The sequence below is a fragment of the Lates calcarifer genome, linkage group LG10 (genome assembly GCF_001640805.2).
Source record: "Lates calcarifer isolate ASB-BC8 linkage group LG10, TLL_Latcal_v3, whole genome shotgun sequence".
NCBI classification, from domain to species: domain Eukaryota; kingdom Metazoa; phylum Chordata; class Actinopteri; family Centropomidae; genus Lates; species Lates calcarifer.
In genome coordinates, this window is record NC_066842.1 from 21,334,412 (window position 1) to 21,395,147 (window position 60,736).

At 38.3% G+C, this 60,736-nt stretch overlaps 4 protein-coding genes, 1 long non-coding RNA gene and 1 pseudogene across 5 annotated transcripts; 5 read left to right on the forward strand and 1 right to left on the reverse strand.

Annotated features, from left to right (window-relative positions):
* The first annotated feature begins 243 nt into the window (after positions 1 to 243).
* On the forward strand, positions 244 to 1,667 carry LOC127142876 (homeodomain-interacting protein kinase 1-like). Its single transcript, XM_051073344.1, has one exon. The coding sequence runs from the start codon at positions 244 to 246 to the stop codon at positions 1,456 to 1,458; it is 1,215 nt and encodes a 404-aa protein (XP_050929301.1). The 3' UTR covers positions 1,459 to 1,667.
* A 644-nt stretch (positions 1,668 to 2,311) lies between these two features.
* On the forward strand, positions 2,312 to 10,746 carry LOC108901874 (cytochrome P450 2B5). Its single transcript, XM_018703531.2, has 11 exons — positions 2,312 to 2,573; positions 3,610 to 3,772; positions 4,726 to 4,878; positions 5,117 to 5,277; positions 6,122 to 6,190; positions 6,465 to 6,569; positions 6,817 to 6,955; positions 7,676 to 7,761; positions 7,889 to 7,990; positions 8,127 to 8,268; positions 8,396 to 10,746. Exons 1-11 carry the CDS (start codon positions 2,412 to 2,414, stop codon positions 8,581 to 8,583), a joined length of 1,470 nt encoding a protein of 489 aa, XP_018559047.2. The 5' UTR covers positions 2,312 to 2,411; the 3' UTR covers positions 8,584 to 10,746.
* Positions 10,747 to 10,783: 37 nt separating this feature from the next.
* On the forward strand, positions 10,784 to 17,484 carry LOC108901875 (cytochrome P450 2B5-like; annotated as a pseudogene).
* A 661-nt stretch (positions 17,485 to 18,145) lies between these two features.
* LOC108901876 (cytochrome P450 2D15-like) lies at positions 18,146 to 25,161 on the forward strand. Its single transcript, XM_018703533.2, is given in 12 exon segments — positions 18,146 to 18,470; positions 18,472 to 18,498; positions 18,943 to 19,105; positions 20,090 to 20,254; positions 20,382 to 20,542; positions 21,036 to 21,104; positions 22,261 to 22,365; positions 22,532 to 22,670; positions 23,680 to 23,765; positions 23,913 to 24,014; positions 24,608 to 24,749; positions 24,864 to 25,161. Coding segments are annotated over 12 exon segments (1,473 nt in total). The 5' UTR covers positions 18,146 to 18,335; the 3' UTR covers positions 25,043 to 25,161.
* Positions 25,162 to 27,249: 2,088 nt separating this feature from the next.
* hsf4 (heat shock transcription factor 4) lies at positions 27,250 to 45,230 on the forward strand. The gene is made up of 13 exons (XM_018703503.2): positions 27,250 to 27,375; positions 30,238 to 30,346; positions 30,454 to 30,581; positions 31,167 to 31,291; positions 34,821 to 34,896; positions 35,509 to 35,576; positions 36,822 to 36,921; positions 38,160 to 38,278; positions 38,524 to 38,754; positions 38,910 to 39,027; positions 39,244 to 39,309; positions 44,178 to 44,275; positions 44,772 to 45,230. The coding sequence occupies exons 1-12, from the start codon at positions 27,250 to 27,252 to the stop codon at positions 44,235 to 44,237; spliced, it is 1,326 nt and encodes a 441-aa protein (XP_018559019.1). The 3' UTR covers positions 44,238 to 44,275; positions 44,772 to 45,230.
* Positions 38,624 to 54,442, reverse strand: LOC127142897 (uncharacterized). The gene is made up of 3 exons (XR_007814008.1): positions 54,124 to 54,442; positions 38,860 to 39,042; positions 38,624 to 38,746 (listed from the first exon to the last, which is right to left on the reverse strand). It is a non-coding gene; the product is annotated as an uncharacterized LOC127142897 (long non-coding RNA).
* Positions 54,443 to 60,736: the final 6,294 nt, after the last annotated feature.

A 60,736-nucleotide genomic window follows, 5' to 3' on the forward strand; every position in this document is an offset into this window, starting at 1 on the left:
TACACTCACCGACCTCACCGACCCTCCACGTTCACAGTACATACACATAAGGCCAATGACCCTGACAATTGTTGCTTTATCACTTCTCTGTTGCAGTTTTGAAATATGCTGAAATATCAGTCATTATGACATCACTGTTTCTGTGATGTCATAATAATTCACTTTCCGTTTTTCATAGTTTTCTATAGACACTGAGAAGAGACTGAGAAGAAAAATCACTAAACACTTAATTCACATTGAAACATGGGAAATATAATTTCAAGATTCAGGAGAGACAGACCTGTAATTCTGTCTGGCAACTTGTTTGCGTACAAAGTCCAAACGTTTATTGGAGAGGGGAAATTTGGAAGAGTTGCTCACTGTACTACATTGGGCACAAAAGAAAATGTTGCAGTGAAGATCTTTAAGAAGAACCCCAATAAACTCCAGATTGCTGTGCGAGAACTGCAAATGATGAAAAAGATCAACAATCTAGATCCAGACAAGTACAATTTGGTTCGCCATATTGAATTTTTCAGTCATGAAAATTTTGTTTGTCTGGTATTTGAGAAGCTTGATAAGAACCTAAACGACTTCATAAAACAGAATGGAAAACTAAATGTAAAGGAAATTCGGCCAATAGCGCAACAGATGCTTGTTGCACTTGATGCACTTAAACATATTGATGTGATTCACACAGATATAAAGCCTGACAATGTCATGCTTGTGGATCACAGGAGGCAACCTTTTAAAATTAAACTGATAGATTTTGGTGTGGCTGTTCTGGCCTCTCAAAACAATCAAGGAAAAATCATGCAACCTCTTATATATAGGTCTCCAGAAGTCATGTTGGGCCTCCCAGTCACTGCTGCAATAGATATGTGGTCTCTGGGGTGTCTCTTAGCTTATCTGTACACCGGAAAGCACCTGTATGAAGGGGCAGCCTGTGAATATGATGTTATGAGATTAATTGTTCATTTGCAGGGTCAGCCAAGCAACCGATTGCTGAGTGCTGGGAACAAAGCCCAGAATTTTTTCAAATATACCAAAGGAAAATGGAACCTGAAAACACCAAAGGAAAAATATTCTGAAACAACACATGATGTACTAAAGGGTGTGCACATTCAGTCTCTAAATGACCTGACTATGTGCCACCCAAAACCAAAATCTGAAAAGGAGAGTAATGACATGCAGGCATTTCTGAGCCTGATAACATGGATGCTACATCCAGATTTTGATAGGAGACCCAATCCCAGCGACGCTCTGCAACATTCATTTATTGAAGAGAAACACCTGACAGAGTTACCTAAAAATGACACTGTTGCTAAGCTGGGGGAACCAACATCAATCTCTCACCCAAATGAGGAAGTACCAGGTGCCACTGCACGTACAGCCACCAGTGCCCTTATTGTAAATATAGTTCCAGCAGACGATCCTGGAGAAGGACCCTCGAGCCTAGCAAGACACCAATTTTACTGATACACACCGAGGAATGATTTACTGTGAAAATGTCTCTCCTATCTTGAAATTACACATGAATTCACAGATGTCCAGTTTTAAAGGCATCTTGCATTTGTTGAAAACAGTCCCAAAACTCCTCATGCAAATGTAACCTGATTTGCGTGTATCAGGTGATCTGTGCACAAACATTTAGCAATCTCTAAATAAATACAAAAGAATGTCACAAACATTTTGTAATACATTTGTACACACAGGATCTGAAATCAAAAATGATCAAATCTGTGAAATGAACTCAAAAATCTGTATGTAAAATATTAACATTTATTCACATTGGGATGTGTGCATTTGTGCGATTGTTTTACATGTGTTGAAATTACTTGATATTTTGTGTGTGAATTGTAAGACACATTTGTGAATAAGGGGGCATGGTTTATTATTCAATTCATGTATTTCACACATGAATGAGCACCTCACCATAAAGACTTACAAACAGATCGACAAACATTGAATGTATTCTCTTCAGTAGTCAGCTCAGCTGTGATGCTTTGAGGTAACTCACAGGGATTAATGTTTTGTTAACAGTGAAGTTGCAGCACTCCCCAGTCAGCAATTTATGTAATAGCCATGCTCCTAATAAAAAAGCTCAAGCACTTATCTTTGGCTTTCCATTACTTTGATATCTTGTTAAATATTGTCCAGCACTTAAGGAAAATACAGATTTATCTGCAACAAGCTAAAACTGGCCCTTTGTTGGCTGAGCTACCATCTGTACCATCGTACAGCAGTTCCTGTCAAATCCTGTTTGTACTTGTGCCTCTCAGAGGGTGTGACCTGTTTGTTTGATGTTTTCGTTCAACTTTCCTACAGTGTATCAAAGTGCACAACCAGAGGAGGCAGGGCTAAGAGCTGAGCTACTCTTTTATGGCAAGTCAAACAGCTTGCTTCTTCAGGTCAGTCCTATCCATTCCACCATGTTTGTTTCAATCATCCTACTATGGCTCTGCATTTGGTTCATCATCCTTCAACTCAAATCCTGGAGGCCCAAGAACTTTCCACCAGGGCCCCCTCCCCTGCCCATACTGGGAAACATTTTGCACCTGAGTCTAGAGAACCCCCTGAAGGACTTTGAGAGGGTAAGAAAAACATGAACGAATGATGCTGCTTTTTAAATGCCTTAAACTGCTATGGAACTGATTACTACCATTGACTTAAAATGTGTCTAAATGGTAAAATACTTAAACTTTAAACTTCAATCTTTTCCTGGCAGTTAGTTGTGTCTATATATACTATATTTTTAGACTATAAACGAACCTGGCTGTGAAATCAGAACACTTGTGAGAGTCACTAAAATCTTTGCACTCTGGAACAGAGTTACATGGAACAGCAACAGGTCAATTATTGTGATTACGCAACATAGTTGTCTGAACAGAGTTGACTGCCTGCACACTTGGACTGCACCCAGCCAGTTGTATAGGTTATACATATCAGGTTTTTTCAAACTTACACCCAGTACACTGGATAACTCCAAGGTCTTGATAAGTAAATATCTGATGAGATTTTAGAATACTGTAAGTGACTGAAAAACAGCAACCTCCCTCTACTAGAAACAATATCCTGGAGGATAAACTACAGAACATGACTAGAAAGAGACACTGCTGTTGATTTTTGCAAATGTAATGTTTGATCTTTTATGCAATACAAGCTTCCACTGCAGAGAAACTATCTGCATAGCAGAAGTCATGCTACCCCTAGACAAGAGATGCTTTCTTGAGGATATAATTTTAGACTCCTGAAGACCAGATGCAATACTTAAAAACAGTTTTTCTTTGTACCGGCAATAAAATCCATTTTTATTAAACAATTTTTGTTGTACTGTTTGTCACTTGTAACTCTTATTTGCTTGCTTTACCTTTTGTAATTAGTTTTTACTTACTACTTACTGTTTCTTAGCATTTTTACTGTGTGGTATTCTATTTTACTGATGGATGAGCATACTCTGGTATGTCTGTTTCTGCCATGTTCCCCTGCAGGATATTAAACACTGAAATGCACTGGGCAAATATGTTTTTGTGATTTCAGTGACTTGCCCCTTTTAAGAATAATATCCATCTTAAGTTATGTGATGTACATGCATTTCAAACAATGACATGTTTTCTTGTTCTCTCTTAGCTGAGGAAGACTTATGGAAATGTCTACAGTCTGTTCCTTGGTCAAAGACCAGCTGTGGTCCTCTGTGGGACAAAGGCCATGAAGGAGGCATTAGTGAACAAGGCTACTGATTTTGCTGGACGACCCCAAGACATGTTTGTCAATGAAACCACCCAGAGGAAAGGTAGAAACTTACAATAGTCAAACCTGGAAGTAACAAATGCATGGACTAATTTTTCTGCATCCTTTTGTGACAGAAACTGTCTGATTTTGGTAATATGCACGTGAAAGAAGGCTGTCCTAGATGTTTGTTTTATGTGTGAGCTAAAGGACATATCTTGATCAAATATTACTCCAAGATTCTTTATGGTTGGGCTGTATGCCAGGACAATGCCATCTAACAAAACTAGGGCCAAGTACAATAACTTTGCTTTTGTATGAGTTCAATAGTAGGAAAGTTCTCATCATGCAAGTCTTAATGTACCTTAGGCATGCCTGAAGTTTAGCCAAGCTTCATTGACTAATATAGTTGTTTATCATCTGCATAACAATGGAAGTTGATGGAGTGATGAGGAGTTGTCATTAACATGTACAAACTTAAGCCTACAACTTATCAGATAAACAAGACTTAAACCAGTTTAGTGAGTTTCCTTTAATGCCAATAAAATGCTAGGATGTGATGGTCAACTGTATCAAAAGCAACACTAAGATCTAACAGAGACAAGTCAGTTGTCTGATGTGATTAGGAATTCATTTGTAACTTTCATTAGTGCTGTCTCTGTGCTAGGATGCATTTTAAATCCTAGAAAGTCATGTAACTGTTTTGCAACTGCTTTCTTCTGGATCTTAGAAAGAAAGGGGGTTAGGTATAGGTCTATAGTTAGTAGCTAATGTGCCTGGATCAAGAGTAGGCTTTTTCAGAAGAGGTTTATTCACAGCTACTTTATAAGACTGTGGCACATAGCCTGTCAGTAATGATAGATTGATTGTATCGAGTAGAGTGTTGCTCATTAAGGGTAAAACTTTTTTAAGCAGCCTAGTTGGGACGGGGTCTAAGAGACAAACTGATGGTTTAGATTAAGAAATTGTTGAAGACAGATGACCTCTAAGCTGTTTGTGTCACTTCATCTGTTGTAGGAGTGATTCTGGCAGACTACGGCCCTAGTTGGAGGGAGCACCGTCGCTTTGCTTTGATGACCTTGAGGAATTTTGGTCTGGGGAAAAATTCCATGGAGGACAGGATTTATGGAGAGCTACAATACATCATTAATACACTGGAGAAGAGCATTGGTATGTCATCTGTAGGTCCACTCAGTCTCCTGTCATAGCCAGGGTTTCAGTGGCACTAACATCTGACCACTACAAATATTCAACTATGACAAGTGTTTGAAAGAGACCTGCTGTGCTCTATTGCCTTTTACCTTCTCACTACTTTCTGCTCAGTGTGAAAGTCTGTGTTTCTGTAATGTTTATTTGTATTCATGTACCATGCTGTGTCATACTTGAATTTACATTATGTATTTTGCAGGTAAAACCATGAGTCCTCAAAATATGTTTCATAATGCGGCCTCCAACATCATATGCCAGGTTCTGTTTGGTAGACGCTATGAGTATGACGATAAGTTCATCAAAGTGATTGTTCAGTGCTTCACAGAGAATGCCAAGCTAGCCAATGGGCCATGGGCTATGGTGAGTCTAAGTGCTCTGTAAACCACAACAGTTAGTTACATAGTTTAGGCTGAAGGCCTTTACACTGGTGAACCTCTTTAAAGTTATGTGATATATATCTCAACACAACCCTGGTGTCTTGGGTTTTGAAAATAATAATTTCTACGATGCACTGCGATACACAAACATGACATTCTACATTCAGAAGACAGTTGCTAGAAGCTGAAGCTAGACTGCAGAAGTCTTAGTTTTGTTTTTGAGGATGGATCAATTTCACACACAAATATAGGTAGGCTAGACAATTTATTTATTTTGGTTTATAATGTAAGACATTTATGCCATTGATGTCTAAAGTCCTTTTCTAAATGATAAAATGGGAGTTTATGTTTATCTGACTGTTCAGATGTTTATTCACTGATGAAAAAGTAGCCATATGCAATAATATTGAAAATTGGGGATACAACACATTGTCATGCATCGCCATGCATCGCATCGTAATATCAAACAGAATCAAATTGTTGGCAGGGTAATGGTAATCCAGTCGAATCGTGAGAAAGATGCACAGCCGTAGTCTCCATCCGAAACACTGGGTAACTGGGGAAACAGCGGGTCCATCTTCCTTCTTTTTTATTATGGCCAAAGCATGTGGAACAGGCATTCTAGATAGAGGCCAATATTAAAAAAATATTTTAAACACATACAACATTTTTAACACTGCTTTCATTGTATATGTAGCACTACAGTGGTATTTCTCAGCAGATGGTTATGGAGCATCATCTGACAAAGAAGAAAACTGTATGTCTTATCTCCTCCCATTCAAGTGAAATACCTGCAGATAAATATACTAATGACTTATCTTTTACAGCTGTATGACTCTTTTCCCTTGATTCGTAACTTGCCGCTGCCCTTCACCAAGGCCTTTAAGAATGCTGAGGTATGTTAATTGGGCCTTGGGGTTTACTGTAAATATGTATAATGAATTGAGAAAAAAAAAGATATTGAGATTCAAATATGAATTTTAAATGAGTTAATGTTAAGAACTTTAAAAAAAAAGGATATGAACATCAATGGTACAATAGATTTTTTGTAACACTGTCCAACCACACAACATCCACACACCACACACTCACGTGTCAGTGAACAGAAAAAAGTAAATAATTACAAATTAAACAACTCATGACATGTTTATTTACATTATGTTTTTTTAGACTTGTCAGAATCTTGCCATTCATTTGGTGAATGAGCACAAGAAGACCAAAGTTCCTGGAGAGCCACGAGACTTTGTTGACTGCTATCTGGATGAACTGGATAAGGTGCAAGCATGTGTGTGAGTGTGTGATGAAAAGAGTCAGCACACTCAGACTCACACATGATGCTATACATGTTTGATTTAATTTGAACTAATGACCTGTTACTCTGAATTTGTTCAAACCTGGCTTTTTGAAAAAGTGAATCAGTGTGAGCTGACTCTTATCCCCTACTGTTAGTGTGTGTATATCACTCATGTGTACATATATTTGCAGTTTGTTTGTATTAAAACAATCATTCTCCTCTTTTTAGAGAGTCGATGATGGCTCTTCATTTTCAGAGAAACAACTCATTATGTACGCTCTAGATCTTCATTTTGCTGGCACTGACACTACCTCCAACACCCTGCTTACTGGTTTCCTCTACCTGACAGCCTATCCACACATACAAGGTATGTCTGCATTTGTAAATGAGGTTTTACTTTTCTGTCGTTGGCTCATTGGTCTACCATTGTCTTTCCATCAGTTTATCTTTCACTCACTGTCAGTTATGTTCCTCATCATGTCATTGTCTCCACATTTCAGTTGTACTGTGAATTGTGGAACAGAACTTGGGATGTTAACGGTATCTTATTAAAAGATGTTTAACCAGACACATTCAAATAATATGAGGATCATTATATCATTATCCACACTGGGTCCATTGCTATTCTGCAAAGGAAAACTAGCACTGACATCCTGAAAATAGACATTTCCCTGCTACTGGAGAAACTAAGTGACTGTCAGCAACACTGGTAGATGCTTGTCAAAACTATAACTTATATCCATCTGTTAGACAAACAGGACAAACAGCTGAACAATTAGTACTTATTATTACATTATATCGACAACAATAACATTCATCACTCTTTCTATAGGGTTTTTCAGAACTAGTCTCACGTGGTATCACTGGATATGATGGATTAATCCTGAAAAGGACCAAACATTCTTATGAATAAAAAGAGTATATAATTTATTTAATGTAATTTAGTTGAATTTATGTAATTAATATTATTATGAGGCACTTTTGAGCAGCATTTCTTGTATGAATGGTGATGTACTAATGAAGTTTCTTCTTCTTCTTATTATTATTATTATTACTCTTATCATTTTTAACATTCTGCATCTCTTAGAGCGTTGTCAGCAGGAGATAGACAAGGTCCTGGAAGGGAAGCATCGGGCTAGTTTTGATGACAGACATAACATGCCTTACATGCAGGTATATCATCAAACACAATTCTCATAATAACTTCAGCATCTTTTTTGCCAAGTGTATTGCTGACAGGTATCCATAGTACAAGTGCATTGGTCAGATAAAAAACATGTTTAAAACTCTCTTCATCCAGGCTGTGATCCATGAAGTACAGAGGGTAGCCAACACAGTTCCTCTCAGTGTCTTCCACTTAACAACTAAAGACACAGAACTCATGGGATATTCCATTCCCAAGGTAAGTGGCAACTAGTTAATAGATTTTGGAAATAGAGACAGAAGTTCTGTGAAGTTCAGAAGTAAATCTTAACATCTTAAAAATGTTTTCTGGCATCCTCTATACCTGTTTTACTTTTCCTGTATTTTCTCCTCAGGGTATGTTGATCATCCCCAACCTGACATCAGTGCTGAATGAGGAGGGACAGTGGAAATTCCCTCATGAATTCAACCCTGAAAACTTCCTCAATGACCAGGGAGAGTTTGTGAAACCAGAGGCCTTCATGCCTTTCTCTGCAGGTATGAGAGCACAGAAAATAAACAGCAGCATGGATCTCATTATATCACACCTGCAGTAACATGCACAGATAGTGTGGGTTGAATCAAACCGTTGCAGATGACTCTGACTCTTTTTTTAACGTCTCAGGTACTCGTGTATGTCTTGGTGAAGGTTTGGCTCGTATGGAGCTCTTCCTCATCATGGTGACTCTGCTGAGGAAGTTTAAGTTTATCTGGCCTGAGGACGCAGGAGAGCCAGACTTCACTCCAGTCTACGGGGTCACTCTAACTCCCAAACCTTATAGCATGAAGGTCCAACTCAGGGAAATGCGGTGAGGTGGAGGTGCAAAGGGCTACCTTTAATCACAGAGAACAATACACACAATGACAATGAGGTGAAAGCTGAGTGAGCAAACCTGGAAAACGCAGAATTAATGATAGCTGTTTTTAATGTAAGTTGTGTGTGAATGTGAATGTGGGTGTTCATCCAATCAGTGACTGGTGTTTTGTAGAATGGAGCTCACGACATCATGATGGAAGAACCAGTCCACAGTATTTTGATATTTAATTGGAGGGTGGGGTGGAGGTGTGTAACATGCTTTTCAGTGATGTTTACATAATCATTTATGATTTAAGAAAACAAACAAAAAACTACAGTATTACCAAAATATTTTCCTTTCCTTTAAAAAAAAAATGATAATGCACATGATAAAATTGTTCTGGTTTAACCACAGATGGTATATAAAGTAAGTGGTATATATTGTAAGACAAATATTCAGTGTGTTAAAGTTAGTCACTAAATGCTTTAGTGTTACTAGAAAGCTGCAGTAACAACCATGTGTCAAGGTCAGTCACTTTAAATTGATATGGTCACATGTATCAACCTCCATTGACATGGCTCTCTTCACTGAAGTGGGAAGATATTTACACATGAACTGAAACAATTTTAGGTGTAGCTGTCCATTTTGCTGACAAGATTTACCGAATCTCCTACAACAGCTGCTTCGTGAACCATCTTTAAAGGAGCAATATTAAACATTATCTGCAAACAGCACGCAGATGAAAAAAAAAAAAAAATACAGTCACCTTTTATAGTGTATTATATTAAGATTAAAATCATTGTGGTATGTACATGTTATCTGTTGAAAATTGCGTTATGATTATGTCTACCTTTGACCACTTTTCATCCTCATGGTATGGACAACACTCAAAATGTTTTTGCATGCCTGGCCACTGTAACATCTTACAGAGAAGTAAAAAGAACAATATTATCTTAACATGTGCCACCCAAAACCAAAATCTGAAGACATGCAGACTTTTCTGAGCCTGATAAAATGGATGCTACATCCAGATTTTGATAGGAGACCACAACATTCATTTATTGAAGAGAAACACCTGACAGAGTTACCTAAAAATGACACTGTTGCTAAGCTGGGGGAACCAACATCAATTTCTCACCCAAATGAGGAAGTACCAGGTGCCACTGCACGTACAGCCACCAGTGCCCTTATTGTAAATATAGTTCCAGCAGACGATCCTGGAGAAGGACCCTCGAGCCTAGCAAGACATCAATTTTACTGATACACACCGAGGAATGATTTACTGTGAAAATGTCTCTCCTATCTTGAAATTACACATGAATTCACAGATGTCCAGTTTTAAAGGTATCTTGCATTTGTTGATCTGTGTGAAGCTGGGACATGAAAACAGTCCCAAAACTCCTCATGCAAATGTAACCTGATTTGCGTGTATCAGGTGATCTGTGCACAAACATTTAGCAATCTCTAAATAAATACAAAAGAATGTCACAAACATTTTGTAATACATTCGTACACACAGGATCTGAAATCAAAAATGATACTACACCGACACTATACTACACCTACTACCATTACCATTATGTCAGTTAGGAAGCCTGAGTATAACAACTCATTCACTCTCCTTCTCTCTACTAACAGGCCATGACATGACTTGAGATCTAGTTTAGCAACAGCAGACAAATATGCATCTTCATGACTTTTGTAGTGGCTACAAGTGTCATATTGACAAGGGAGATAATCATAGGGCCATACTTAATTTACATGCTTGATTTGTGTGACTGTTTTGCAAATAAATGTAAAATCAAGTTTGTCAGTGGTCTACTATGGGTTGAGAGGAGATGGCTGACTGAACTGGTGATAAGAACTATGGCAAAACACATGACACAGGCTCAGCTTACATGACTGATGTCAGGTTAATTTAGGTTAAACATATCAGAGAAGTAAGGGGGCATGGTTTATTATTCAATTCATGTATTTCACACATGAATGAGCACCTCACCATAAAGACTTACAAACAGATCGACAAACATTGAATGTATTCTCTTCAGTAGTCAGCTCAGCTGTGATGCTTTGAGGTAACTCACAGGGATTAATGTTTTGTTAACAGTGAAGTTGCAGCACTCCCCAGTCAACAACTTATGTAATAGCCATGCTCCTAATAAAAAAGCTCAAGCACTTATCTTTGGCTTTCCATTACTTTGATATCTTGTTACATATTGTCCAGCACTTAAGGAAAACACAGATTTATCTGCAACAAGCTAAAACTGGCCCTTTGTTGGCTGAGCTCTACCTGTGACCATCGTACAGCAGTTCCTGTCAAATCCTGTTTGTACTTGTGCCTCTCAGAGGGTGTGACCTGTTTGTTTGATGTTTTCGTTCAACTTTCCTACAGTGTATCAAAGTGCACAACCAGAGGAGGCAGGGCTAAGAGCTGAGCTACTCTTTTATGGTAAGTCAAACAGCTTGCTTCTTCAGGTCAGTCCTATCCATTCCACCATGTTTGTTTCAATCATCCTACTATGGCTCTGCATTTGGTTCATCATCCTTCAACTCAAATCCTGGAGGCCCAAGAACTTTCCACCAGGGCCCCCTCCCCTGCCCATACTGGGAAACATTTTGCACCTGAGTCTAGAGAACCCCCTGAAGGACTTTGAGAGGGTAAGAAAAACATGAACGAATGATGCTGCTTTTTAAATGCCTTAAACTGCTATGGAACTGATTACTACCATTGACTTAAAATGTGTCTAAATGGTAAAATACTTAAACTTTAAACTTCAATCTTTTCCTGGCAGTTAGTTGTGTCTATATATACTATATTTTTAGACTATAAATGAACCTGGCTGTGAAATCAGAACACTTGTGAAAGTCACTAAAATCTTTGCACTCTGTATGTTAGATGCAACAGCATCAGATCAACTATTGTGATTATATGACATAGTTGTCTGAACAGAGTTGACTGCCTACACACTTGGACTGCACCCAACCAATGGTATAGGTTATACATATCAGGTTTTTTCAAACACCCAGTACACTGGATAACTCCAAGGTCTTGATAAGTAAATATCTGATGAGATTTTAGAATACTGTAAGTGAAAAAGATTGGTATTGTGTTGTGCAGTGCACTGAAAAACAGCATCCTCCCTCTACTAGAAACAATATCCTGGAGGATAAACTACAGACCATGACTAGAAAGAGACACTGCTGTTGATTTTTGCAAATGTAATGTTTGATCTTTTATGCAATACAAGCTTCCACTGCAGAGAAACTATCTGCATAGCAGAAGTCATACTACCCCTAAACAAGAGATGCTTTCTTGAGGATATAATTTTAGACTCCTGAAGACCAGATGCAATACTTAAAAACAGTTTTTCTTTGTACCAGCAATAAAATCCATTTTTATTAAACAATTTTTGTTGTACTGTTTGTCACTTGTAACTTGTTCTTATTTGCTTGCTTTACCTTTTGTAATTAGTTTTTACTTACTACTTACTGTTTCTTAGCATTTTTACTGTGTGGTATTCTATTTTACTGATGGATGAGCATACTCTGGTATGTCTGTTTCTGCCATGTTCCCCTGCAGGATATTAAACACTGAAATGCACTGGGCAAATATGTTTTTGTGATTTCAGTGACTTGCCCCTTTTAAGAATAATATCCATCTTAAGTTATGTGATGTACATGTATTTCAAACAATGACATGTTTTCTTGTTCTCTCTTAGCTGAGGAAGACTTATGGAAATGTCTACAGTCTGTTCCTTGGTCAAAGACCAGCTGTGGTCCTCTGTGGGACAAAGGCCATGAAGGAGGCATTAGTGAACAAGGCTACTGATTTTGCTGGACGACCCCAAGACATGTTTGTCAATGATGCCACCCAAAGGAGAGGTAGGAAATTCATGATAAGTCATAGGACAGGGACCTAAGCTGTTTGTGTGATGCAATTCAACTAATTTAAAAAACAATGGTGATATTACACAGGTGAAAGAAGGCAGTCCTAGAGGTTTGTTATATGTGTGAACTAAAGGACATATCCTAATCAATGATAACACCAAGGTTCTTTACAGGGGAACTGGAGGCCAGGCCAATGCCATCTAGCATAACTACGTCATTAGAAAGTGTATTTCTGAGGTGTTTGGGACCAAGTACAATAACTTTGGTTTTGTCTGAGTTCAGTAGGCATGCCTGAAGTTAAGCTAACTGATTCGTTTCATTAGGCTTCATTGACTAATATAGTTGTGTGTCATCTGCGTATCAATGGTAGTTGATGGAGTGATTCCTGTCAATCTTGCCTGAAGGATGTATGTACAGGGTGAATAGAATTAGTCCAAGCACTGACCCTTGTGGAACTTCGTGTCTAACTTCTGTGTACATGGAGGAGTTGTTAACATGTACAAATTTAAGCCTATCAGATAGATAGGACTTAAACCAGTTTAGTGCAGGTGTGTATATATTATTCAAAACACCACACATTATTAGATGATCCCTAAGCTGTTTGTGTCACTTCATCTGTTGTAGGAGTGATTCTGGCAGACTACGGCTCCAGTTGGAGGGAGCACCGTCGCTTTGCTTTGATGACCTTGAGGAATTTTGGTCTGGGGAAAAATTCCATGGAGGACAGGATTTATGGAGAGCTACAATACATCATTAATACACTGGAGAAGAGCATTGGTATGTCATCTGTAGGTCCACTCAGTCTCCTGTCATAGCCAGGGTTTCAGTGGCACTAACATCTGACCACTACAAATATTCAACTATGACAAGTGTTTGAAAAAGACCTGCTGTGCTCTATTGCCTTTTACCTTCTCACTACTTTCTGCTCAGTGTGAAAGTCTGTGTTTCTGTAATGTTTATTTGTATTCATGTACCATGCTGTGTCATACTTGAATTTACATTATGTATTTTGCAGGCAAAACCATGAGTCCTCAAAATATGTTTCATAATGCGGCCTCCAACATCATATGCCAGGTTCTGTTTGGTAGACGCTATGAGTATGACGATAAGTTCATCAAAGTGATTGTTCAGTGCTTCACAGGAGAATGCCAAGCTAGCCAATGGGCCAATGGGCTATGGTGAGTCTAAGTGCTCTGTAAACCACAACAGTTAGTTACGTAGTTTAGGCTGAAGGCCTTTACACTGGTGAACCTCTTTAAAGTTATGTGATATATATCTCAACACAACCCTGGTGTCTTGGGTGTTGAAAATAATAATTTCTACGATGCATTGCGATACACAAACATGACATTCTACATTCAGAAGACAGTTGCTAGAAGCTGAAGCTAGACTGCAGAAGTCTTAGTTTTGTTTTTGAGGATGGATCAATTTCACACACAAATATAGGTAGGCTAGACTTATACAATTTATTTATTTTGGTTTACAATGTAAGACATTTATGCCATTGATGTCTAAAGTCCTTTTCTAAATGATAAAATGGGAGTTTATGTTTATTCACTGATGAAAAAGTAGCCATATGCAGTAATATTAAAAATTGGGGATACAACGCATTGTCATGCATCACCATGCATCGTAATATCAAATAGAATCGAATCGTTGGCAGGGTAATGGTAATCCAATCGAATTGTGAGAAAGATGCACAGCCCTAGTCTCCATCCGAAACACTGAGTAACTGGGGAAATTCCTTCTTTTTAGTATGGCCAAAGCATGTGAAACAGGCAATCTAGATAGAGGCCAACATTAAAAAAATATTTTAAACACATACAACATTTTTAACACTGCTTTCATTGTATATGTAGCACTACAGTGGTATTTCTCAGCAGATGGTTATGGAACATCATCTGACAAAGAAGAAAACTGTATGTCTTATCTCCTCCCATTCAAGTGAAATACCTGCAGATAAATATACTAATGTCTTATCTTTTACAGCTGTATGACTCTTTTCCCATGATTCGTAACTTGCCGCTGCCCTTCACCAAGGCCTTTAAGAATATTGAGGTATGTTAATTGGGCCTTGGGGTTTATGGAAAATATTTACTAGGAATTGTGAAAAAGCCAAATTTAAAAAAGATATTGAATTGAGATTTAAGTATGACTTTTAAATATGAGTTAATGTTAAGAACTTTTTAAAAAAAAAAGGATATGAACATCAATGGTACAATAGATTTTTTGTAACACTGTCCAACCACACAACATCCACACACCCAACACTCACATGTCAGTGAACAGAAAAAAGTAAATAAATACAAATTAAACAACTCATGACATGTTTATTTACATTATGTTTTTTTAGACTTGTCAGAATCTTGCCATTCGTTTGGTGAATGAGCACAAGAAGACCAAAGTTCCTGGAGAGCCACGAGACTTTGTTGACTGCTATCTGGATGAACTGGATAAGGTGCAAGCATGTGTGTGAGTGTGTGATGAAAAGAGTCAGCACACTCAGACTCACACATGATGCTATACATGTTTGATTTAATTTGAACTAATGACCTGTTACTCTGAATTTGTTCAAACCTGGCTTTTTGAAAAAGTGAATCAGTGTGAGCTGACTCTTATCCCCTACTGTTAGCGTGTGTATATCACTCATGTGTACATATATTTGCAGTTTGTTTGTATTAAAACAGTCGTTCTCCTCTTTTTAGAGAGTCGATGATGGCTCTTCATTTTCAGAGAAACAACTCATTATGTACGCTCTAGATCTTCATTTTGCTGGCACTGACACTACCTCCAACACCCTGCTTACTGGTTTCCTCTACCTGACAGCCTATCCACACATACAAGGTATGTCTGCATTTGTAAATGAGGTTTTACTTTTCTGTCGTTGGCTCATTGGTCTACCATTGTCTTTCCATCAGTTTATCTTTCACTCACTGTCAGTTATGTTCCTCATCATGTCATTGTCTCCACATTTCAGTTGTACTGTGAATTGTGGAACAGAACTTGGGATGTTAACGGTATCTTATTAAAAGATGTTTAACCAGACACATTCAAATAATATGAGGATCATTATATCATTATCCACACTGGGTCCATTGCTATTCTGCAAAGGAAAACTAGCACTGACATCCTGAAAATAGACATTTCCCTGCTACTGGAGAAACTAAGTGACTGTCAGCAACACTGGTAGATGCTTGTCAAAACTATAACTTATATCCATCTGTTAGACAAACAGGACAAACAGCTGAACAATTAGTGCTTATTATTACATTATATTGACAACTAGTCTCACATGGTATCCTGAACAGGACCAAACATTCTTATGAATAAAAAGAATATAGAATTTATTTAATGTAATTTAGTTGAATTTATGTAATTAATATTATTATGAGGCACTTTTGAGCAGCATTTCTTGTATGAATGGCGATGTACTAATGAAGTTTCTTCTTCTTATTATTATTATTATTATTACTCTTATCATTTTTAACATTCTGCATCTCTTAGAGTGTTGTCAGCAGGAGATAGACAAGGTCCTGGAAGGGAAGCATCGGGCTAGTTTTGATGACAGACATAACATGCCTTACATGCAGGTATATCATCAAACACAATTCTCATAATAACTTCTATTTGATACATAAATGGTGACATATTTATTAGAGGACCCCACAAAGTCTAGTAAATGTAGGAGGTCACCCACAAAAGAATGAAAATCATACAGTAAATCTGGTGTGCGAATCACTTTGAACATGCAACTGCAACATGATTTATTGTGGTCTTTTTTGCATGGTTTTGACCATCAGAATGAGCAGTCAGATAAAAAAAAAAAACATGTTATTTAAAACTCTCTTCATCCAGGCTGTGATCCATGAAGTACAGAGGGTAGCCAACACAGTTCCTCTCAGTGTCTTCCACTTAACAACTAAAGACACAGAACTCATGGGATATTCCATTCCCAAGGTAAGTGGCAACTAGTTTAATAGATTTTGGAAATAGAGACAGAAGTTCTGTGGGAAGAAACCACAGCAGTTTATACCAGAGTTTCAAATGGAGTCATGGTGAGGTAACCTCTGCAGACAAAGGTGAAAATTCTAGTTCATATTTAATCATGATATGCTTGATTTCACTGATTGTACAGTCAAGTCACTACAACAATCAAGTACTTAAGTACTGTTTGTACCATATTCAGGAAGCGGTAGGAACATTACTTTTACATAAGTAAATCTTAACATCTTAAAAATGTTTTCTGGCATCCTCTATACCTGTTCTACTTTTCCTGTATTTTCTCCTCAGGGTACGTTGATCATCCCCAACCTGACATCAGTGCTGAATGAGGAGGGACAGTGGAAATTCCCTCATGAATTCAACCCTGAAAACTTCCTCAATGACCAGGGAGAGTTTGTGAAACCAGAGGCCTTCATGCCTTTCTCTGCAGGTATGAGAGCACAGAAAATAAACAGCGGCATGGATCTCATTATATCACACCTGCAGTAACATGCACAGATAGTGTGGGTTGAATCAAACCGTTGCAGATGACTCTGACTCTTTTTTTAACGTCTCAGGTACTCGTGTATGTCTTGGCGAAGGTTTGGCTCGTATGGAGCTCTTCCTCATCATGGTGACTCTGCTGAGGAAGTTTAAGTTTATCTGGCCTGAGGACGCAGGAGAGCCAGACTTCACTCCAGTCTACGGGGTCACTCTAACTCCCAAACCTTATAGCATGAAGGTCCAACTCAGGGAAATGCAGTGAGGTGGAGGTGCAAAGGCTTTGGCTACCTTTAATCACAGAGAACAATACACACAATGACAATGAGGTGAAAGCTGGGTGAGCAAATCTATGGAAAACCCAGAATTAATGATAGCTGTTATTAATGTAAGTTGTGTGTGAATGTGAATGTGGACACCAGTCCACAGTATTTTGATATTTAATTGGAGGGTGGGGTGGAGGTGTGTAACATGCTTTACAATCATATTTACATAATCATTTATTATTTCAAAATAAAGAAATAAACTACAGCATTACCAAAATCTTGTTTTCCATTATGTTTATCTTTATGTTGCTGGACTATATTTAAAATTGCTTGTGGAGTGACAGACATCTCAGCTGCAGCCTGAAAGTTTTGGCTATCATCTCTAAAACGACTAGAGTAGAATCAAGGGAGAAGATAAATGAAAAAACACACAAACTTACAGCAGTTTTAATGCAAGGATTTTATATTGGATTGCATTATACTGCACAGTTGTGCACTATGACTATAGTCATTTAGATTAAGATTAGAATCACTGAGGTATACATATAAAGGTATACATATAAAGGTATACATATAAAATTAATTGGTTAAAATGAAGCAGTATTGCAGCTGGAAGAGCTAAACTTGAGGTCAAAAAAAACTTAACTGGTTTACATGTTACCTACTGAAAATTATTCTTGAGTTATGATTATGTCTACCTTTGACCACTTTTCATCTTCCTGGTATGGACAGCATTTAGAATGTTGTTGCTAGTTTTTAACTGATTAATGGCTCCCTCAAGTGGACAGCTTTGGGAATGCAATTAACACTATTCATTTGAACAAACAAAAAGCATTTTATGTCTGGATGTACATAAGATTGAGCATTGAAGGTGTGCATGTCCAGTGAGGAACATCTGGCAAATCTCTAAAATGTGTTTTTTTTTTATCTATTGTGTCAAAGTGTGGTGAGTGGTCTCTTGTCTGCTGATTGCTGCAGATATTCAGGTCATGTCAGTGGTGAACAAGATGACTGATCTGATTTTATCACTTTCCAGGTCACATGGCTGAACAAAGGTTGTGTGTACTTGTAGAGCATAATTTGGCAGAATATAAGGAGGAAAGAGTGGATTAATCAGAACCACAAATTCATCATGTTTGCATCTGTGGCTCTACTCTTGGTGGCTGTTTTGCTCTTTCTACTCCTCTGTCAGACTCAGAGGGCTAAAAATTTTCCTCCAGGCCCTCGAGCCCTCCCTATCTTTGGAAACTTGCTGCAGCTCAATCTGGAAGAGTCCCATTGCAGATCTGGAGAGGGTAAAGTTAAATACTGTTCCTTAGAGAACCAATATGCTTATTATATCTATGTGCTAAATTCATGTCCTAATGGACAATTTAAGATATAATCATCTCTTATGGTCTCTGATATATTCATGTCTGGTCATGTTGTTTGTGTACATGCTTTTATTTCTCAGAATTTATATGAACACTCCAGTTTTTAGCCAAGGATTTTCAAATAACATTTATTTAACAGCCTTTGTCTGGGATCCAGAGACAGAAAATGCTTTTCTACTGTTGTTCTGGTAACCAGACTCGTGTCATGAGCCCTTCAACTTTTTACTGCTGCTGCTACTAACAATAATAGAAATACAAATAACTTGTAAATAACTGACTCATTACATTGATTAATGATTTCACTGAGTAAAAAGCATGTCACTAAAGTCCCAGTTGGTCTGGTACTATATGTGTCTCTGTCCCTAGCTGGCCAAACGCTACGGTAATGTCTACAGCCTTTTTATTGGTTCCAGACCTGCGGTCGTTATCAATGGGCTGGAGGCCCTGAAAGAAGCCCTGGTCAACAAAGCTGCTGACTTCTCTGGTAGACCACAAGACCTAATGGTCAATCATGCTGTTCAAATGAAAGGTACAGAGCAAGATTTGGCTCATTCAACTTTCTGTCCTCTAGCTCCCTTCTACTTTTTATACAACTAATATAATGCAAGTAACTAAACCAGCAAGTAAATATAAGCATCTGTAGTGCATATTAATGATCAGTAATGAAGTGTTTATAACACACATTTAAGTAAGCCTATATAATACGAAATCTCATATTTCACCCTCTTCTCTACATAGTTTAATTACTGTGTGATGCTTTCACTATGTTGTTTAACAACATTATAGAACCTATTTTCTGTCATGATTTTAGGTCTTAATTATACCCAGACAAAGGTGGAAAGCCATGATACTTTGACCTCTGCAGGGAGAGAGGATTACTGTACTTCATAATAAAAAAATATTTGCAGAAATAAGCTGATTTAATTTCCAACAAGTGCCAGTACCAGTCTGATGGAACAAGAAATCTTACAAAACTTTAGAATTCATTCATATTTATAACCCATACAGTATATACACAAAAAGGCAGTCCTAACTGAAAACACAGGATCAGAACCTGATATCTCTCTTGAACTGACTGACTGACTGGTACTAATGCATTACTGGTAATTGGTAAATAACTGGGTGTGAGTTGTAACCATGTCTGACATCCTCACTAACATGAGAAGATGATGGACTTGTGGCTGATTCCCTGTGTGGCATTTTATCACACTGAACAAAGTGCTGCTTCATTCATCAGCAAGGTAACGATTATAATATTAGCTACAGTAGCTAGCCACGTCACATACCAATACTAATCCATTTTTTCTTTCTTACTACTGTCTGACAGTTCTGTCTCAAACAGTTATGTATAAGTAACTACCCAGGAAGTTCAGACAGGAAATAAAACTTGGAAACAGAAGGGCAAAACATGAAAACACTGTGACACTTTCATTCAGTGCCTTAAATTATTAATGTGTTTGATAGTACATATGCTTTTCCTTCAAAGTTCTAAGTTGACTTTTTGTGCATGTAGCTCACGCTCCAGGAGTGGTTCTAGCAGATTACAACCCTGGCTGGAGAGAGCATCGGCGCTTTGGTCTGACGACTCTGAGAAACTTTGGTCTGGGCAAACAGTCCATGGAGCAGAGGATTCTGGGAGAAGTACTTCACATTATAAAGCTTCTGGAGCAGAGTGTCGGTACGTCTACTCTCTAAACAGGACAGAGAGATTGTTTATTAAGTGGGTAAACATTGATATTGAGCAGAATATCTGGAGATAATTCTCTGGTCATGCCCATTAATCATTGCTTGTGTTGTTTTTCCAGGTAAAACTGTGGATCCTCATCTGCTCTTCCACTATGCTGCTTCCAACGTTATCTGCCAAGTTCTATTTGCTAGACAGTTCAGCTATGAGGATGAGTTCATGAAGTTTTCTGTCAGCCTTTTTCATGAGACCTCCAAAATAATCAACGGACGCTGGGGAATGGTGAGTTATATTTTTGACAACAAAGCCACACAGTAACATGTAAGCTTTCTCACTAAAACAGTGTAAGATGATGAATACTGAATTATGTTAAACTGAAATTGTCAGGATTAGCTTAACTGTAGCACATTGCTAAGACTGTTCAGTACTACAAGCCTGTATAAACCCATGTACTGCACAGAACTCAACTACTGCTAATGCCATCTTTTGAACATTCTCACTGCCTTGCACATTTTCTGCACATGCTGAACTGCAATCCCTGTGCAAAAGAATGTTGAGACCATTTGGGAGCTTCAGGGCTCCCCAGATTTAATCCATGTACCAAAGTTAGACATGGACTCAATGCTTGCCAGCCTGTTGGCCTGTTGGCCTGTGGATATTACTCCTGATTCCTGTTGCCTCAGGGACTCACTGCTGCAGTTGCAGGGCTGTCTTAGAGTCAATGCTTAGGGGCTTTTTAAAACGTTGTCATTTATCATTTTGCTCTTAAATACAGATTTATGACTCTCTTCCCATGGTACGGAACCTGCCACTGCCCTTTCAGAAAGCCTTTAAAATGTTCCAGGTAGGTTATGTAAAGCTTTCATTTCAAAGTTCAGCAAACAACCATTAAATGATGTTTATTGCACAGCTAATGGTGCGTGAGCTCAATTTGTGGTGTTGATAAGTATGTGGTAATTTCTTTGCAAAGAACAAGGAATAAAAAGGCCTGACCTAAAAAATGACCAGCCAACCAAGGAAGAGTAGCATTCAAGCATGGTAGCAGTTCTGTGATGCTGCTTTGAACAAAATGCTAACTGCTAGAGTCAGCATGTTAACATGCTCATAATGACAGCAACCTACTAATGTTTAGCCAGTATAATGTTTACCATCTAAGTTTAGTGTGGTAGCATGCTAACATTTGCTAATGACCTTAAAACACAAAGTACAACTTAGGTTACTGGGAATGTTATTAATTTGCTGATATTTAACAATAATTGGTCAAACAGATATTTTAACTTGATGGTGGCGCTATATTCATTCAGTAAATTCAGAGCAGAACATGGATGTCTGCACCGCATTTCATGGCATTCCATCCAGCAATTTTAAGTATGAAACAAAAGGCAAACAAAAAACCCCCCAAGACAAAACAAAGACAAACAAACAAAAAAAGATGAGCTGATGAATGAAAAGTCAGAGATATTTTACACTGCTGGCATGGCTAAAATATTAGGAAGAAAGGCAGGAATGAAGGAAATATTGACAGAAATAAAGAAAACCACCAAGAAAAGAAAAAAAAAATAAGGACACGTGGAAAGAAAGATGAAAGAAAAATAAAAAGGAAGGATAAAGAGTGTGGAAGGACACAAAAAAGTTAAGAAAGACATGAAAGACAGAGGAAAACAAATAATTACAGTAGAACAGACAGAATGAATATACTGTAGTAAAAGTGGCTGCAGGGTGATACTGCTGGATGAGTCTGCCTGATTAGTAGATCGTTCTCTGCACAAACTGAAGGCACATTGAAACATTATACAACAATTGCCTTGACAATTGAATGCTGCATGGTGCTATGACGAAGTGATTAGAAATGGCCCAAACAGCAAATCTTAACAAAGCTGCTGACTAACATTGTTACTTTGTTACTGAATATGGCACAATGGGAAATCACCAGAAGGGCCAGACTATCTCAAGGTCAGCATTAATTTAAAATGTTTCACCAGAACTTTTTTTCTTGCCAGAGTGCACATGAAAGACGTTTAGAGATGTTGGCTGAGAACAAAAAGACCAGAGTTCCTGGTAAACCACGACATTTCACAGACTGCTACCTGGATGAACTGGACAAGGTGTGTGCATCTCTTTTTGTCAAGAGGCAGAATACTGCCCAGAGCAGATAGTATGAAACTAACATGTTGTGTTCAAGTCAGATATTTTAGCTGAGATATTAGATAATAATGAGGGGAGAGTTTTCATTATTCAAGCACTCCTTTTCTGTCCTGTCTGTCTCCAAAGAGAGGAGATGATGACTCATCATTTTCTGAAGACCAACTTTGTGCATTTATTTTGGATCTTCACTTTGCTGGAACTGACACGACCGCCAACACCCTGCTTGCCGCCTTCCTTTACCTGATGAATTATCCACAGATACAGGGTATCTATTATTTGTCTTTTTAATCCATGCTAGAGGCAATGTGATCTGTGCACCACTTTGGTCCAGAGTGAAATACTACATCTCAACAACTTTGAGATGGATGCCAAAATAACTAGTTAGTCCTCACTTTTGAGGTCTTGTCTCTTTTAAAGCTAAAAAAAAAAAAAAAAAAAAAAAAAAAACCCAAAAAACCAAAACAGTTTATGATGAAGCAATAATCTCACTTTTGTGTTGCTTGTCCAAGTAAGTGTAGAGTGGTATCTTCTTTGCCTTATTGTGGTGCACTAAGCTGTACAAGGATCATCAGAGACAGTCCTGGAACAGGGAGCAGGTTAGCATTGTCATTGTGAGCATGTTAGCATGGTGACATTGGCATTTAGCTCCAAGCTCAGTGCAGTCTTACAGAGCTGGTAGTGGTAGCAGAGCTGGTGACTCTAGAGGGCTGTCCACTGTACATTGTGGATGGGGCCTGACATTGCAGCCTTGTGTCACCTGAGCTACAGAGATTTAAAAGGCACCAGGTGATATTATAGGAGAAAGCTGCAACTAACTTTATGTAAATGTCTTCTGACACAAAGCAAGTGACAGCCAGGCAAGAGCCAATCACGCACATTTTGATTCCTGCAGAAAACGACACTCTAACAGATACAGGACTGTCTTGTGAGCTCTGGCAGTTGTTGTGTTAAAAGTGGTCATGTTTACAGTATGACCATTCCTCTTCTGCAGGGGTCCTGAAATAACATCATGGTGAACTGAATTTAATCTAGGGTCCCTTAAACATAGGTGTCACGGTGTATGCTGTATGTTTTGACAGACACGCCTACAACTCATCCTCTGTCTCAACAAACAACATTAAAGATCCACACTGTGCTTTTGAACCAGCTGACACAGTTCAGTCTGTCATGTAACACATCAACATAAAATGAGACACATCTAGCATCTTTTCTTTCTGTTAACTGAGAAGCTTCTTTTTTTCCTTCACAGTCTGATGTCTTTGTGTCTTTCTCAGAGCGCTGTCAGCAGGAAATAGACAAAGTTCTTGATGGGAAGGATCTAGCCAGTTTTGAAGACAGGCACCAGATGCCTTATGTGCAGGTATAAGGACTACTGAACAATACTCGTTTACACCTTTACACTGTGTCTGATTTTCTTGTGAAGTAACGTGTTGTAAATACAATTTTAAATCTTTTGGGTGTTTCACTGCTACATTGTAATGCTCTAAGAGCTGTCTCTGTCATGCAGGCTGTCATTCATGAGATCCAGAGGATGGCTAACACTGTTCCTCTCAGTGTTTTCCACTGCACCACTAAAGACACACAGTTAATGGGATATTCCATACCCAGGGTAAATTGACAATAATTTGTTCTATCAGAAATGATACAGAATATGCTACTATCCCCCCTGTAACAATTATAGGTCAAATTTACTTGAGATTAAATAATAGAGAAATCAGCATCTTTACAATCATTTCATTATATAAAATATTGCTATAACGCCTAAAATATTTATGGTTGATATACAGTAGTTTTGAATTGTAATGGGACTTCACATTCAAGTTTTTGGTGCACAAACACAAAACTTTTTCCACTCAAAACTCAGATGTCCTTTCTTCTGATGCTACATTAAATCTATGCTCTGTTTCTTGAGATGATGATGTGAAAATCTGCTAAAGCAGAAAGCACTCAAACACCACCAGTCACTTACAGCAACTACTGAAGAACTGCATATGTAGAGTAAAGGTATTTCATATCTCTCTGTGCAATTATGGAAAATATGTAAGTACTGAGGCTCTTATTTTCGAGTAATAACTGAAGGGCTTCTGATAGAATGGAGATATATGTGGAGGCATGGGGAAAAGGTAACACAGCAGTGACAGTCATAGTTATGTGCTTACACATTTAACATACTTATGTGCTATGTTGTTGTTTGTTTCTCAGGGAACCATTATTATCCCCAACCTGTCCTCAGTGCTGTTTGAGGAGGGACAGTGGAAATCTCCACATGAATTTAAACCTGAAAACTTCCTCAATGACCAGGGAGAATTTGTCAAACCTGAGGCCTTCATGCCTTTCTCTGCAGGTATGTATGTATGTTATACACATAAAGACTGATTAAGGCTGTAATTTATATCATCTGGTTGGAGAAAATAAGCAGCATTTGTCATGCTTATGTTGTGGGTATTTTAAACTGCAGGTCCTCGAATGTGTCTTGGAGAGGGTCTTGCTCGTATGGAGCTGTTCCTCACTGTGGTGACTCTGCTGAGGAGGTTCAAGTTCATCTGGCCCGAGGATGCAGGAGAACCAGATTTCACTCCTCTTTTTGGGACAACTCAGACCCCGAAACCATATAGCATGAAGGTCCAGCTAAGATAAACGGCATGATGGTTCACAAGATACAATTCCAAGACAGATGTTATCCAAATACTGTGATTTGTTTCACTGAAACAAATAATAAAATCAGATTCAAAGTCAAATCATCGTGTGTATGTTGAAAGGACTCTCTTGTAGTGACAAACCCACAGAGGATCACCTGACTCTGCAGTTCTCCTCAGTTCCTCAAAACATTTCTAGGTAAAATTAAAATACACAAGGATTGTGACACCTGACACCTGTTTCCACTGACAATTTCATGATGTGTGTGATGTTCAGCTCAATGAGGACTAATGTCCCCAAGTGTCCAAAATCAGTGATTATATACAGGTGTACCTGAGGTCCCCATGACATCACTGTCAGGTGTGGTTACAGGTGTAACAGAGCACACCCCTGATGCTGGGTGTGGTCAGAGGTGAAGCACACCTGAATCTTTCAACCAGAGAGGGCAGTAAAACACCACTTTTCAGCCTGTTTTAAATTACTCATCACAGAGAAAAGACTCTCCATAAGCTATGTTGTGACTTTTATTCAACCAACAAACTGCCCACTGTTTTCATAGTGAAGCTTACAGGTTGTAAATCATAGCATAATACAATATCTGCATCGTGTTACAATATTCTGCTGGGAAACCTTTGGTCCTTCATTCATCTGGGGGAGGCCCCTGCCATTGGGGAGTGCTGTTGCGATGGGGGGCTGTGCTTGGTGTACAATAATATTTAGGTGGGTGGTACACGTCAAAGTAATTAACTTCATCTGTCAGTGGTCATAATGTTATGGCTGATTGGTATAGCTCTTCAGTCAAATGTTATGAACGTCACACAACATAAATGCTCACTTCTCCCCTTTTTGTTAGTTAACAACAACAAAAAAAACAAAAAACAAAAAAAAAAACAAAAACAAACAAACAAACAAACAAAGAAAAAACATTATCTCCAATCCATCATCAATACCTTCTATCCTTAAGGGCCACCAGGGGGGCTGGAGTCAATCCCAGCTGACATTGAGTGAGATGTTTTAGTTGCTTGTGTTTTCATGTGACATTATGGCTTAAGGGTAAAATGGAGATTGCTCATCCTCTAGGTGGGATGAGTGTTCCCAATGAATTGATTGAGAATATGCCTGTTAGATTTTTCTTATATTTCTTACATCTTATAGAATTTCTTATATGTAAGTAGAAATTTTGACCTGAAGGTGACACTAAAGGAAAGATCATGAAATCACCACGATTCAGTCTTTGAGGCTGCACTGATGGATTTGCTTAGCCTGTCATGTCTGTTCTCTGAAGAGAAAATATACAACTGTATATTATAATGACATAAACCTACTGTACATTGTGAGTTACTATAATGTTTCTGACTGTGATTGAATAAGGTAATTACAAGGTTTCATAAGTAGGTCAGTGCAGTTGCTCTGGTGTTTAGGCACAAATAGTACAGTATGTCCACCTCAAGACATTTCTGATCATTTTCAGAGGTAATAAGGAGCCTGTCTTTTCTACCTGGCATACAAGCAAGCTGAACTCTGCACTGTTCAATTTAACCAGTAGCCTTTTGATGGTGGGACAGTGGTGTATTATTGAAGCTTTTGTGTGGATGCTATATTGTTTTACTGGGCGGTCTCTTGATTGTCAGTGGGAGGCCGGGGACAGGGGTGGGGATGGGTGGGTGGGCAGGGTTGGGCTTGAATGGTGTGTGTGTGTGTGTGTGTGTGTGCATGTGTGTGTGTGCTGACATGGACCTTCTGTGATGACATTCAGTTGGATGACTGGTGTGGCAGAGAGGACAGAGAGAGGAGAGCAAAAGAGAAAAAGAAACTAAAGGAGCCACAAAGATAGAGCACAAGAGGAAATATTAAACAGACAAGCCAAGAGAAGAGGAACAGCAAAGAAAAACAAGAAATCAGAGACGTGGTGAGATTGTTTTATCAAGGACGTACAGGGACAGATTGACAGACTGAAATGGAATCGAAGAGACTGAGACAAACTTGGGATTATCAGTAACAGATCATCAGAGGTGGACTTTCTTAAACATGGACTAGTCTGAGAGTCTGCACATACCTACACGCACACACACACACACACACACACACACACACACATACATACACACGCACACACACACACACACACACACACACACATACACATTCACCTACACGCACATTTGGTGTCCTGTTGTAAACGGTCTTGGCAGTGGACAGGTGTCAGTATGCAGGAGTCTCCAGGTGCCATGGGTGTAGATGGCAGCTATGCCAGCAATGTTCCAGCCTTCCTCACCAAGCTGTGGACCCTGGTTGAGGACCCAGATACCAACCACCTCATCTGCTGGAGCGCTGTGAGTCAGAACATAATGCACTTTGTACTGTAGTAACTCTATAAGAAATATAATTGTCTTTGGGATCAAATTTCCACCTGTGTGTTTGAGTGTATGGGCCACATTCATCAAAAGTAATTTCAGTTTACACCAACTTAAAATGTAAAAACTATGTCCTCCAAAACCATCATTGTCCTCCACAGATAATACACACTGTTATGAGTCTTCATTGTCTATTATCTACCTGTTGTTCTCTGTTTAGGAACAGCCATCAAAATGATCAGCAGGTGCTACTGCATCACACAAGTCAAATGTAATTGTGATTAGGCACTGTCATATATTTTTAAAAGTCACAATTTTGTATCTCACAACATGAAAAGAAGATATGCCATATTTCTGTGATATGTGGCAGAAAATGACACACAATGATACACTGTATTCACAGATCTTAACTGATTCAAAATATATGGCTTTTAGCTTTTAGCAACAACAAGCAAACAGCAAACTTTATGTGGATGTATATACCATATAATATAAACCAGCGACACAAAAGTTTTTTAAATTCAGTATGGGGATTGCGTCTTCATGAGGCCCAACTCAGAAACCTATCTCAAAACACTGTCAAAGTTGTGGATGTATTAAGAGAGACTGAATGATTGAGTGTCACAGGCAGGGGAAGCCTCACCTTCCTTTAGGGCTTCAAAAAACATCAATCTATTTGCAGTTCACCTCCCTTAAACTGACTGTTGCAGGACCCTTGGCAGTGATTTTACTGTCTAACAGGAGGTGGGCTAGCTCCCCACCCAGGGTGTCACTATCATCATTTAGATCGCTAATTAGCTGCCTTTCTGTGAGGGGTTCAACTACTGACCTCGTGGCATCTGGGGACCCCAGGTCTCTAAGTCAATGAGAAGAGAATGGGGTTCCAAGTCATAGGGAGAAAGTGCATTACTTCTATTTACCAGATATGAAACCTGCCTGACTTTACATAAGGTGCCATTGACATTATTCTTAAACCATCCTTCAGAATGGTCCTGAACTGTTATTTATCTTATCTGATGTGCAAGCTGTACCTCTGACTGACAGCACAACTTTATAACAAAGTATATTTGTGAATGGTTCAAGTGTTTATATTATTGTTTATTTATGTTATATATGTTATTGTTTTGTTAACCATTTATTAAATATTTCTATTGAAATTTTACAAATCAGTGATAAGCCATCAGATTGCTTACATATTGTGAGCCTACTTTTGAGAGAGAGATCCATTTAATTGGTGTGTATCCTCTGTAGTATCAGGCTAAGTGTTAAGTACCAGGCTTTCTTTAGTGCTTTAAATGCACTCTGATGAGTATTCAGTTGTTGTTGGCACTTTACTTCTGACCTTTGATCCAGAATAAGCAGCTAAATTCAAAATTCTGAGAACAAATAGGAGTTTCACTGTGAAACTTATTAGATGTGAATATAAATGCAAAGCCAATACTAATATAAGAAACTGCAAAATGACATTTATCACTTTACATGAAATCAAAATATTTTAGTATAGAATTGTTGAGATAATAAAACAGAGCCCATATGTTGTCTACCATTTGTTTACTCTGTTTTTCCTTGGGCATGAATATTGTGTAATAAAAGATGAGGCTTCAGTAACAAACTGTAAGAGTTCAGCCTCTCTGTTCTTCTTTGAAAGGAGACAAATGCACAAAAGAGGTTGCTGTCCAATCCCATGACATTTAGAGTGTGCAGCATCAGCTGTCGCATTGTCAGACTATTAGTAGACAAGTGAGCATCACAACATGGAGGGCAAAAACATCTTATTAGAACTGTCTTATAGCACACCTGTTTTTAAATAGCATTAGGTCAGTTCAGATATAAATAAAATGTAAATCATTTAAAACACAGCACTGTTTTTCAGGGCAAAACAGAGAAACTGCAGTTGCTTACTAAAAGTGGGAGCATGAGTATGACTCATCCCTCAATCTGTTTGATTGGTTGACTGAGCTGATGAATAGATCTTGCACTGTGGGGAAAAATAAATTACATCCTTACAAAACTCCTTTCATCATTCAGGTAACATTGTTTCAGATAAAGTATTCATCTGTCTCCTCTGCAGTAACAGGAGGTGAGTTGTGTTGACAACAGTGATGTATCACATTGTCACTGACGTTGAGTCTGGTCCAGTTACTTTTTTTTTTAAAGGTATTAAAGTGTTCTCAAGCCAATTCTGCTCTTCCAGACTGTGCAAACCAGCAGCCTCCAAATGCTCTCAGAAATTTTGTAATTAACAGTTGAACATGCTCAAATACTGTAATTAAGTGGTGAATACAGTATTTGAACTCAATGTGTACTGGTGCGACTTCATATGGGCTTCTCAGTATGGACTTAATTTATAGTCTTTTCTGTCCTTTTTAAACGTTTTGCTGTAAGTCTGACTCTCTTATGTGAGTTTCATTTTAAATCCATTATTGCTGCAAAAATTGGACTTGAAATACTGTCTGTTACATCATGTTTTTTATGCATAAAAAGCATGATCCCAGTGGTGCCACACTGTTAGCTGGAACTTCTCCTGTGTCAGGTTTTCTGCAGCAAAATTTATGAAAGTAAAGAGTGACAGATTTCAACTTAACAAAACAACATAAAACTTTGGTCTTTTTAATTTCCCCATGTTGTAATTAAAGTGTAAAGAACCCTGGTACCTGGTGGTAACCAGACTGATAATTTGAAACAGTATTTATAACACAACAGGGTCACAGAAAAGTTTGTGTTTTCCATCACATTAAGGAGCAGTTTGCTGATGTTTTAGACCAGACTAGATGTCAAGTCAGATATGATAAAAGATGTTTTTAACTAACTTTAAACTCCTGACTATATTTTCTATTTCAGACTGGGACTAGTTTTCATGTATTTGACCAAGGACGATTTGCCAAAGAAGTCCTGCCAAAGTACTTTAAACACAATAATATGGCAAGCTTCGTTCGACAGCTCAACATGTGTGAGTACACTCTTCTCTTCTCCTCTTCTCTCCTCTCCTCTCTTCTTTTCTCTTCTCTTCTCTTCTCTTCTCTTCTTCTCTTACATACTATATGTGTATGTGTCCAGATGGTTTCCGTAAAGTGGTGAACATTGAGCAGAGCGGTCTGGTGAAGCCTGAGAGAGACGACACAGAATTCCAACACCTGTACTTCCTCCAGGGGCATGAGCACATGCTGGAACACATCAAGAGGAAGGTATGGACACACACAAAAATACACAGTGTCTCAAGACAAACTGACCAGGGGGTTATGATCCAAAAGAATCCTTATTAACAATCCCATTAACATTTGTCACTACACTAATAACTAGAAACTAGATCTAATTTCTTGTTTATTCATTAGACTAAATCTGTTTTAGTGGACTTTAACAATTCCCATTGCCCATAAGCCCTAGACTTTTGTGGGCTAAATGATAAGGTATAATGATAATACCTACTAAACGTCAGCATGTTACTGTAAGCATTCACCATTTTCACCACCTTAACTTAGTGTGTTAATGTGTCAACTCTTGCTAATTAGGCACTGAACACACATTATAGCTCAAACTGGTGGGAATGTCAGTTTTGCAGGTATGTGATCTAGAAAAGTTTGATTTGATAATGATGCCAGATGAAAGAAATCATCATGGAGACATTTTACCAAACACCAAAAATAAGCCTCATGGTGGCATTAGAGGAAAAATCAGGAGATGACCAAAGTCATTAAGATTCATCTTCTGCAGACCATTAATGCTGGAGGAAATTTGGAATTGCTGAATTAGGCAGTATTTTGTGTCTGCAGGTATCCATAGTAAAGAGTGAGGAGACCAAAGTTCGCCAGGAGGACCTCAGTAAACTGCTGTATGAAGTTCAACTTCTCAGAACACAACAGGACAACATGGAGTGTCAGATGCAGGACATGAAACAGTGAGTAGAGAGTGTGGGGCTGTAGGATGTGGTAGTTAATAAATTCACTAGCTGCACTGGTCTCATCTTTCAAAACAATACATAAAGAAGTCTGCACCCGGTACATACTGAGGGGGAAAAACACTTGAACATCCCAGCACTAGCCAAAATACCACCACCTTGCTTTTCGCTGCCTCATTTGATTGACCCTTCCACTTGTTTGCACCTCTCTTCCCATCTGTGCACCATGCACCCTGCACTGGGCACCAAAATACCACACAGATGGGCAAAGCATCTGCCATGAAAACGGGGCTGTGTGTGTGTGTGTGTATGTGTCATGGCCCCTCAAGCACTTAACACTTCAACAAGTGTTACGTGTTAATGACTAGCACAGTAATGGCTTGATGTACAGCAAGCTTGAACATTGGTCACATGTTCTCTTTCCATAAAATACCTGTCCATGTGAAGTTGAAATGCTGTTTTGATGGCGAAAAGCTCTTTCAAATTCTTTACCTAACTAGGAAAACAATTTATCATGACCAGGGTGCTCAACCCTACAACTGTTCCAGTCAAGTGGCCCAGCAGCCGTCTGAGCAGGACAACAAAAATGCTAGTTGCCCTGGAGCCCCAGATCCTCAGAGACCCAGACATAGCTAGTATGTAATATTGATGGATATGTCCCAAATTATTACATAATCTTGAGGTGGTGGTCAAAATAGGTCCAAAAACACACATCTGCTAACTAACCAGGACATCCTCTCATTCTTACATCATCATCACTTTTCCTGAGTTTCAGTAGAAACACAATCACGCACATCAAACACCAATGAGTACAGAATGGCCCTCAACCTCAGAAATACTCAATTTTTTTTTGGAAAATATCATTAGGAAGCTCTCTGTATTTCAGGGGCAAAATTAGAAAATAGCAATTGACCTGTCTGTTATCCCTCTTACTAACTTGGAACAAATCACCCAGTGGATGAACTGACTGTTTCTCTAGAGGCTATTGTTGCTGAAAATAGCTGCTGTGTGTCCATTGTGTGATGGAGCTGCTTTGTGCTCAGTATTGTTTGCTAATGAGAGGAGAGAATGTTCACCTGCTCACCTGACTAACACACACACACATACACACTGGTAACAACATTCTTAGAAGGGATGAACAGATGTGTGCCTGTGCGCATGTACAGCCATGCATGTAGATATGGACAATGCTCCCAGAAGATTTTCCATCACAGACGCTGTCTTTTGTGTTTTATTAATTAGGAATGGATGAAAGTCTGAATCTAAACAAATATTGGGTTGCACAGGTTTATATGTTTCTAAATTTCTTTAAATGACCCATACGACAGTTAGAACAGCAAAAATGATGGTTACATACAATATATTGTAACCTTAGGTCTATGAACATGAATATGAAGAACTTGTCAGGCTCCACCTTTTGACTGTGTGTGGAAAATTTCTATAAGGTCAGTCAGTTAGAATGAACCTATTTAATGCTAGGTGTATAGACCTCAGCCTCCCTACTCAGGGGGAGTAGCAAGATCACCTTCTACCTGGTGACTATGAGTTAGCAAAGAACTCAACCAATGTCAGTTCAAGTATGTTTCCAGGTGTTGGTGAGTATGACTGCAAATGTGAGAATGGCTGTATAAAGCCCTTTGTGTCTCCAGAGGTAGCTGTATGTGGTCTGATGTGGCTTTGCAGATTCAGAAAGAAGTGACCTTCACAGATCTCTGTAGCACACTCCTTATCTCTGCTTGAGGTTAGCAGCTTGAGTCTTCATTACCTGGGACCAGATACGCTATAAACACAAGGAGGATGATTGCGTGGAACAGCAAAGACAATATCTCCAGTACTCTCTATTTTAGCACTCCTTAAAAAAAAGAAAGAAAAAAAAGGATCCAGTCGTGATTTGTGGTTATAGGAGTGCAATGCTGAATTGGTGGAATACTCTAACTGTACCCTCTGTCATGACACTAAAATGTTAATATTGAGTTAGTTTTTGTACCTGAACTCTGCCCACAGTGACATGTCTGCCAAAAGCAGGTAAAGAGTGAGATAGACAGCCAGCTGAATGAATCAGTATTTCAGTCAGGACAGTGTCTGTTGTTGTGCTGTATTATTGGCTACAGTGATGTTTAAAATGCATGATTACAGAAAAAGTTGTTCTCTTCTTCACACAGTGCCAGGTTACACACACAAAAAACTGTTAAACATTCTGTACAGTATATTAATCCCTGTGATCACATAAACCATGTTTTAATGCAGCTGAATTCACAATATACTTGTTGTCATTTACATATTTTTCTGTTTCTGTTGTCAGACAACTGAACAAGAATGAAATAATGATTTAAACAAAAGGTGGTGAGCACAGTGTCAAAACATGATGCTCAGCCAAGAAGACTGGACATGCCTTGCCAGAGGCAACAATAAGACACCAGCATAACCAGTACACAAATACTTAAGTGCTAGGTTTGACCTGAAAGATGGATCAGTCTGGAGTAAGCTGCTGCTCCTCTCAGTCTGGAATGAGCTCTAGAGTAGGAAAGGAGCAGCTGAGTGGGAATCTTACTCACAGCTCTGCCTTTCAGTTGCTTAACACAAACCTGGAGAGAGACTCAGATACATCAAGCACTGCATGTGCTATAGATAAGGCAGGACTTTACCAACAACAGGTTATTAAATGTGCAGTTACACTGCACAAATTCTCCTTTTCTAAAAATGACAGAATGGGATGAGCAGCTGTGCGGAGAGAGATGTAATTTCTCCTCCCTTTCTGAAAGTCAAGCTACATGACATCACGTTTTAACAGTTGAACTCCACATGCACATTCTAGGAAAGTCAGTCAGATGATCCTGTCCCTCCCGAGATCCTAGCCTGGGACATGTCTCCAAGCATCATCTGCCTCTGACAATACTCATGAATAGCCTACTGGGGACTTGGAGGTATTATGGTGGAATTAACAGCTGAGTCATTGTGCCGTCACACAGTGGGACAACCAAAACAACTTATTAAGCTTGTCTTTGTATCTATTAAGAGCAAATCAGTGAGATCACATGTGCACCACCTTGGGGTGGACTGTAGTGAGGTAGCAAGAGAACTCCAGCTGACAGTAGGGTGTTGTGAACACAGCAGGGGCGGTAAATAAACCTAGTCAGGTTAGTGGGTGACATCTGTAATAAAAATGTCCCAGAAAGAGACAGGTCAAAGCCGGAGTTGTGAAGACAAAAAGATTTGTACGGTATTAAAGTGTTTGTGCGCAATAGGCTTCACCACTAAGAAATGAGGAAAAGCATGTACCTACATAACTCTTGATTTAGTGCTGATCAGCTGATAGCCACTACCTCAATTCATAGATATTTCACACTAAAGAGAGAAAATGCAAGTCTGCATGGAAGCACTTATATATTTCCCTACACTATATGTAAACCCAAATCCAAAGCTAATTTTAGATTTAAATTTTTACAAAAATCCTACTAAACATGATTTTGCTTTCTCTGTTTGTCCCTCTGTTCTCCATCACCTCTCTGTCATCCTCCTCCTCCTCCAGGCAGAATGAAGTGCTGTGGAGAGAGGTGGTCTCATTGAGACAGAACCACACACAGCAACAGAAAGTCATGAACAAGGTCAGTCTGTGTTTGCATGTGTATGTTAGTATGGCATGATCAGAGGATCTGAGGATTAAAAAAAAGGTACATTTAGTATTACCTCATATTCTACCTGACTGGTATTATTCTTGTCCGCTGAGCCATTAAATACTGCTTAATGGTTTGTTACGTCTTATGACCCAGTGTTCTGATTGGTTCAAAATTTTACAAGTATTAATATTAGTTAGGTACTCTACTTGGCTCAAAACTTTAACTAGAAGTTAGGTACAACACTTCAAAAGTTTCCACCTGCTATAATTCTATATTCTATAATTCTATAATTCATCTGTACAAATGTCATATGTGAAATGTTTAAAATGTAAGTAGTTTCTATTACATTTGGCATATTCTTTTAAAAATATATATATTAATACATACTAAACTGTAGCTTATAGTATAAGGCCATCAAATCAAAAGATATCTAACATATTTTGATGAGATGATACAGGGTGGGTCATGAGACTTTTTAAAAAACTTTTTTCTGATTTTATGTTTCAAGCAGAAAATAATGGGACATTGTGTGTGTGTGTGTGTGTGTATGAGACCAAGTGAAGATGCTGATTCATGCTGTGCTTTTTCTCTCTCTGCCAGCTGATTCAGTTTCTGTTCAGCCAGATGCAGTCCAACACACCCAGCACTGTGGGCCTAAAGAGAAAGCTGTGAGTACATGCACGCACCCATGGGCACACACACACGCGCGCACGCACAGACACGCACGCACACAAACACGCACGCACACAGTGGAGCAATCAACAAAAGTGAGACAAACAGAGCCACAGAGGGGCAGAGGGAAGGGCTGGCTCAGCTGACAAACTGAACAATCTAACTCAACAAGCACTGTGAATGGAGACAAGTGCTGAATCAGTCAGTCAGACACACACACACAAACACACACACACACACATTCACACACAGTGAAGGCAGAGCAGAGTGCATGACCCCGCTACAGCCTGTGTGTGTAAAATGCTGGTTCAGCTTTGTTGCTGAGTGTGAACAAGGCTGACATGAGAAAGGAAAAGCATGCTGGAACACAAAAGTGCTAAAGAAATGAGGGTCAGTGGGCTACCTGGGAAAGGAGTCATTTAATTTTGTGTTTTACTGATATTTCTGTATGGCCTTTTTACTTTCATACTCTCTCTAAATATCTTCAGTCTGTGTTTAGCATCTCTATGATCAGCCCACTCATGATGCACTCATCCCCACTCTGTCATATCTCCACTGTCAACTATCTGAAAAGGCAAAACCTTTAAAAAAAAAAAAAAAAAAAAAAAAAAAAGACTACAAATCCATCAGCATGCTAGATGCCCTGTGAGGCTGTCTTTATGTAGGGTGGTGCTTTGAGCTAAATGCTAACGTCAGCAGCAAAGCTGTCAGTGGCAAAGCTAATGTGAGCGGCAAATGCTAACGTGTTCACAATGACAATGTTACCATGTTGATGTTTAGCAGGTGTAATGTGTACCATGTTCACCATCTAGATGGTTAGCATTTGCTAATTAGCAGTAAACACAAAGAACAGGTGAAGGTGATGAGAATGTTATTACCTTTGCAAGTTTTTATTCATAAACCAAACTGCTGGACCAATTTAAATTTTGACAGGATCTTGGCACTATCTGAAAAGAGATTATCAGTCTGGACCAACTGTGCCATTCCTACAGCCAAACAGCTACCGTACCTAAAAATTGGTACACTATGTCAGAAAAGGCTGTGACAGTGACATTCAGTTGTGCTATACAACAGAGATATATGACAGCAGAGGAACAGAAGTATCCCCAATAAAGCTTTCATCTGTAACCACTTTTATGTATCAGTTAGTTCTGTGATGATGATGTCCTGCTAACATTAACTCTGTATTAACTGTTATGACTCCAGATGTGTTACTGATTGAAAACTAATGTTCCCTCCAGGCCCCTGATGTTGGACGATGGCTCTCCAAGTCCTCCTGCCTCCAAGTTCAGCCATAGTCACCCAATGGAGCCAATGCATGAACCCTTCTACATTCAGTCGGTGAGAAAATCTGCAAATTATTCACTGAATGTGTTTCTTAGCTGCTGTTTCATTCATTTAACACACATTTAAGTGAAAGTGTTTTTAGAGCAAAATGAGGCTCCTGTGTAGTTATTAATGATCTGCTGCCTTTCTCAATGACACATTTTGCTGGCAACTATAATTAGTAAACTACTGTGCTACTGACCTTCTAGACTGAGCACAAATGGTGCTGGCAGCTATGCAGTAAACATCAACTTTGTAGTTACTGGCTGGTATTTCTAAGTGCTTGGCCATGTTGGGGTTTTAAACTAATATTTTAAGGCACTTGATTTAGCACACACCATTCCTAAAACAGAAGAGATCACATTCTTCAGCAGCTCCAGAAAGTGTATATGAAACATGATATGCGTTACATATATGTGAACATATTATCTGGACATAAATCTCCTTTGACGTCCTGCTGCCATCAGTCTCTATAGCTGTTATGTTATATCAACACTAGAGGGAAGCAGTGCGTAGTGACTGATTTAGGTCTACAGATATGCTGTGTATGACTGAACACAGACTATACAAATTAAAGCCTTGGACAGAAGTGAATTGACTGTTTTTGTAAGTTTGAACAGTTACTGCACTCTTGGTCCTCTTACTGCCAGCAAAACATGTTCAGCTGTTTGTTTTTATTATGATTATAACTGTTTTCTCATTTAGTTATGTTGGATATCAATCAGAATTCCAAAAATGTTGCTTTATCTATGTAAATTTTTCAATTAGAGAGAGTTATGAAGGGAAAAAGTACATTTACTGTAACTTTACTTAAGGGCTAGTTCCCCAGCTTGCTTTAACTTGGTCCTCTTACTGTAGCTGTATACCGTAGTTGTTTCTCTCTCTGTGAGAGTGCACTAAGTGCAGTGGTGGTTTTTATAGCCCAGATATTACCAAGCCACAGTCACTGGGCAGCATTACATCCAGAGTACAACAACTGTACAGCCAGATTATAACTTTGGTTTGGCTTTATTTTAGCTCTGTTACCACAAATTGCTTCAAATGATGTTTTCAGGAAACTTACGCATTTCTCTGGCATAATAATTCTATATGATAAATTCAGATTATGGCTTTACTGTAGCTCAGTTTTTACCACATACAATGCATTTGTGTATACCTTCTGGTTACATAACCAACAGTGTTATTTAGTTTGAAAGAGCAACATAGAACCAAGATTAGAAATGTTATCACAGTCCTCTCCTCTTCATCCTCAGCCATCCAGTGACACTGCTTCTTGCTCTACTAGTGGACTAACAGGAGGACCAATCATATCAGATGTTACTGACATGTCTCAGGCCAGCATGGCCCTGCAGATGCAACCTGATGAAACCAGGTGAGTGATTCAATACCATTTCCCAGTATAAAAGTTTTTTTTTTTTTTTTTTTTGAGAATATTGTGGAAGAGATCATGGATACTGGATCATAAAACTTTTTTCAAAGGCTGTTTGTAGTATGGTGAATGATGAGTCAGTTGGCAATGATGCAACAAACTGATGTAGACAGGCCTAAGAGATTTTAATGATTTTTTTTGGCCCACCATCACTACTTTTGACTCATGGCATTTGACTCTGCTAATAGGGAGAAGTGTATGATGCTTATCAAAGAAGAGCCTGTGAGTCCAGGTGTGAGAGGAGGAGGGAAAGGAGGCAGTGTAGGAGGAGGAGAGGCTGTAGCATTGACCTCCTCCTGTGAGGTGTGCTCCTCAGAACCTCCTGTTCTCCCTGTCGCAATGGTCCAGTCTGTTCTGGAGGGGCGAGGCTCTACGGCCTCTGTGATGGAGAGGAGGAGTAAGAGACCCGCTCTGGACAGGTGAAAACACACATAGGAAATGCAGTTTACTTTCAGATGTTTGAAGAGATATAAATTTCACAGTGATGAAAATAGTGATCCTGTATGTCTGTGTTTATATCTTACATATTACTCTCTCTCTCTCTCTATCTCCCTGTGTGTGTGTGTGTGCGCAGAGTGGAGGTTTCAGATGCAGTGGAGAACGTGGATATGAGCCTGGAGGAGCTACAGCAGCTGCTGCTCAGGAGCCATCAACAGAGTACTGTGGAAGCTGGGACTAATGCTGTCATGGATGTCAGTAGATGTGCACTGTACAGAGACACACAAATACAAACACACTGTCAGGCAGGCCATTCAACTGCATATACAGTACCTCAGATATGTCTGATAACTGAAATTTCAAACTGGTAGTTGTATCTGTCATATTTTTTTTCACACAGCAGCCAATTAACTGAATTATTTTTTTACTGACCTGAATTAATGCATTTTCTCCCTCCTGTTTCTCTGTAGCCCTTCAGTTTAAGCCTACCTCTGACTGAATGGAACTTCACAGAGATGGAGTCCAACCTCAAATCAGTAAGTCAAACAGTGTGACTACTTTATACTGTAGATAACAAGCAAACAGATGAACAGAGAATGAAGGAAGATGGTTTCCTAGAGTAACCACCTGCACCTCGTACTTATACTACATTATAGCAGTATTTTCTCTCTATTGACACACACACACACATACATGCATATATTCTCATTCATCTGCCATATCAAATGAATAAGGATGAATTACACCCTGCACCGCACCATAGTTGGTAGATCTTTACCTTTAGGTGTCATTTAGACTGAATACTGCTGTGCATGTTTTGCTGCAGGACCATAACATATGCACGAGTCTCAAGATTGTCCCACGCCCACTACACAACTGTCTAATAGTACTAGACAAAAATCCAGTTGTAATGGCAGCAATCATTTTATCCCCTGTGAGGTTAACAAACAGAATTAACAGTAATAATCTACCAGGAATGTGGGCTTGCATGCATTTGATTGAAACTGAACTTGGTTTAACTGTTTTGCAATTTTTTGCCATAACCTCCTCCATCAAGAGAATGAGCTGGCTGTGTTTTTTTTTTTTTTTTTGATGCAGTGTTAATGACAGTCTGAACGCAGCCTAAGGCCATCAACAGAGATACACGTCAGATCCAATGATGCATTGAAACACTGTAGTAGACTGTATAAACACAGCAGTGAGGAAATGTTCCACCAGGTGGAGATTTTCTGTCAAACTACATTAGTGATTCAACACACAGCTCTCAAAAGAATTAGTTGTGCAGCTGAGGATGAAGATCGAATTGTCTGATGTCACTCACAGATTTAGGATCTGGTACAAAACAAACTGGGGCATTGATATAAAAATTGTGCCCCCTGTTCCCCTCCTTACAGTCTGTACCTCCAATGTCAGAGAGCCCACTGCTAAAACTCCATGCTGGCAAACTAATCAATAATGTCAGTGAAGTGCAATTTTCTGGCCACCTTGCACTGAAAAGACAGGATGGTGAGGCTGTTCAGTCTGTGTTGACATATTGTGGAGCTTAAAAAGTTTTTCATACACTTCACCTTGTGAAAAGCTTTCTCACCACCAGCAACTGTTGCAGGAAGTGTATAAAAACAGCCTAATAGTGTACAGTACCTCTCCAAAAATGCTTTGCCATCTGTTAGACTGCATTTAACAGCTGAAGTGGAGAGAAGTTAAGTGGAAAATTTGGAGCCATGAAATAATGGCCAACTTACAAACTGGTTTCAAATCAATGAATGTGTGTTTGTCATAAAATTTGTCATCATCGTTGACCCTGAATGTCAAACAGCAACTTAGATTTCACCTCTGAGACCAAAATTTCATCTTCCAGTATATCCATACATAACAAATCAGAACCAGCAGTAAATTACCAAAGGGCTTGTTGAGGTAAGACTGCTCTCCCCAGGATGATAAGCTGGTCACTCCCACTGTCCTCACATCTTTGAAAGAACTATCGAAAAATAGGCATTATTTGGATAAGCTGACCACATATTCAAAATATAAATAGTTACTTTTTTCTCTCTTTAAATAAATATCAAAACTTATTGTGACACAGTAATAGTTTAACACAAAAATTAAACAGGTTTGAGCCTGGCTCAAAATGCTGCCCTGTGAAAACACAGGCACAAACACAGACTGAGAGTTTCAGCAAGTAACTCTGTAAAACACAGCCTGTTAAATGAAATTGTCCATTTATGTACACATTAAATAAATCATTTATAACATGTCAGTTAATGAGCTTTAGAGGTGCTGGCAAGTGGACTTTGTTAAATTTTGATTACAGCTAAACTAGCTGCCACTCCCTGCTTCCACTATTGATGCTAAGCAACACTTATCGTCTGCTGCTCTAGCTGCATGGTTCACAGACAGATATGAGAGTGGTATCGATCCTCTTGTCTAACTTTTGGTAAGAAAGTAAATAAGTGCTTTCAAGGATAAGAGCCTTGCAAGCGAAATATGCCCAAAAGGATATTCTGGTACCATTCTTTCAGAGAGAGCCCTTTATAAAAGGTTTATAAATTGTGACTAATGACTTTAATGATGGTAATGAATTATTTATCAATTATTTATTAATTAGTTATAAGCCATTAATAAGAGCAACTTCAAGGATGCTGGGTTGTGAAAAATCTCTCTTGCTGGTGTATCATTATTAGTCAAGTCAATAATAAACACTTGTGAGTTTCTGACTTACTAATTAGCCATTAAGTCTGTAATAAATGTCAATAAGCGATTAATAAAAGGTAAAAAAAAAACAAAAAAACAGAAATTTTAATATTAATAGAAAAATTAATATAGGGTTAGAGGGGATTTTTAACTTTGTGGTAAGTCATCAGCTGCTCATTATTATTATTATTATTATTATTATTATTATTATTACTATTGAAGACTGATTATGTGAAGTTACTGATTAACTACTATGGTCTTTTTACACAATAATAATGTACATGTTACTAAATAGTTAATGAATATAGCACTCACCCAGAAGATCAGTGATCAAATGGTTCAAAGGATCTACCTGATTAAAAAGACAACACAATTGTAATAATGGTTTCTAACTTCTTAATACAGCATTTATTGAGCATTAGTTACAACTTATAAACCCTGATAAGCTATCAGATACTAGTACAGGATTTTCCTGTAAAAATGGATAATAACATGTCAACAGCTCTTGCGTGTCTAGAAAAAGTCATTATTATCCATCATCCAGAGCCATAGTCCTCCCTGTAAAAGGCAGATGCTGAGTGTAATATCTCATTTAAATGAGAGCTCATTTTTCCTCTATCCCTTTTTGATTTTGTTTGTGCAGCTGACAGTCAATACTACTCCCACTAATTAGAGAGTGCTGCAGGTTTTTCCACTTCCAGTTACAGTCTGTGTGTGCCTTGTTTGTCTCATGTTGTGGTAATATATCATAGGCTCTGTGCCATTTACCCAACAACATTTTGTAACCGTCTTTAAGAGCCTCTGCGCAACTTGAAATATTTTTTTTGTTCCTTTGGCTGACTTCATACACTGAATATTACTCAAGAAATGACTTGCCTTCATGATGCTCAGGCTTTGTCATATTAGGTCTCTCTGGTGGTTCATTGGCAGCCAGTTATACAGTATCTATCACTATCTTCCATGCTCTCTGGCCACAGTCCTGGGCCGGTAGGTTATAATATTTCACATTTACATTAATCTCTCTGTCATCCACTTTTTCTTTGTTCCCTGCTTGTGCTCCCTCTCTCTCTAGCCTTAGCTTCCTCATTATTGCTGCTGTTGCTCTTCTACCATTCCCTCCCTTCTGTTTCCTTTCAAGACTCCACTTCCTTCAAGGCAAGGCTTTAGAGAGCAGATATACACAGTGAGAACTGACAAATGTATGTAGCTTAACCAAAGCACTTTAATGCAAGAGGATGTGGTGCTTAAAGTAAAAGAAAGTAGAAATTAGTTTTTATGTCCAGTCTTTGTGGGTTTGAATCACTCCTGGCCACAGTCAGATGACTGCAACCAGGGCTCCTAACAACAAAGTGGAGCAACAATCACTGTACCAGGGTCAGTTGTGTGTTGATGATAAAATCCTTTTCTTAGAATCTTATGATTTTCACTTCACAACTCTTAAACTCCAGTCCATGTGTAATCATGGTTTATCTAACTACAGTAACTAGAACACTTAGCACTAATCTGAGGACGAACAGTGTTAGGCTGAATTCTAGCCTAGTTGCAGAGAGCTGCATGCTCCTTGTGGAAGCTACCTTATCATTGTAATGAAATCTAAGGAAATGTACAATTTAAAAACAATATAATCTTTTTTTTTTTTCTGAAGTATATCGTTTTTGTGAATGTTTTGACTTGTCAATGTTTTATTAGCCTCAGTAGAGATGGAATGTCTTCGAATTCGAATAGGATCTTAGACAGTTATACTTAAGTGTTAGGTTCCAACAAGTAAATGCTAAAATTAGGTTTTTAGATGTAGTACATTGACTGTCAGGTGTCAGTTTCACTTTGTCAAGTCAAAGTTGATCAAATAACTGTATGCTGGTAATAACACCATTTGATTCTAATCTTTCTTTGATTTGAAGTGTTCTTAGTGATTGTAAGGGGTGGATGCATTATTTGGCAAAACTAAGCGCAGCTGTATCTCTCCAGGCAAAGCCCCCCCCCCCCCCCCCCCCCCCCCCAAAATACTTGCTAATAACATAATTTGATCCTGAGGTGTCTGAGAAGAAACATAAAAGGTGGATGCATTATTCAGCAGAACTGTTACACATATCAAATTCTCACTATTAAACCAAAACAAGGCTAAGAATGTGCTGGTAGTATCATCTGATTCCAAAGTGTGAGTATGGAAATATAAGGGGGGAATGCATCATCCCATTGAGCTAATTTTGAAGCTGCCAAGATTTGCATCCCCTGTTTTTTCAGAAAAGATGAGTGTTGAGATGTATGAAATTCACACTGTCACGGCAGAAAAATCCAAACTGTTTGCTGTTACATCTATTTCACACCTAGGTTTGAAGTGAAAGTGCATGGTTTCAGTATTCTACAGAGGTGGTATTGCTTTTCATAGTGCATCCAGCATCCTCATTCTTTGTTTGTATTCATTACCTGTCCAGATTATTTACTGTCATTGATGAACCTGACAAAGAAGATTATTCATTTGCCTTAGAAATCATTAGAATGGTTGGTAGCTCTCACTTTCGCTGTGTGCATGTAGGGTTAGGGTTAGGGTTAGGATTAGGTAAGGACAACATGAAGGAATATATGACTGATGAATGTGCCGTGTCACAGTGTTGTTGAGACATGCTATAGGCTTTCATGTTCTATTAATTGTTCTAAAATTAAAAAGTTAGGGCTCAAGATACTAAATGTGTGTGTATGTTCTCCTTCATAGTACATGTTCCAGAATCAGGAAGCGGAGGCTTTTCCAGCCACTGGCTGCGAAGAACAGTGACTGAACAGTGCAGTGGACTGTCCTTTCTGAAGTGGGAGGTAACAATCCTGTGACTTAATTTATTGGCAAAGTGGTCAGTTTTTTCCACAGTGGGAGACCATTCTAATCTTAAAGTCATCAAAGGATTAGGCTGGTGATATTATATGAATTATTCAATATTCAATATTCACTGAATCCCTTCAGAGGAATTGATTTCTTACAGTGTGGTCACATCAGGAAGTGATCACTTTACTACTTCTATGTATGGAGAGGAGGGATGATTAAATCAACCAGTAAGTCTGCATGTGGCATATAAGTATCAACAGACATGAACAAATCTAAAACTATCCTTGAAATTAAAACGTACTTAACTTCATTTGATCTTCTATGGTCTTGAATGAGTGTGCTATGTTTACTAAGGGGAGATGAATACTGTATCCTCCCTGATTCTTACTGATGAAAATAATGGTTTCCCTTGTGTATTTCCAACCTAGAGTTACAGGTTGTTCAGTTAACTGTTGTTTCCTGAATCTGTCACCTTGTTTCCCTCCTCAGGCCACAGACGCTGCTGTTACCCTCATTATTCCACTCTGCATGAGTTTGATCCAACGGCCCTGCCAGGCTCCTTCCTACTAGTGGCTTTATTTTCATTCTTTACACATCCACATACATACAAAACGAACAGGCCTGTATAGATCATGTGCATTTTTTTTTTTTAATGAACCGATGAAAGTTTTTATTTCCTGGTTAGCTGACTGCCATTGGCTGTATCAGCAACTGACTTTGGGGGCATAACTGCCTGCGTTGGAAAAGACGCTGGTTTTCCATAGTTACACCCAAAAAACAAGTGTGTTATGATATGACTATATCTAGACTCCAACATTAAGCCAGCTGGATGCAGATGGTGCATTCTTGGCTCCAGCACTTTAGTCTTTGTGTGAGAGGGAGTTCTTGCTTGTGGAAGTGATTTTTTTTCTTCCTATAAAGAATCTATTACGGATGTATACAAATGAATATTTGTATTATTTTATGCTCATTACAAAATACTGTATTTGTATTGCATACAAAGTTATGTGACTTTTTTCAGTATGTCTAAGGGTGTAGGAAATTTGAGGGCTCCTCATATAATGCATTTCAAATCATAAATGTGTCAAGACAGATGAGAGGTGTGTTAGCCTTTGTGATATGAAAGGTTCTTCTAGCAAAAAGATGGAGTCAAGCCACTCTGAAATAAGAAACCTTAGATTTTTTTGAAGCATGTCATCATAGGAGGTTTTACACACTTGGAGACCCATCTAATGTATCTTTGCACAGACCTGACATGTAGCCAGAGACTTAGAGTTACTTCTGTCCATTTAAATGTGAAGTTTCAAGTAAATATTAAAAAGACTTCTCATTTGACAAAAACACGAACACCACTGCATTTTTGCACAATCCGTATCACTAGTTATATATAGTTATGATAACAGGTCAATTATTTTCTGTTTGTAGATGACCATCACTCTGTTGCTGTACACATGCGTGTCTAAAAGAGATGCCGGCCTCAGTGGCAGGGTTTTCCAAAACTCGAAAGCAAAAATCAGTCTTTCATCATGAGGTCTCTGAATGTTACTACTGTTGTCATCTGGGAACAAAGACCACACTTTTACTTTCATGAGTGTGCATAGAACATAGAAACTCTGATAAACATTCAAGACCACGGGATTCTGGTTTTCATACTTTGTAGAAAAAAAAACTCAACTGTCCAGGAGCCAGTCTTTAAAAACTTTTCATTATGGTTGACTATGTTTTATTAAACGTATGGTGGGGTGGTTACTTGAGAATTTAATCTTAAACCATGAATACCTGCTTGAGGAAATGCATATTAATTCTCTGGATTGCTAAAAATCATTAATAATTCTTATTATGCCATTCAATGTAAAATATTAGTCCTCAGCACTGGTTGCAGGCAACAGTTTAAAGGTTAACTTAGTGCTAAATATACTTCTGGGATACTTCCTGGAGATGAGTTGAATTGTGCAATACTGTACATAACTGTGAGAATTCACAAAATTGCAATACATGGATGACCATAGGAATGTAGGAAACAACAACTGTGAGTGGTGGACTGGAACACAGTATAGTAAGATGCACTGCAGAAGGATTATGTTAACCTGTTGATCTAAAAGCCCTGCTAGCTCTTCACACGGGAGTTGAACAACAGCCTCAAATTATAGTTTAATGTCTGGGGAGGAACATGTCAGTTACAACATAGTCCCAGGTCAGCCTACGACCAAGCCACTGCAGCTATGTGCAGAACTAAAAATCCAGCATTAAGAATGCATATTTGCACTGAATAACTGAACATTTTGTCCCCTATGTGAATTGAGAAGCTTGGCTAGGTCTTTACACTAAGTTAGACCAAAAGGATTTCAAATGACACACAGACAGAAGAGCTGACCAGCAATTCCATCATCAGGGCTACATATGCTGCTGCTAGCAGGGCTAAAAATCAGGTAGCGATTTGCATTAGCTTTTGGAAAAGGGCTAAGCAGTACAATTTCTTGACTACTCTACTCTACTTTTGAATCTGTTGTGTACTACCACTGCTTATTACAGCATGACTTCAGCTACTGAATTCATGCTGTAACTTGCATCTAGATTTGGCACAGTGTGATTCTACAAAGGTTAGAAAAGGAATTCCTTTGACATGACTACAATTAAGTTTTTCATGTCCACATTGAAAGGAAAAAAAAAAGCACAATAAAGTATGAAAGCGTAGCTTGAAGAAATTAAAGAATGTGTTCAAATCGTGTACATTTGCCCAAACATTACATTGAATTTATGAGTTAAAAAGCTAATGCAAGCCGCACCCTGCAGATTAACATTTTAGTGGCAGACCCTCCTTCTGTGTGCATGCTTTGGGGAGAAATGGAGGAAAAAGCAAGCTGTGGTGTGTAACAAGTGAAATTGCACTAAGAATCACAGTTGTATGATATTTGAGAGTATACAGTACATTTTAGACATAGCATTTATTCTTGTTCCTCATGATAATATGAGTGTTAATGATTTTTTTTTTTTCAAAGAGTGATACATACACACATTCAGTTGCTGTTGTGTTCATAATTTATTCTGTTTTCCATTTTAATCATTTGCACTGGAAATAAACGGATGTGTGTTCAAATGACATTTATGCTTGTCAGGATTGCAAATAGATAAGGAAGTATTTTTGTTCATTGAGTGAAAAGATCTCTGCTGTAACATAGCCTGGCAACAAAAGCACCTCTGCACTATGACAGGACAACACTATTCCAGTACACAGTATCACATATGTTAACAAGAACAGACAATGAAACCCTCTCTTGCTACCAAAATACACCTGCTGTAAGTGAAGACACAGAGATGATCTTAGTGCTTAGATGCTTTTGAAAGTGGGCCATAAGCTGCTGATAATGTGAATTGTTTTAAATTATTTTTTTGCAAAGACTAAAGTGTATTGTTACACAGAGTCAAAGAAACTGAACATGTATTCCACCTGTGTATGAAATATTGAAGTTGTTCAAACAAATAAAAGTGAAAGAAGGCAGACTAAGAATTTTGATTAGTGTCTTTGAATTGGTGCTTGAATTTTTGTGCATCTCCTATCTGTGAATACATATCCTTGTGCATGCATAATTGACCGTTTGGCTAAACCCCTTTCCCAAAACAGGTAGTGGAGAAGTTAGCCTTAAGTCAGGTGAATTAGCATTAAGACTGACAAAGTCCATATAGAGAGGAGGATGTGGTGGATGAATGGGTCATGTTTGGTTAGGTTTAGGCACAACACTACTTGATTAGGTTGCCTTTCTGTCCCAAAGGCTAACTTTTCCCATATGCCTCTACTCTCACTATTACACTATTTCTGTCTCTGGCTTGGAATTTCCAATCAACCAACAGTGTTAGATAGTTAGCTACAGATAATAAAATATACCAGCAATAGTTGTCATTTCAGCTGGAAAAACCAACAGCTGAACTACCTAAAATGACAAAAACCATATTTGGGAAAATTTATTTGACACGTACTTAGATTTATTTAGTTTGGCACATGTCTCACCTGCTAATATAGAGGGGGCAGGGTTTATGACCTGTACTGCAGCCAACCAGGGAGCGATCAATTTATACAGTCATCGATTAAGACTAATTTTATTGTGAGACTGATTTGTTTTGACTTCTGGTCTTCATCCAAAGGCCCCCAATGGATTCATTATGTATGATTATGTTTCCTTAAGTAATTCGAAACTGAACATGTGTAGATCAAAAAGAAGTGATCCACATCCCTTGTGTAACCCCTGATAAAACTCAAAAATCAAAATACAGTTATTCATGACTGATTGTATATCAGTGCAATATACTGTATGTCTACTGTAGTCAGCTACTATGTACAGTAATGTTTTGATTTTCACTCACAAAAACAAACAAAGTCTGCACTATAACTTAAACCAGGTGAGATTTGTAACAAGGTACTGACAGACAGGCAAGTCACATGGATTCCTCAGCTGAGGACTGTCCATAAGATGTCCCCAACATCCTCATGTGACGGAGATATTAGGAAGTGCTGCATAGATAAGAGCTGCTTCAGACAGCAGTCATGCTCTGATCCCCAGCATCTTGAAGAGATCTCCTACACCCTTTCATCAGCTCAGTCAGAGACTGGCCCACGCATGTTGCTATTCACACTTCCATTGTTCCACACTGTCTCATTCTGAATACTGTCATTAATGAAACACATGGTTCAATAAAACTGCCATCAGCTCCACCTAAGTGGTGGATTTTTGCTTATCTATCTATGTCTGTTATATTCTGATTTACTTTGTCTACTTTATTTTCCCTCTCTCTGTTTCTCTCTGTACTCTACTTTACAAAACCCTATTTTGAGCCACAGTATAGAAATAAAGTTATTATCCTCGCAGGTCCTCTGACATACAACAGAGGCTGAGGTGGGGTCATCTGTAATAACCAGGACACAATGTTGAAAAAAAAAAGGCCTCACAAAATACACTTCCATTTAGAAATGCCAATTATCTTTTGTCCTCCATATAGCACAAATAACCAGCACTTCAGAAACTGCAAAGCTGTACAGTAGCATGTCCTGCAACAGGTCCTTAACAATGCTTATTTCCAAGGCCATCAGGATATCAGGACATTGAAAAGGCATATTCAAGAAACAGTTTGTTCAGTGACAGTGAAAAGACTTCTTGTCCAACACTAAATCTGCTGTATGTAACACCCATCTACATTAATCCACCTAATCTTCATAATATTATATTGTGTTGTTATTATAAATTGACAATAATATGTATGCTGACATACTGTACCATGCAATTACAGATTAGCACCTGTGTGGTGGTTGCAGCAAAAAAACTGATACGATAATTTAAATTCAAGTCTGTTGTTGTTTCTCTGTTGCACCTGCATCATCCAACCAAACACATCCCAGATGCTAATGCACATGTCAGTCTTGGATATGGTTGAATTCTTCATTTTTTCATTACAGTGAGAAGTCAAACTTCCAAAGTCAACAAAAACAAGATTTTAGGCTGCTATTAAGTTGCTTATCAGTACAATAATAAAATCTTAATAATTTCAGGGAAACTGTAGATGATTGTGAAATGATATATAGATTTCAACAGATATATATTTCAAACAAATATTTAAAAAAATCAGTATTTCCATGATATTTAATATATTTTGTGTATGAATAATTTTTCAACTGTAGAGCATAACTATAGGAAATGGCAGTGTACCTCTGTTATTGAAATCCAAAGCTTGCTCTGAATTTCCATTTCATTTCACCCTGCTTCTTTTTTTTCATCTCTCTCTCTCTCTCTCTCTCTCTCTCTCGCTGTGTGTGTGTGTGTGTGTGTGTGTGTCTATCTAATCTATCTATAAAAATGGGCACACATTCACCAACAGGGAGTCATCAAGCCAACAGGGGACAGACATTTTGGCCATGCTATGAATCACACTAAAATCATATCCAAAACCTTTATACTGTGTGATCCAACACACACACACACACACACACACACAGACGGGAAGCGTAGCTGCTATAAATATCATTATCTCTCATCTCAACTTCGGTGTCTCTTCAACTTGTCTTCTCCTTGTTTCATGGTGGTTGAGCTGCACTCCTCTCCAGTTACGCCTCTGATGTAGCAGATATTCCATTTGTGAATAATCCAAATTAGATTTCCTCCCTTTTAACCAGCCATCAACCTGAGAGTGTTACTGGTAGAATCACTGTCTACATTTTTTTTTTTTTTTTTTTTTTTTTTTGATGTCAGAGAAAATGTTGCTTTCTCTGATTACTGGCACATCAGAGTTGCAGTCAGGTGTGAGGCGAGACAAGGTTATACTGAATGAATATGAAGTGAAATTGGTATTTTTCCTTCTCTTAATGTTTTTTTTTAATATACAAATGAATTTGTGAAATTTCTAAATTGAACTTCAGGTTGTCATTAGTTTTGTTTTCAGTATTTCTAATCTCTTTGTTTCTGTGAAGTGAACTAATCTTGTCTCTGTGTGTTAAATGATCATAAAATCATATGTAAACACTGTTGCCCATGATTGTGACAATGTGATTTATTCTTGATAGATAAAGTGTATATCTTCTCAAAACAAAATTGGTAACTGGGACTCAGTATGTAATCACTGCACCTAGTCAAAGGTAATTACTCATGAGTATCAATAGGAATAAAAAGATGAATGTGTCTGAATGCTGAATGTATATATATATATATATATATATATATATATATATATATATATAAAACTGCCTCTACATTGAGATGCTATTGTAGTCTCAGCTCCACCAATTGGAAACCACAGCTTTATATCAAGAGTTATTATTAAACTTTCAAGAAAAGCTTTTTAGCTTTCAGAGAAGAAGACTTTTTAAACTTTTTGGATACAGGATGCCCTTATTATTCTTCCTGCCTCCACATCCATCTCCGCTCTATTTTCTGTGCCTTTTTTCTTCTCCTGTCCCCCGCTACATTCTCTCCCTCCACTTCTCTCTTATTCTCCACCTCTTCCTCTGTATCATAGCGAAACAGATGTCTTCCCCATTGGACCACTTTTCCTACATTTCTTCTTCTCCCTTTATCCTGCACCTTATTTTTTCTCTTATCTCCTCCACCTTTCACTGTGCTCACTTCATTCTTCAGCTCTTTTTCTCCCCACTCACAACACAATCTCTCTTACACCCTGTCCTGTAGTTCTTCCTCTTCCTCATCCCCTCACCTCCTCCTCCCCTCCCTCTCCTCCACTCCTTCCTCCCTCCTCCATACTACTGCATTATTCAGACTGAGTGCTATTTGGAATGGCTTGTGTTGTCCCTGAGTACCTCTCCTCTCATTGCGCTCCATGGAGCATCGCTCTGGAGTTTAACCCCTCTCTGCAAAACCCCCAACTGCACCAGATACACATACACAAAAACACACACACACACAGATGCATCAGGTCAGACCATTGCACACACATACACTCTGTCAAACTCATGAATTCACACACATAAATTCAGGCATTTTCCTACACACCGAAGAGAATGTAAAGAAATACTTGCTATTGTCATGTCACACATGCTCCTTCTTTCTCTGCCTTTCTCTTTCTTCCCTAAATACCAGCCAGAGGTCCTCAGAGATCACTTAAGCCGCGGCTGCAGTCAGATGCAGGACCAGACTACAACAGAACAAGATGTCTTTTATTTATAACTACCAGCGGCACCAAGCTGAAGCACTTCAGCTGCAGGCGCCACAGCCTTACAACACAGAGCAGGCACAAGGTTCAGCACTGATGAAAAGAAAAAAGAAAAAGAAGAAACATCACTGCATATTTAATCTCTTAAAAATGCAGGATTGAATGGAAACACAAAGAGATACAATGACTCATTGAAGAATCGCTTCACTGGATGGTCCTGCACCTTTAGTAGTGTGTAGGGGAGGGGGGACAAATGACAAAGGGAGGCAGGAAGAGAGGTGAAAATATTTTTTAAAAATTGTTGCTGAAATGAGAAGTTGTGCTTGTTAAACATTTTTCACTGTTTACAATGTGCTATATCAGCTGCAGAAAATGGTTTAACTGAGAAATAGATGGAGCTGAAGTGTATAAGATTGTAAGTCCCAGCTGATCTGGGGGAGACAGAAAACCCTTTGTGCTGCTTTTCCGAAAACATTTGCTGTTTGAAGTGAACGTCTGAGTGTTTTGGCAGTTGTCTCCTTTATTCAGTTTTCTCTTTTTCAGAAAAAGTGGCCTCTGTGACACCTCAACAAGCCTTCTGTTCTGACAGTAAAGCTCTTTTTTTCCCCTTTTTCATTTTTGCCAAACAGCTGTGCAAATGAACAACTGGGAACGCAAATGAAAGATATGAGCTATGAATGCTCCTGGAAAAAAGTCAGGTTTAGTGTTAGTGGTGGCTATGATGATGTGACTGGGGCATCGGGGTTGAAGCTCTTCTGCATTTTTCATGCAAAATATCTTTTTATAGTCATGCTTGCGTTGTGAGGATGCAAGCTGGCTGCCAGTGAAATAGAATTATTGATGTCAAACAAGACTGGGGGATTTGCCCACAAAAGATCTTAAAGGGCTCAACCCCCAGATTTATACATACATTTCACTATGTAGAGTTTTAGCAACACTCTTTTTTTTCACCTACAGAGGAAAAGCAGTTTCATGTCACTTTATTTGGATGATAAACTGGACAAGGTGAAAACAGTCATTGAATCCCTTTAAAAAAAAGAGCACACAGTATGAATCACTGACAGCAACACAGCCATCGTCAGTAACCACAGGTCAAATGTCAGTTTAATTTGGTTGCTAACTGTGGAAGTGTCTTCCATGTTTACTAATAAAATGACAGAATTAGACCTTGATAACATAAGTGTTATGTATTATAGTTAAAGCATCTTCTTCAGAGTTAATCTGTCTCAATAAATGGAGGCTTAACCAATAAAAAAAAAGGTTTCAAAGGCTTTTCACAGGACAGCAAAGTAGCAGCAGGTCAGTGCTGTCAACGGAGGGTATCTCAGTATGAATTCAAATTACCAAATGATAGCTCTTACTCTTACAAAAATGTTAGATGATGAGTCCAGGCATCACTTTGATTTCGTCGTATTACCACAAGGATCTGTGTTTGGTTTCCCGCTCTTCTCGATACACCACCTTCCCTGGACTGATTATCCAGCATTTCTTACCACTGCATGCTGAGAGTGTGGCTCTGACAGAGCTTCTCTCAAAGTCCCTGTTTGTTCTTTAGGTCTTAAAAATGAATGAATCAGATATTTTTCAGCTGTGGTCTTATTCTCATAAATGTGGCTATTCTGACTATGGATCACACTAACTTTGCACTCACTACTGCAGTTGGAGAGAACTGTGAGGAAATGCAAATCAGGAAGATATTGAGGTGAGCTAGGAGCTAGTGCGTGCACATTATTATAACTCATACTCAGAACAGCCACACTTATGAGAATAAGACTGAAAAATACTGTTACACCAAGGGCCTTATAAACATTCAGTCTAACATCATCTGTGCAGCCAGATACACTGAAGTGCTGCAGGATGTTGCAGTGACATGAGGTTGTACTGGTGCAAAACAAGAAAAATCAACTCCCTGTATTAAGTCAAAACGTAAACTCCTCTAACCTCTTCAATAAACATCTCATTAACAGTTTTACTGATGATAAAATAGAAAGCTGAAACAAGAAATGGAGACAGCGGCTGCTACAGTGTGGGGGGAAAAAGCATTTTGTGGCATTTTGCCATTGTTTCATTAATTCTTATGGGAGCGTAGTTTTATTATGGACCACTGCTCTGTCATACACTATGCTATTCCCATCAGTACAGAGTCTTTCTCATTTTTTCAGAGGAGTGGAGCTTTTCCATCATCACTTACCTTGAGAGTGTTTTGTGTTGTGACTCAATTTTTTCTCCACTAGCTATATCCTAGAGGGCAAAGTGCTGTTCTTCACTGGTCAGGGTACGTAATCTCTTTCTAAGATGGATCTGAGAGCTACAGAGTCAGGTTGTACTCCCTGGTAATCTTCTGCTCGAGATAATGATGATCTTCTGTCTTGTTGTAGGGTAAAAAGTCATTTTGTGAATGTCACACAAGAGATAAGTTAGGCTGTGACACTTTAACCACATGAAACACTTCTGTCGAAATCAAACTGAAAAATCTTCTGGGAAATGTTATTTTGGAATATATACTGTTAGATTTCAACAGTAGTTGACATAATCACATACTGTTGCATAAGTGAATTTCTTGGCAGAAAATTAGAACACATATATTTGATTATTGTTGCTCTTATTATGGAGGATTAAAATTTGTTTATAAGGGTATTACCTTCAGAAGTAAAAAAAAAAAAAAAAAAAAAAAAAAAAAAATCCGATAAAACTGATTGAATTAATCTCTTTTCCAATTTCATATTTTTTACACAAACAATTCTTGCAGTGTTTTTTTTTATTTTTTTATGCTAGTTTATTCTGTGTGGGCAGTAGCCCAGACTACACACACAAATTAAGATGCTCTCTGGCTACCCAGTTACAGTCTGTAGTCATTAATATATTACAAAGTATACAGTGAGGATGAACAGTTGATTATATTATATATATATATATATATATATATATATATATATATATATTATATATTTTTATTACACAGGGGTGTTTGTTTTGACAAGTTGCACTAGACATAAAGCAAACAATAAATTCCAATCCCACACTCTAAATACCCCCCCACACAAAAGTATTAACCACAAAAAATGAACAATACCAGGATATAAAACACAGCATTGACAGCTGCACAAGAATTAAATATTGAATAATCAACATTATTGTATTTCTTATACAACCCTGAATAAAACCAGAATATAGCTGTGGTGATTGTGTGGTAGACAAACACAAGTACATCACAACTTCATGTCCAATAGATTTGGTGTTATTTAAAGAAATGTTTGTAATAGCCCCAGAACTTTCCAAACGGTCCAGGCTTCACTCAGGAAACAGGAGTGGGTGTGTTGTTTTTGAAGGCCCACACAGTGCAGTGCCCCCGATCACTCAGGGCTTTGGTGTTTTGTTTGATTGTTTACCAGCGTAATAACTGCTGCTCTAAAACAGAAACACCCTTTTCGGGAGGAAGGAGTCAAATTTTGTTCTTAGTCAACATGTCTGAAAATCAAAGCCATATAGCTGCCCAGGTTGGGGGATGAGCGCTTATCATTCCTCAACATGAAAACACGGCCAGTGGAAACTTAGAAGACCACCATACATTTTTGAAAAAGTGAATGATCTCTAACCCTGATCATAACATCCACCCCCCAAACCTGGCTGGTACCTCCCAATGTCTGCCTGAAGATTTTGTCCATGGTAGATATAATTAAAGAGAAACTCACCATGGCTGACACTTTACTGTGGAGACAAGCATAAGGGCTTTATTTTCCTGCAAATGCAATGGCAAACACAGTTTTTATGCAATTTTCTTTTTTTTTTTTCTTTTTTCTTTTTTTTTTTTGCATTTGTCCCATTTGGTAATTTCCTAACACCAAACATTTGTGCTGATGTGGGAGAAAAGGTGCGGCATTGGCTGTATTTATGCTAATCAGATGGTGCAATTTCAGTGCTCAATTTGGCATGAAATTGCGCTTGAGTTAAAACCTGTTCTAGCCACTTATTGCAAAATGCAGATGCAAGATCATTTTCATGACTTTAGTTGGCAGAGGTGCGCACACACTCAGACCTCTCCAAAATCCCCAAACACATTTCATTTACATGAAGTGTGGCCTCTTTCCTTTTTCTATTTTGTCATCTACTGCAGATTGGTATGTGCATCAAACTACTTCTTGAGACCAAGAAAGATGAATCCAGTGACCCAGAGTTCTACAGAAACTCAATAGTGCTGTTCAATGTGAAGACAACAACTCAAATGTAAGATCTTGTCTGTGCACCTGTGTTCACCTGTGGTTTCTTTTTCTGCAGAGTTGAACATTCACATTTTTTAAAGACTCTTCTTCTATTTTATTCTCTCCTTTCTCTACTGTATTGTTTTTTACTAGTTCACTTACTTGTTCAGTTTTTTATATGCATCAACTGTATATACCCCGATCAGCCATAACATTATGACCACTAACAGGTAAAGTGAATAACATTGATCATCTCGTTACAATATGATCTTCTGCTGAGAAACCTTGGGTCCTGACATTGATCTGGTTGTTAATTTAACTACACCACCCACCTAAATATTGTCACAGACCAAGCACATCCCCATGGCAACAGAACTCCCCAATGGCAGGGGCCTCCCCCAGCAGGACAGTGCTGCTCAGACTGCTCAGAAATGTCTTGGGGAGAATGACAAAGAACCTAAGGTGTTGACCTGGCCTCCAAACTCCCCAGACTTCAGTCTGATCCAGTCTGGGAGGCCTCTGCCTCTGGAGAATGTTGTTGCCATGGAGGGGTGTGCTTGGTCTCCACCAATGTTTAGGTGGGTGGTATGTGTCAAAGTAACATTCAGATGAATGGGCCCATGCTTTCCCAGCAGAACATTGTGTTGTAACGAGATTATCAGTGTTATTCATTCCACCTGTCAGTGGTCATAATGTTATGGCTGATCAGTTTTCATATACTGTATTACAGCAATGTTTGTGGACAACTCAACAATTACACCTCCTCACACCCGTCACAGCAGTCTATCAAATCCTAGACAAAATATCAAAGCAAAAAAAAACAAAAAAAAACATAATTAACAAAAATCTATAAATGTGAAGTCAGCTTGTGAATGTATCAGTTAAAAATAAGAAGATTAACAGCTCATGCACTTCATCTTCAGTTGAGATGGCTTCATTGCAGATTCATTACAACATAACCAACATGGAGGATGAGCCTCTTCTGGCTATAGGTCATCGATAATTTCAGACCACACATCAACAACATCAATCGTTAACGTAGTTCTCTACTTGCATGTGTCTCATCAGAATCCAAATGTCTGAGTTTAACCAAACAAACCAAGAATGTCATTGTTATAAATTGTAATGAAAACATTCACGATAATCACATTATCAAAATTTACTGGCTCATCCAGTTTTTGTTATAATATTTGGAGACAGTTCCACCATTTTGTTGTATTTTCTTTCATTTTCTATTGACTTACATTGTAATAAAACATATTTTTCACTGAAAACAGCGAGACAGCAGCCTGGGGGTGGCCAAAGTGTTCTATTTTGTGTCCATTTTAGAAAATGGCTGCCATGGTCATCATCACCAATCTGTAATGGCCCAATATCCAGATTGCTTCTAACTATATTCAGGTATTTATGTACCACATTTAGTGCTTTTATCACAAAATGAGTGAGAGGTTAGCCTATTTTACACACTGCTGGAACAGCTTGGATCTCTTTCTCATTTAATTTTTTGACAAGACACCAGGATTTAATGTTAACTGACCTTGTGTATTTTTCAAAATAGTAATAAGCAAATCTCCAAACCATATTTTGTATCTGGTTGTTTAAAGGTGCTATATGTAAATTTCGCATATGTAAAATGTCACACAAGAAAGAAAAAGTTTTTTTTTTCCTGTTGTATAAATAAGAACTGCTATTGTGTAAACAAACTTCAATATGTATAGTACTTTAAAAACATATGAGTTTTCCAGAAAGAGGAGGAGAACTGCAGAGTTTGAATTAATTTGCCTATTACCTTGTTTGCACAATCCATCACGCCAATATTCCAGCAGCTGCTGCACAAGCACACATCAGCTGCCTGTTAATTCTAGCCACTGAGCTTATTTAAGGTGATGTATATTCATTTTGTTGTGTATTTTTTTGGAACTTCAGGTCTTTCATGAAGAGTTTTTCTCTCTTCCAGAGACCTTAGCCTCTCTCCCTCTGTTGTAGCTTCTAAGTGGGATAGGACATGTCATTACTGAAGCTTGTGCTGACTCCTCCTGCTGATTCTTTATTCCTCCCACTACTAATGTATTCAGCCTCTCTTCCACGTTGCACCTGTTTGTGCCAGCACCTGTATGTTTGCTTGTGTTCCCCATTTCAGGAAAATAGAATAGAAAGAATAGAAAATCATTAGGGTTCATCATCCAGGAACAATGAATGTCTGTACTCATTCACCTCAACTAGTCAGATTTTCCCAGCCTCTCTGAGCAAATAATCTTGATGCTGTCATTTATGCTGTCATTGCTTTATCAGAACTAGCTGTCTGGGTCCTTCATGTGAGCTGTTATCAATCCCTCTCTAAATCTCATCCACCCAGATCTTCACAATTCCAACACCACCAGTGTCTAGACTCCATCAGTCTGTACATTCCTTTATGGTTCATGGTGTGACTATGGACATCACAGTGAGATCTAGATTCCCTCCATTAAATGAATTTCTTAATTAATCTCTTGTAGAAAGAAATTATAATTATCTTTTGAAAGGTCTGTAAAATGAATTGCTTTTATGTCCAAAAAAACTAAGGTTATCGTGTAAGGGTGGATTCAGCCATGTATAAAGTACAAATAAAGTCAAATTTATGATCACTGATAACAGCTTTAACAGGGAACAGACCTCATTTCATTTATAAGTATATAATAATAATATTGAATATCATGTGGGAATGAAGTGATAAACCTTGTGCCAGTTATCACATAAACAATGAAGATTTGTTTTGTATGTGGAACCATGAGAAACACACATGCAATAATCAAATGTATGGCCAGTGGATTAGGTTTATGAGAGGTTTTTTTTTTTTTTAATTCAATCAAACTGATTCACAGCACCTCTGACCCTTTTTATGTAATATCTTTTTAAAAAAAAATTCCTGAGGGCTTAGGCACAAACACATTGCTTACATTTTAGGTCAATGTTCATTTAACTTGCACTGAATACTGCCAGAGAAATACATGGACTAAAATGAAATAGTTGCAGTGGCTGCGGTTTTAGGGGCGTTGCTTGCAGGACTAAGTCTCTTGGCCACAGGGGTGACTTCCTGGAGTTTCTGCTACTTGCCAAGCAACCTCATGGTGACGACAAGACTCCAGGAAGTCACTACACCCAGCTAAGACATAGTCTTCTACACAATCCTTACTAAACCCACAAACTCTCTTTTTTACACTTTGGTTTTTGTGCAGATTTAACCAGTGACACATAATGCATTCATCAGTGAGCCATAGATTTGCTGGTAGGTGGATTTTGTTAACCTTCTAGATCAGGGCTAGCTGTTTACCTCTGTCTCCTGTCTTTATGCTAACCTAAACTAACCATCTGCTGGCTGAAGTATAAATCTTCTCAATGCTTCTATCAGTAAGAAAGCAAATATTTCTCAAAATGTCAAACTGTAAGTGTTTGCAGAGGGGGAAAATGGTATAAGATTGTTTATTTGTTTATTCCAGAATCCATTATGCCCCCATCATATAAAATGTCCAAAGAAGTACAAGAAGAGGACAAGGAGAAGACGGACAAAATACAATCATCTACTAGAAATCCTCAATTTACTACCAACAGGATTTTTATCCATAGTTTGTTGGTCCTTATCTATAATGGGTGCTTTCATAGACCTAGCATGAATAAAGCAATACATTTTTTCCATATCATCTTGATCTGCCTGAAAGTGTCTGTCTGTGAGTATCAGTGCAGCTTTCTCTGTTTTGTTAAATAGATAGTACATGAATACATACATGAATAAATATTATGTTGTGGAGAATAATTCATTTTTCATGTCCCTCACTTCTCTCCTCTTTTACTGTAGAGTTTATTCACTCAGTACTGCATAAAATATCATGATTAACAGCATTACAGGTGTCTCTTCCTTCCTCTGCACTGTTCCACACCATTCCCCCTTTTTTTCCACTCACCACCTCTTCTTTAGAGCTGTCTCTTTTTCCCATACATCACTCTGTCCTTTTTTAAATCCAGCTCTTTCCATCTTTAACCATGTTTCTTTGAAAGCCACATACTGAGGAGTGCAAATTACATCCTGACACCTCAAGTGAGCCTTCTTCCCACACTTTGCTTTTCACTGGCTACATCAGTCCCCAGCCTCTGTGCTCTTCCTTTGAAAAGAAGATGTAGGTGTTCCATAAACATCTGAATCCTTTTTTATCAGAAAAGTACACATGGTTACTTGATTTGTTTGGTGGAGCTATAATGTTGTATTGGAAGTTATTACTACCAATGAATGACAATAATTCACTAAACCTCAGTCCCCTTAATACACAACAATAAACAACAATAAAGCCTATTCTATTCTATTCTATTCTATTCTTAGTTACTGTTGTCACTCCTGTCAAGGCACATATGTGGTTTACAATGATAACAAGACATCTAACAAGAAGTCAGACTTACCACAAAATTCTTAGTGACACACTGGTGATTTCAGACAGAGGCTCACAGAAAGCAGGTTGCTTATTTCTAACTGATTTCTAACTGGCAACTACTGCATTGGCTGGCTGAAATGATTGGCAGATTTTGTATCCAGTGATCTAAATAAATTAATGTTAGTACTGTGAGTTGGTAGAAAAG

Bases quoted from the DNA above. Each gene is read 5' to 3' on its own strand.
- LOC127142876 (XM_051073344.1), top strand. From the start codon at position 244: ATGGGAAATATAATTTCAAGATTCAGGAGAGACAGACCTGTAATTCTG.
- LOC108901874 (XM_018703531.2), top strand. From the start codon at position 2,412: ATGTTTGTTTCAATCATCCTACTATGGCTCTGCATTTGGTTCATCATC. The intron at 5,278-6,121 runs GTGAGTCTAAGT...TATCTTTTACAG, and splicing joins CCAATGGGCCATGGGCTATG to CTGTATGACTCTTTTCCCTT. The intron at 8,269-8,395 runs GTATGAGAGCAC...TTAACGTCTCAG, and splicing joins CTTCATGCCTTTCTCTGCAG to GTACTCGTGTATGTCTTGGT.
- hsf4 (XM_018703503.2), top strand. From the start codon at position 27,250: ATGCAGGAGTCTCCAGGTGCCATGGGTGTAGATGGCAGCTATGCCAGC. The intron at 27,376-30,237 runs GTGAGTCAGAAC...TTTCTATTTCAG, and splicing joins ACCTCATCTGCTGGAGCGCT to ACTGGGACTAGTTTTCATGT. The intron at 30,347-30,453 runs GTGAGTACACTC...GTATGTGTCCAG, and splicing joins CGTTCGACAGCTCAACATGT to ATGGTTTCCGTAAAGTGGTG.